At 45.1% G+C, this 71,868-nt stretch overlaps 2 protein-coding genes across 2 annotated transcripts in view; one reads left to right on the top strand and one right to left on the bottom strand.

Moving 5' to 3' along the window:
• Positions 1-25,820: 25,820 nt before the first annotated feature.
• Positions 25,821-50,846, bottom strand: SMIM10 (small integral membrane protein 10). The gene is made up of 3 exons (XM_032474716.1): positions 50,727-50,846; positions 48,582-48,682; positions 25,821-27,776 (listed from the first exon to the last, which is right to left on the bottom strand). Exons 1-3 carry the CDS (start codon positions 50,844-50,846, stop codon positions 27,182-27,184), a joined length of 816 nt encoding a protein of 271 aa, XP_032330607.1. The 3' UTR covers positions 25,821-27,181.
• A 20,146-nt stretch (positions 50,847-70,992) lies between these two features.
• The window catches only part of MOSPD1 (motile sperm domain containing 1), a 20,739-nt gene continuing 19,863 nt past the window's right edge, over positions 70,993-71,868 (top strand). The window contains exon 1 of the mRNA XM_032474642.1: positions 70,993-71,131. The gene's annotated coding sequence lies outside the window, so the exon portion shown is untranslated. The remainder of the gene's footprint in view (positions 71,132-71,868) is intronic.

The raw sequence follows: 71,868 nt of genomic DNA on the forward strand, positions 1-71,868 counted from the left end.
GTGCTTCAGGCCTAGTCTCCAGCCAGAGAGGCACAGACGTGAAGGTCTGGTCCCTACTGTGAGGGCTCTGAGTTTCTCTACTAATCCAGTCAAGTAGTCTGGGTCAGTGTTGGGCCACCATGGCTCTTCCAAATGAAGGTCTACTCTTGGTGACTGTCCCAAGTCCCAGAACAAGACCCAAGACCGTTCCCAGGCCCTGGCCCAGCCCTGTGGTGGGACAGCACGGAGCCCTCCTCATGAGGGGAAGGAGGAGGGGCAACTCTGACACTAACCATCCACAGGTAGGCCGAACTGCACCGTCCTACGCCAGACTGCCCTCCCTCCAGGAAGCAGGCACCCGTCACAGGTTCCCAGGGACACCCTCACACTGACCGGCCGACAGATGGGCCAAGGTCTTGACCAGGCAGTCGACAGAGGAAAGTTACAGATGCCCAGTGAGCATTCCAGGTCATTTGCATGCAATGTTCTTCAAACCCATTCAGACAAAGGAAACTACAACACTAGTTTTCCTGAGAAGATTTACAGTGAAGGCTGACAACTCTAATATTCAGAATACAGGAAAACAGGCACTTTGATTCCATTCATGAGTGGGTGAAGAATGGTAGAAGTCTTTGGTAGGAGGTTTGTAAATATTGTATAAATGAAGAATGGGAATGACCCTTTTTGACATAATGCATTCACAGTATTAAGCAAACCCTTTAGGAACCAGGGGTCGGGTACAGCTCAGTGGTGGGGTGCACGCTAGGTATGTGCTAGGCGTGCACAAGGTCTCGGGTTCAGTCCCTGGTCCCTCCACTACAAAAACAAAAGGTTTAAAAATAAGTTAATTTATTTATTAAATGAAATTTTAAAACCATTTGGAGTGTAAATAAATAAATAAATAAATAAATAAATAAATAAATAAATAAAACTATTTCTCTATTTTTGGGAAAAAAATTATGAAGTACATTTGCGAGGTATTAGCTTTTCTCTAGTAGATCTTAAAATTTAAAGAGAGTTCTGAGCATCCCATTTTGATAAGGTCCTGAAGAAGTGGATGTCTCAGATGTTTTTTAGGCAACTGACAAAAATAGCTTTGCATTTCAGGCTGAGATCTCTGTCTACACTCTGAGTGCGGAGACAGCATGTAGCTCACCAGATAAGAGCTGGGTGTGTGAGGCCAATTTGCTAGCATTTGAATCCTGGCTTTGGTACCACCTAGCCACACGGCTTCAGAAAACGTACAGAATGTCTCTGAATCTCTCTTTCCTCATCTGTAAAACAGGGGCAGCAGTATCTACCTTCAAAGGCTCTGACGAGGATTAAATGAGTTAATATTCGCAAAACACTTCCACTGGGATCTGAAATACACTGAACTGTGGGTTCAGCTTTATTATTATGACCATGACCTTGGGAGAATCACTTTATCACACTCAGCGAACACCTCCTTGAGCGCGGGGTCTTGGCCCTGCATTGTTGTGCGGAACATTTGCTGTCACTCACTGAACTCCTGCTGAGTGCTAGGTGTCTGGCTCTGCCCTGTTCACTGTTGACTCTGCTCCTACAACAGGCCTGCCAGGGGCTTCCCAGGAGTCTCGTTTCACACACTTGCTTAAGGGCATAAGGCTGAGAAGTGGGGGAATGTAGATTTTAACTCCAAAGGCCACGTTCTTTGCAGTTGATTATTCACAGTACAGGAATGGGAAAAGGAAGACAATGAAAGGTTATCTAAGGCTTGTGTAATGCTTTTGTGCTGCTGAAACAGAGATTTAGTTGAACGAAGGTTCGCTAGAGCTTTCTACCAGGTCTGTCTTGTGGGCAGCGGTTCCTGGAGACCCCAAACTTAATGCGGGCTGCAGCTGGGAGGTAGTCTGTTCTCACCGATACAGCTCTAAGTTCTGGTGTGGCACTCTTCGGGATTTGAGATCAGTTAGGGAACAAGAAGCATATGACACATCAGACTTTTCTTCCCAATTCCTCCTGCTGCGACTATCACTTAACTGAATTTTGTTCCAATGGATTACATTTTTTGATTTTTAAAATACGTTTTTATTGAAGTATAGTCAGTTTACCATGTTGTGTCAATGTCTGGGGTATAGCACAATACTTCAGTCATATAGGAACATACATATATTCATTTTCATATTTTCTTTCACCATAAGTTACTACAAGATATTGGATGCAGTTCCGTACGCTACACAGTATAAACTTGTTGTTTGTCTGTTGCAATAAATTATATCTATTCTTGTCACAACTCTCAGATTTTTAAAGGGTAATAAAAATAGTTACAAGTTTCTGGAAGACATTTCAACAATGAATATCAAAGTATTAGAATTGTCTAACACTTTTTGTCCCAGAGGATCCACTTCCAGAAGTTTGTCCTGTGGATGGAAAACATGCCCCAGCATGCTGACCGTGCCAGGAACACACTTCACGGGGAAGCAAGTTCAGCAACGAGTCTGTGGCCCTGAAATTCACCAGTCTCCCCGTGGGCCCAGCACTGAAAGCAGCTGGCATGATGCTCTAGAAGGATACGGGAGGAGAGGGACCAAGAGTGGGTTCTGAGGGCCACTGGGAGGCAAGGAGACAGGAAGTGCTAAGGAGATGAGAATATATGGAGGAGGGGACAGAGCCAGAGGTCTGTTACTGGGTCCTGACTCTACAGCCAGTGGTGAATTGTCTAGTGAGGTCTTTGGACTGTTGATGCATTAGGAACTTTCCTTCTTCTGACCAGAATGACATCTCTGAGCAAACAGGTAAATGAGCCACAGAGATGCCTTCAGATGTAGAAGGGGCAGGTGATGAGACCACCGGCACCAGGGTTCCGTAATCATCCTGGCACTGCAGAGACACAAAGAATCAAGCCATGACCTGCTGCATCTTACCTTCTGTACCCCGGACTCCTTCCTTCCGTCTCCCTTCTTGCTGTCGATCGGTAAGCACGCCCGCAAACTCTGAGCCTTCCTTGGGGTTCTGCTGGCCCTCTTCTCAGCCCATTCTGTATCCTGTATCAGGAGATCCCAGCCACTGCAGGACTCCCACATCAAACCTCCTGCAAGGACACCCAGCTCTGGGTCTCTTCTTCTCTCACTTTCAGACCTCATTTCCACTGAACTACTATTCATCTTTATTTCCAATCTTATCGACACCTCAGACTTCTGGCAACGTGCACTGTTCATCTTTCCTTCTTTCTCCCCCCAAGCTGTTCTGCCCTTGTGTCTCTTCTCACTTGATGGCACCACCATCCAAACAGGCAATGGCACCATCAAACTTGCAGTAGCCCCTGACTCTCTGAGCGCCCGTTCTTCACCTAGCGGCCACTGCACGTACGCTCCTTGCCACCTCACCCATGTTTTTCACTCAGTCTTCGGAGCTCCAGCATTCATTACCACCCTCCTGGATTCCAGCAACACCTTCTTATGACTAAATAGCCTCCCTTTCCCTGATGACCCTCTGTTCTGTTCTGCTCCGCACACTGACACCCAAATGATAGGCCTGAAAAGCGCATGGCATGTCTGGAGTCTACCAACCCAGGGTTCCTTGCTTTGGGCCTCGTGTCCCCTCATCTTTGGCCACTTACATCGTCACCTCTCTTCTCCAGTCAAGTCAGAGTATGCATTCTCCCGATTCGGCCACAGCCGTGATCTTAACACTTCTGCTCCTGTGCTCTTCCCGATCCTTTAAACCGCCTCCTCTCTCCCCCGGGGGGGGGGGGGGGCACAGCAGCTCTCCTGAGACCCGCATTTCAGCCTGCTGCATGCTTTCCTGACAGACTGGCCTGGGGTAGTCAACCAAATCTTCAGGACCGCTTGCCAGTTCCTCTGTCAGAGCATCGCCCTCACTGTGCTTTCTGGCAAAACCAGTGAGTGGACAGGAGAGTTTACGGAATCCGCAAGGGAAGTATTTCTGGGGAATCTCCCAGTGACAAGTACTATTTCAGGATCTCCTTGTGTGCTTATTGAATCTTCGTATGTGTTGTGCTGTATACTGAGCTAGGTTGCACCAGGAAAAAATAAACTAGTCAGCTGATGAATTGGAAACTAGCGGCAAACGTTTGAGAATGAGACATAGACCCAAATAAGTTGTGCAAGACTTCATCCATCCATGAGCAGAGATGTTAGCATAGAGGACAGTAACAAAGTGTGGAATAAAGAATTGGCAAACTGGACAATGTGTTGTAAGACGTGGATTATGTGATATGAATGGTCAGCAGGAAAGGAATTCGAGAAAGCAAATTAGTGTCAGCTGGGACAGCATGGGGACGTCTCCAGAAAGGAGGTGACATTTGACCAGATGGACGCATGATGATAATAAGATGTCAGACTTGACTTGAAAGCTTCGTGTGTGCCAGTCCCTAGTGTAAATCCTTTGCAGTAACTCACTGAGCGTCACGGCAGCCTGGTGACATGGTTCTTACTGGTATCCTCACTCTGCTGATAGGAAACGGAGACACAGAAAGCAATGAAGGATATTCAGCTGGTGAGAGGAATAGCTGTGATACGGACCAAGCAGCACACCTCAAGCCCTACGCTTAACCGCTATCCACAGTGCACGGTAGGTAAGGGGTAAGTGATTATTTTCTGCAGACAGGCCACGGTTGTGGAATGAAGTATGGATGAGTCCAGAATGAGCTGTGACCACTGATCGAGGAGACACTGGTGATCCAAGACAGGACCCGTGTGATGTTGGTCATCGTATGCCGGGTATTAAGAGGGTTGAGCACGTATCCATCTGCTGAGGCCAGTCAGAGGGACAAGCTTCAAGGACCTGGCACATCCTGGGACAGGATTCACATCAATGAATCCTGTTTTCCTTCTCTCCCCTCCCCATAGGGACTAAGTTGCCTGATGCGCCACTTCACTGATTGCTGGACCAGGCCTGCAACAACTCTCCTGCCCTCTGGATCCTCGTCAGAGTCTTATCCCACAACCGCAGCTCTGGAAGAGCTCACCCAGGAGCTATCTCGGAACTTGCAAATGAGCAGCCAGACTCTAATGGAGAAGACACCCGTCTGGGCCAATGGCTGTGTCCTTAGCACTGCCCAATGTCTGGCTGCCTGTTTCCACTATGTTAGTTTCCTCACCCATAGGTTGGAACTACTTTTAATTTATTTGATTTTGCTCTTTCTTCCAAGTTCTGTTTGAAGACTATGACGCTATCTCTGACAGCTGCGGCTGACTGTGATGTTTCCCGCGTATTAGTCAGAGGTATTCAAACAAACAGAGCCAATAAGAGATGTTTTCTATATACATATGTGTGTGTGAGTGTGTATATGTATATACACACACATATACATAGACACATACATATATACATATAAAGGAGATTTATCCTGAGGAAATTGGTTCATAGATTTACGGAGGCTACGTGCCACGATCTCCTGTCTGCAAGCGGTAATGTCAAGAAAGCCAGAGGGGTAATGCAGTCCAAGTCTGAAGGCCTGAGAACCAGGGATGCCGATGGGGTGACTCCCAGTCCGAGAGCAGGAGAGGATGAGGAGAAATGTTCCACCTCAAGCAGTGACACAGGCGGAAAGGGGCCAAATCTTCCTTCCTCTCTCTCTTGTTCTGTTCAGGCCCTCAGTGGGTTGGATGATGCCTGCCCACCCACACTGGGGAAGGCCCTCTACTTTACTGAGTCACCACTGCAAATGCTAATCTCATCCAGATACAGGCTCACAGATACAACCAGAAATAATGTTTATCTGGGCATCCCATGACCAGTCAAGTTGACACACAAAAAAACAACCATCACGGTGGGCAGGGCAATGTCATGGACTACTGCGTGACCATGTGCACACAACGACGCCTCACAACCCGCCCCCCCCCCCCCCACATATGACCTTTCCCGTGGGCAGGACAGTGCTGGCATTTGATCATCCTTCCGTCGAGCCCTGGGCACTGTGACTGTGCAGGCCAACTGACATGACCCGGTGGCTGTGTGGTCTACCCACCTCAGTGGAGTGGAGATGAGTTAAGCACCCAAGGTAGTCAGCCCTAGGGGAGTGGCAGCTTCCTGTCTGCAAGATTCACCAATGGAAGGCAGTTGCAGAAATCTCTCAGCAGACGGCCTCCTGGAAAGAAGGGGCTTCATCTCACTTTGCATGATCATGGAGCTTAGGGACCTTTGCTGCAGAGACATGAAGTCCCCGTATCTTTCTTCTATAGCAACAGGAGGAATAACTCTTTTTGGGCTAGGAGTGGGAAAGAGCCAGAGAACTGATTATGCCTGGGTCTTGAAGGGAGGGCAAGAGTTCCACAGACAGAAAGGTGGGAAACGATATAAAAATCCTGAAAAAGGTGGCTGGCAGTTCTTTGGATCCATCGCTAGGACCAATCCTGGGAGGCTGCCATGCATTACTTTGTCCTCGGTATTCCCTGACCTCCCCCTAGTGTCTGCAATCTGAACTGACTTGCCAAAATTCCAAGTACAAACCTTGGGTCCTTCACACACTGCCCAGCCGTGTACTATCCGATCCCAGAGCTCACACGATTCCCCTGCATCTCTGCCCTGATGTTTCTTCATGTCCGTATCTAATAGTGAAGAACTCACACTTACCTGTCAGGGTGGGAAGGGTAGAGCATGGAAGGCTTCCTGGAGGAGGAGACCATTGATCTATGGCTGGGTAAAGTGGATAAGCAAGATTTCCAAAGTCTGAGATGACAGGAAACAAAGGAAAAGATACGTGCGAAGGCTTCAGAAGTAGAGCCAGGCGTTGAAGAATGGACACAGATGTAGAAAGACATAACAGTAAGAGCAATGATTTCAGCGATTTCGCTGGGCCTTGAGAAATGGGCACTTTCCAGCAGGACACCTGGGGGAACGGACAACCTCGCCGTCAATCATTGCAGGCCCACCAATCACGATGGCGGGGGCGGGGCCGTAGGACGTCCGCGGCGCCCTAACACGTCACTAAGCTCGCGACCCTGGATTGTACAGCGCGGCTTCCGTGGACCGTTCCTCCGCGTGATGAGGGGACATGGCGGCTCCCTTTCCAGTGACCTCAAAAGTGTAAGTTTCATTGATTTCACTTCGTAGTGGGCTGTCCGCCGTGTGATTCGGAGAGAATCGGGTAGCTGGTGTGTCCGGGTACACTTTGACAGACGTGCGTCCCGGGCTCCTGGGCGGTTGGCGGAGAAGGCCTCCTGGCCGCGTTCGGCCGCAGTGCTGGGCTTTCTGTGCCAACGTGGTGAAACGTTCAGGACGTGTTCTCTGTTTAAACGCGGGTCTTGGACCGCCCCCTCCCCCAGGTCGTGGGCTTAACGCTTTGCGGTGTTTGCGGCGTAAAGGGTGGAGAGGGCTGGCGCGGCTGGCCGGGTCGGGGTGGGTGTGGGTCCGGCCCAGCGCGGTGGCCGTTGGGCGCCGCGAGCCGCTTTTGCCTTTCGCTGTCCGGGGTCGTTGGGTGGATGGCGTCGCCGGGGATTTGTTTGCGTCTTGGTCTTGGCCGTTTTCGCGAGATTGCTTACCAGCGACAGGCTGCCTTTGAGCGCGGTTTTGTGTTTCATTTAACCACACGGCTTTAAGGTTAATAACATCTGTTGGTTGAATTTCGGAATGGTCGTCTTCATGTGTTGCCTGAAAAAGAAAAAAATGATGAGAATTTCAAGGTGAAAATGAGTAAACAGGTGGCCTGGTCCTTAATCCTGTTCCTCGGTTCCCTGCGGGTGCTGCGGTTACAGACACGTTGACTTTGTTACAATGTCAGCTTTCAGAATAACGTGATCTTGACAGTTTCCCATCAAAGTTTGGATCTGACTTTTTGTTGTGGTTGGAAACTCTTGCAGCGGCAGGCAGCAGCAAGGTGGCCTGGATGGGACTGTGGGAAATAGACTTCCAGGCTGTGGACACTCAGCGGCTCAGATACGTCTTCCCCTAGAATGGCAACATGGATCGGAAGGTAATTTAAAGCATTTCTATCTATGAAAAAGGGTAAAGATGGGACCTGTGGACCACATGGGTGGTGGGAAATGGTGGCCTGCCAGAGCACGCCCACAGCTGCAGGGTGGACATTTATCTGGGAGGGATCCTGGAAACACAGGATACAATGAAAGTAATGCAAAGGTCAGTCCTCCTTCGGATGTTCACCCTGCCATGCGTTCTTGGCCATGTCTTTGCTTGCAGACTTGGCTGGGACCGCACATCCTGTTTGATCCACAGTCTGCAGTATCTGAGTCTAAAAGTTTCATAGCTCTTTCTCACTATCTTCTTTGAGCTTCAGTTTCCTGTTTCGCACAGCAGGATTCATACCATGGTGTCATGGATGTTGTGAGAATCAAGTGTGATGACCTCGGTTAAGGGCTTAGCCCACAGGTGGTGCTCAAGGAATCCCGACCCCATTTCCGGAGTCCACATATTGGAGCCGAACACGCTGGTGTTTGGTTCAACTCTCCTTCTTACCACTGCTTCCCACTCTTGTCCAAGCTCTTTAGCCTTTGGCATCTTATCATTGAAATGGTTGTTCCCTTTCTCAGGGCCAGCAGGCTACCTTAGAAGTTACTCAAGGATCTCCTCGGAAAGCACACCTCTTTAATCCAACTGTGAAGCAACAGGGACGCCCAGGACGCCAGGCTTTTCCTTCCTCTCAGCAACGTTCTGCTCTGATCAACTCGACACCTTACGTGGAGGCGGCTGTGGCTCAACACCTGCACCTGTGAGGACTTTGTAGCGCGTGAACCCTTGCAGGCAGAGGGTGCCTGTAGCCTGGCAGTGCCAGAAAGGTCTTCACTTCTTTCCTTTTCTGTATAAATCACTTCTTTTCTGTGTGGTGTTGAATTTATCGAATTCCGGTGAAGACATTTGGTCATTCGAAGGGGCGCTTGTAGCAGGGGGTGGGCGTTAAACAGAAACACGCACTGTTCTGAAGTGTTCTCAAAGAGGCTCGTAACCCTCAGGCTCAGCAGCTAACTCTGGTTCCTCTACTTCCTCTGCTTGCCTATTGGTACCAGTTTCAGCCAGAACCTGGCATCATAGAAGCTGAAGTTCAGCCACCCGAGTTCAAAGTGCACGTCTGTTAATTGAGGAGAAGTGAGAGTGCCTAGCCTCTTCCCAGCACATGGGCATCTCCTGCTCTTTTGGTTTATCCCTGTAATGGGTTAAATTACTTTAAATCCTTGGAAGATGGGGGTCATGGTTCATTTCTCACTCAGTGAAAAACTGAAACATATGCTCTTCAGGAGAGGCTTTATCCTGACCAGTGTTCCTTCACCAGGAGACATGACGGTGACCACACCTGGCTCATTTGCTAGTCAAAGCAGTTGTGAAACTTACCAGTAACCATGGCGCCTCCACTTCCTTCCACACAGATTTGTGCCCGCTGCCGTCTGCAGTCTTCCTGAGTCTTCTCATTGGAGGGCCTAAATGCATTTTTTTTCATTTTCATTTGCATTTGCATTTTGTAGCACCTCTATTGTGGTGCGGTTCCTGTACAGTAAAGTGCATGTATTTCAAATGTACAATGCGATGGGTCTTGCAGGATGTATCCACCAGAAATGAACTGTTTGGTGGGCGATTCTGCTGAGTACTAGCGCTGTAGGAAGCGGTCACAAGGCAGGGCATCCCTAACAGGCTTTTTCTGATTGGTGGCAACCTCAGGAATTGGGACCCTTGAGGAGGGAGGAGGTGATACTACTGAGACTCGAGCTGGATGGAAGCTGGCTGCTTAGTTCTTTGCCCGGGAGCGCATTCCTAGGCCTGCCTTGTCCTGAGGCGTGTGCTCCATCAGCATTTCCGCGCGTGTGGGAATGGTAATGTACTGTTGAGTTTTTAAGTGCGGTCTCCCCCGTCAGGCTCATGTTTGTCTTAACTATTCCTTCATGCCCCTTGTTTCTGTGGGTGACAGGAACAGAATGGGTAATAGTGGACACTCGAAGGCAAGGCCTTTTGAAATGAGATGTCTTCCCTGTTGTACTGATTCCCTGTTACATGCAGACAGTAGTTGACTTGCGACAGCAGCAGGCATTTTGAGAGGCTCGTTAGCCCACTGGAAATGGTGGTGGTGGTGGTGGTAGCCATGATGGTGGCTGTGGCGGTGAGGGTGCTGATTAAGAAAAAAAGCCACAGCTGTCACTGGTAGAAAGCTGAATAGAATGGAGAACTGTCCTTAGTTCTTTTCATTGGTTTATTACCGAATCGTCTCAAACCCTGTGGTTTAAAGACTGGTAGGGTCTCTGTTTCCCAGAGAACAGTCATGGTGTGCAGAATGGATTTTGCCTTGGTAACAGAGCCAGCAAAACTGTATAGGGGGCATCATAGCCAGGTTTAACGGGTCCTGTATCTTGTGGTATTAATCACTAAGCTGCGAGAAGCCTTCTTAAGTAACATTTTCTTGCGTGAGAAACCAGCGGTTACCCACACCTCCGTGTGCTCCCCCTTTCTGCTGAGCGTGGTTATCCCGAGGTCACACAGTGTGTTTTTGCAGTAGGAGCCACAAGTGGTCGTGATAATGTCATAAAAGTTGGGAGAATACATTTTGAACCAAATGGCTTTCATGGCTGAGTTGCCGGCCACCATGATTGTCGGTTCTTTTTGAGAGAAAATGACAGAGGGTAGAGGGCCAGACAAGGGCCGGAGCGTCCTGATCAGGAAAGATGGAATACCTAGAGGATAGGTCCTTCCTTCAGAGGCCTGCAGCCTGCAGGTGGGGAGAGGACCGGGGACAGCAGCACTGCAAAGAGCTGCTCGTAGAGATCGAGGGCAAGGGGCTGGGGTGTGAAAGTTATGAGAAGCATCGGCGTTCAAATAAGTGTCTTGTGCCCCTTCCGCATCCCTGGTACTGCCTGGGACCGGCACAGCACGGGGACCAGGGTGTCAGTGCACGTGGCTGAGTGCGCCACGAGAAGGCACGGCCTTGTGGCAAAGAGGAGACTTTCGTGCTGGGGGGCTGCTCCTGATTTTCTAGCATCCCTGAGGCTTTTGGACTTTGCTGCTAGGGAAGTTCTTGTGCTTGTGCCTCATGCTGTGCCCTGCCTTAGGCTGGGGAAAGTGGCTCAGGAAAGGTGGGCCTTCGCCCTCCTACGCTGGGGCCTAGCACGGTCCTCCGAGGGAGTCTCCTGAGAGGCACCTGCTGACGCTGATGTTGAACGTGGTGAATGATCCCACGTGGGCGAGCTGACCGCCCAGCGTCTCATGTTGTACTGAGCTGTGCTCCTCAGAGAGGCTAATGAGAGTGAGCTGCTGTTGCTGGTGTGTTCTGATACTCTGGCCAGACAGCTCTCCTGTCGACACTCCCGTGGCTCGGATGCCTTGTTGAAGTCCTGCCCAGGGCACACACCGGCCACGGCTGCGTGGGGGGCGTGGGACGTGTTGGGTCCGGGGGAAGAAGTTGGCCGTGGCCGGTTGTCGGGCCTCGGTGCTGATCCGAAGGAGCTGAACAGAACCAGTCCCAGGCTGCAGGGCAGTGGCGAGTTGGGGGTCCTTAAGATTTCCACTTGCATGTGTGTGGATGCGGTTGGAGCGTGTCCGTGTTCGCTGTCTGCCCGCTTCCGCTGAGACACTCTGCACGTGGGTTGGAAGACAGGCCCCGGGGGAGGGTCCCGTCAGTGGACAGTGCATGAAGCCGGGGCGTTGGGATCCTCGGGGACAGGTGCGGATGAGCCTGGACGTCCAGGGACCTCCCGGGTCAGGTGTCCGGGCTGGAGGAGGGAGCCCTCCTATGCTTCTTGCTGAAGAGGGCACCCCCCCCCCAGGCCGTGGCTGTCCCGTCCCCGGTTTATGTGCTGGGAAGCATTGCTGCTTGGTAGTCTGGCCCCTCTGCCATTTTGGTCTCCCTGTTGGGGTAGCTGACCCTCCCTCAAGGGGACCTTGTCTGCACTGTCAAGGAAGAGGCAGTGCTCAGCAGCAATGAGAATTCGTGCATTGTGCGTGACACTGCCCTACCGGAGGGGTGGCAGGGGATGGGGGTTGCACTTTGAGGAGGGAGGGGTGCTGTGATTTCCCCGTTTCGGGCTCTTCATTTCTCTCGATTTGTGAAATCTGGGTCAGCACGTAAGTGGTCCAGCAGGGATCTGTGGAGGGTCAGCGAGTATGAGAGTGACTGTGGGGAGGACAAGGGGCTTTGGTGTGAAAGTTGTGGTGGGGGTTGGTCGTGGCAGGAATGTTCTCCTGTCCCCTTTCTCTGTTCTCCCACACTAACTGTGTGTGCGCATTGCTGGGGCACAGAAGATACTACTTGACACTGATCTGATATGAAAAATTATGGCTGTCTTGTAAAGTTGAGACCCTTGTTTTGGGGGCATGGTGATTTTCCATTTTTCAGGGAATCGTGGTTTTGTCTGCAGGTGAAGGGTTTGCTGTCTCACCCTTGTTTTGTCTCCTGAGACCTGTGGACAGTGGCCGCTGTGGGAACGGGTGTCTTCAGCCTGTTATACTATTTGGAGGGGGTCTGAGAAGGAATTGTTGTTATTTTTGCTGATTTTTTTTCTCCAGAGTCATTTTCTTCCTTCTTCACATAGGTTTAAGGGCTCTTGGGCACTACTTATGACGTTCCTGTTCTCCTGTTCTTCAGGGGGGTCTGGTTGCATTTCTGGTTTTAACTGCTTTAGTTGTTCTGACTTTACCTAGTTCTCAGTTATTGCAAAGATTTTTGCTGCCAGGTCCTTGAAGGAACATTCATGGGTGTAAAATTAGCAAGAGGCTCATGTAGCTTTTAAACAGATTTGCATAGATTGCAAAGGGACAGAGAAACAATTGACAAATTTTCCAAAGGAAATGTTTTAAGAAAAGGGTAAGTGAGAGGTCTTTCCCCTGTTTTTCAACAGGGATAATTTAATTTTTCTTATTTTATTTGCCCTTAGAACATACTACCATGAGATATCAGGTCACCTTGGACTGGTGTAGACTCTACCCTAGAAGACAGGGTGTGCAGTCAGTGTGCTGATCTCCAGGATATAGGATATAGTTAAAGCCAGGAACCAAGCGCCTGTGCTTCTCCTCCAGGGCTCAGAGTTGATGTGTTGTATACTGAAAAATTTGCTAAGAGGGTAATTCTTAGTCTATCTTCTGTCATGTTCTTCTTACAAAAAATACCACTACTATTAATTAATGAGGGTGGAATGAAACTTCAGAGAGAATGGGTGTGTTTAAGGCATAGATTATGATGACGGTTCATGGATTTATACTTAGCTCCAAACTCATTAAGTTGTATGTATTAAATATGTACAGCTTTTTGTATGCCAATCATACCTTCATGCTTCAGTAAAGTGGTTAAAAATAATAATAAAAAAGACCTCCTCATGATTACAGATGAATGCTCCCCCTCAAATGTTTTTAAATTTTAGAACTGAAGGGGAAGAATACTTCTACATGGGGAAATGGTAATGCCATTTACTGCTTCTGTATTATTGTTTTGCCTTGATTTTTCTATGTATGTGTAGCATTTGCATTGGCAGGGTATAAGGTTAACCTTTAGTCCATAGGACTTTGAATTTCATAGAATCGCAGCAATTCTTCGGAAGCCGTGAACTTCACCTGGAGGACGTACACTCAAGGAGTGGCCCTGTGATGTCAGCTGTTTGTCATTTGACCAGAAATTGACTTTGGGGTACTGTACCTTTGGGAATGGCTTGGACTTTGGGTGGTTTTCATTTTTTATAATATGTGCTTTTGTGCTTCCTCAAGAAATCTTTAAAAATATTTTACATAGGGGACATGTCAAAGTGTGTATGTACTGTATTTGGATTCTATAGGGTAGAAGGCAGTGTCTCGGGCTGATTGGTCTCTCCGGCAGGCCCCTGTTCTCTGACACCTTCTGTATTCTGTGTGACTTAGTTTCCTTGCCATAGCTACTTGGTTTGTACCTCTTCATCTTATGGTACTTGAGTCAATTTTACTTTTGTTATATTTAGAGTTTGTGATTAGACCAAAAATGAGTGATAGCCTGCAAAGGCTCATTAATAACCTTTCACTGCAGAGAATATAATTTAAGAGACATACTGTTGAGTTTCCCTGAGCTGTCCTCATTTCTGCGTCTTTAAAATGTATCTGTTGCTTAAGTTTCTTGCATTTCGTAAAATACTTGTGTTCTTCCAATAAAATTTATTTGTTTCAGAAGATTTTGCTTGTAGATGTTTATTATTCACAATGAACAGCAGCATGATCAAGGAAGCTGTGGCTCTGCCATGTGCATCATTGCCTGAACCTGAGCCCAGAGCTATAGTATCTGATGCATTAAAGGGGGGTGGATATAGCTCAGTGGTAGAGTGTGTGCGTAGCACGCATGAGGTCCTGGGTTCTAGTCCCCAGTACTGCCATTAAATAAATAACCCTAACTACCCCCCCCAAATCTGATGCCCTAAGAACAGGAGCTGGTAGCAGAGGAATGGGGTCTCTAGGCCATGGTAGAAGTCCCCCCATTTGTTAAGCCCTCCCCTTTGTTTAGGGAATTATTTCCCTAAAGGTAGTAGGTAATCTAATGCCTCCCTATGAGAAATGATCTTTTACCAATTTCATGAAGGCCATAAACGCATATTTGGGGATTGTGGAGGTTGTGGGGGAGTCTCCTGATCCTCCCAAGGGTAAGGCAGAGGTAGGGTGACCAGCAGGGTTGTAGAGAAGATCAGTGCAGAAGCAGCAGGCACACATTTAATTCCTGGTGAAGCCTGCGTTAGAATCTTGGTTCCTTGTGTCGGAGGTATCTTTCAATATACCACACCACTAGGTCTTATAAAGGCTTGGTAATAGAATAAAGTTAGTTAAGTGGGTAGAAGAATTTTTGGCATTGCTTGTTCTTTAAAGATACCAATACATTTTCCAGTTCTAACTGGAATTAGACATGCAATTAACTAAAATTGCATGTCTTCTGTTAACTTAACCATAGTTTAAACATTTCAGCAAACAGCGTTATCACTGTAGTCATTAAATTGTCCCCCAAAAGGGAAAGGAGAACAAGACAGGCAATCTGTTCCAGCTGTAGATATGCTGAGTGGTTGGGTACAGTTCTCTTCCTGGGATTTCATAAAGATCTTGGCGCAGGTATCAGCAACTGTGTTCTTGCCATCCAGTCTAGAGTCTTCCAAACACCATGAAATCACACAGCCACTCACATCTTTACATTTCCAGGCTTCACCTTGAGTGCGTTCCGCAGAGGCGGGCCCAGAGCAGGAGTGGGCGTGGCCATGGGCAGTACCGGGCGCTTGCGCGGGTTCCGCCCACAAGGCTGAATGGTTGCTAGTGCGCAGGCGCAACATGGGGCCCGCGCTAGGGCCGGAGGGGTGGGTAACGGGGGTAAGGGAAGTGGGCGAGGCTAACGCCCGTTCCAGGAGGCGGGGTCGGAAGTGGGGGAGCCGAGCCTAGGCTTCCCAAGGCGGGCCACGAGTGAGGGGTAGGGCCAGGGGAGGAGCCCATGGTGCTGCGTCTTGTATGATGAGGGCAGAGCACTCGGCGCTTGCGGAGGAGAGGGCCAAGGGCTCTGTAGCTGAAGAGTTAGTCAGATGCCCACCCTCCCTGCCCTTTCTGCCACTCACTTGCCCTTCCAAGTTCCTTGGCTGACCCTCAACCTCTGGACCTCACCTTGCGTGAGGTTCTGTGAACACATATTCCTGCTCATTCATGCATCTCTCAGCCAGAGATTGACACTCAGGCTGCAGATGTTGCCTGCAAAATTAATGGGAAAGCCCGAAATATTAGCTAACGTGATCCAGGGCAGCATGTTCAAAGAATGATGCACCATGATCAGGGAATGTAAGGAAGGTTGAATGCTAAGAAATCTCATAATTTGCTGTATTAAGAGACCAAAAGAAGATAATCATATGGCCATCTCCATCGATACTGAAAAGATAAAAATGAGGTGTTATCTGATTTTACCAGTCATTTACTATTAGTCTGTCTACTACCAATACCAGAAAATCTAATTACCACTCTAATCATTACATTACTTTCTCTAACATCATAATCACATATATGCAAATAATTCACAATTTACTTAGGGCAATGACACTCCAGTTTCTTTCATAATTCATGTGTTTTTATGAGAGAATGCTGCAGGTCAACTCTTCTGAATGCCCACAACAGCTCAGCCCAAAGATGATGTGGCTCCTGTTCCAGTTTAAAATATGTTACTGATTAATGTGTTTGGAGTTGGGATTTTATTTGAACTCTTATATATTGTTTATATTTTGGAACATTTAAGAGAATCTTAGTTTCACTGATTTTTTAAAGTTTACTTTTTGAAATAAATAGAATTATTTACTATTCATGAAGGTTTTATTCATTAAGACTTTTTTTCCCCCTCTCAGATCTGCTCTTCTTCTGTCTTCCCCACCTTGGTAATTGGCAATTCTTTCCTTCTTATTGCTCAGGGCAAACATCTTGGATCTCCCTTGACTCTTCTGTTTCTTTCATCCCCACGTTAACTCAATTAGCAAATCCTCAACTCTGCCTTCAGCATACAATCAAAGGGCTGCACATCCAGGGACAGGAGGAATTGCTGTGGCCTTCTTTACAGTCAAGCTACCACGATCTGTATATAGAAACATGAACCAATACCTAGAGCAGAGTCTCATAAGCAGAATATGAACTCATAAAAAGACAGGAGCTAATATACAGGAACAAAGTCTGTATGTAAGGTATGAGCTACCCAAGGTGTATGAATCCCTTCTAATCCACTGGAGCAGACATTGAATCAAAAACTGGGTGTAAAGGAAACAATTGCAAGGGGTTGGAATTTCAGCTCAGCCATCTCTCTTCATACCCTAAGAATAGAAAATAAAGGGAATCTCCTTTCTATCTCTGGGAGAGTAGACGAGAAAATAAACATCTAGCCCACAACTTGAATGTTATGCAAAGTTCAGGTGCAGGATTAGGGTTTTAGACCACTGCCTGGGATCAATAAAACTTTTTGATTGATGGAAGAAATTTTCACAATTGAGGTATGGGGAAGTCATTCTGGCTTATATGTGATTTGACTTGAACTTTATACTAACTAGAACAGCCTGGCTTATGACCTGTTTATCATGCATTGTGCATCTGCTTTAGCCATTAAGAAAAAAACGCATTATCCAGAAGTAAAGTATGCCCACTTAAGATAAGGATAAATGCCACCCACTTCCTATGATGCCCATGCTGGTTCTTCTTTAAAGATAAGGTTCCCTTCCCAGATACCAAGGTCATGCTGACTCACTGTGTATGTGTTAATCTGTCTGTTTTGAAACCTTAAAGGAATGTACCCCTGTCATGTTTGTGTTGGATGGTTGTTCTTTGTTTTGAAAAGCTATAAAACTGATGAAAACCAGGCTTCTCCAGAGCAGCTTCTCAGAGTTACTGATAGGCTGTTTCCTAGGCTACATTCCTTGGTTTGGTTCAAATACAACTTTTCTATTCTGATTATAGATTGTTTATTAATTATTTGTGTTGATGTCCTGATAAACGGCATGGCTTGGCACCATCTGGGCTAGAAGTGGCAATGCGATATGGACTAGTGTTCTGAGCAGGTTCAAATTATTGGTTCTTGTTTTGGTTCCAGTGTTAATAAAAAGGACAACCCCCCAAGGGTTGGTCATCACAGTAATACTTTGTTCTTTAGCAACGTCTTTCATTGGAGGCACTAAGAACACTGAAAATACACCCCTGTGAGGTCACCTGTACTGATTTCCTATGGGAAGTTCCTTAATATCGTGAACAACGATTCATCAAAAGAAAATGGTTCACTCAGAATCTTAGGATGTGGACTCAGAGTGGCCTTGGGTATCTCCTAGTGCTATCGCCTGGCTTGTGCTCCCCTCCCAATCTGTCTCTTGAAGCCTTAACTCCTGTGTGATTGTATTTAAGACAGGGCTTTGGGGGGATAATTAAGTTTAAATGAGGTCCTGAGGGTAGAATCCTAATCTAATAAGAAGAGGAAAAGAGAGAGAGATCTTTCTGCCCAGATACATGGAGGAAAGACCATAGTGAGGATGTAGGGAGAAGGCAGTTATCTGCAAGCCAGAAAGACAGCTGTCACCAGGAACCAAATTGGCTGGCACCTTGATCTTGGACTTCTCACCCTCCAGACATGTGAGGAATAAATTTTTGTAGTCTTAGCTACCCAGTCTGTGGTGTTTTGTTTTGGCAACCTGAGCTAAGACACCTAATCTAGGGCTTTCCTGACTGTGATCTGGGAAACACTGATGTGTCTGGACTGTTAGTAGGTGTCAGTTCTTTGGCCAAACACCTTTGAGAATGCCACATAATATTAACGTCTATTGGAAATCCACGATGTACATTAGCTTATTAAAGGCTTCCAGAGCCCTAGAGTGAGGAAAGCTGGCTACCATTGTTGGAGGAGCACCTTTTAACATCTCCATCAGATTCCTTACATGGGGTCTTTGGAAGCACCGTGGATTGTTTTTGTTTTTGTTTTATACATGTGTCCAGGTCCTAACTCTGCTTGCTCCACACTTACTGAACCAGAATATCTAGGGGCAGTGTATGGGCATAGGTGTGTTTTCAAAGACCGTGTAGATAATTTTGGTGAATGACCCTAATTACGAACGACTGAAGACATACAAATTTTGTGGAGCTCAGTTTGGGAGCAACTGATCTAGGACAGCATCCTCATTTTATAGGCAAAGAAATTAAGATCCTTGTAGGGAAAATGACTTGCCCAAGTGTGAGCACAGAACAAATAATGTTTGAACCCTTTTTTGTCCGCAATAAATGACCTCTAGGTGGCAGTTTATGTCTTGGTTTTAGTCTGTGCCTGCACAGGTTGACCCATTACTGGCTGAATTTGAACGTGGAAATATAACAGTTTAGTCAAATTAATGTCTGTCATGATACAGTGCCTTGGACCAAGCAGCTCATGAGCTGTTTCTTTGTATTCCTCACAGGCCTGGTCTCCAGCCTGGGAAAAGGAGAACTGAGGGAAGATGAAGTCTAGATAGGGAAGGGAGAGGTGAGGGGACCACAGTGCCTCTCCCATAGAGCTTATTGTGGCCAAGAAGCCAACTACTCTGCCCACCCACAGTACCATCTTCTGAATCCTGAATGATGGGCAGAGATACATGTCAGGCTGAGACAACTGGTTTTCCCAAGCCACCCCTCAGTTGATATATTCTTTGAGAAGGAATACTTTGAAAAATATAGCTGATGAAGGACCATTTAGAGAGATGCCTTCTGAAATCCAGTCATTTTGAGAATCTTTTCTCTTGTCCCTACTGTTGCTCATTAGAATCCTAGAATATTTGGAGAGTTTCAGACTCTCCCAGGCCAATACCAGGGTTCTAGTCTTGTACCTGCTACTAACTTCCAGAGTGACCTTGACAAATCACCTCCCTTTCCTCAGCCTCAGTTTCTGCATCTAATTTATCCGCATTAAACTCATTCAGTAAATCAGTGACAGTTTGGATGATGGCTAGTCTTTGACTTCAGCGACTCTAACAATTTATGTTGGGCAAGATACAGCACCACAGACACACACACACACACACACACACACACACACACACACACACAGGAAACGCACATGTGCGTTTCAAATACCTATTACACACTTAGTAAGAGCTTCCCTTTTTTTTAGTATATTCAAAGGAGAAGTCCAGAGGTATAGCTGGCTCCAGACACAGAGCTCCAGTTCCACTTCTTTGTGATTCCCTCGGGTCTGTCATCCTCCATGATTTGGCTTCATTGTCAGGCTCTTGGCAAGATGGCTACAGCAGTTCCCAGGGGTCACATCCAGATCTAACAATTTCCACAGGGGAAAAGAAAGGACTACCCCTCTGTGCATTCACTTCTTAGGAGAGAGGAAACCTTTCTTAGAAGCACCTTTGTGCACTTTTCACCTTTCACTGGCTCTGATTGGGTCATATTTCCATTGTTGTTGTTTTTCCACTTGCTGACAAAGGGAATGATAGAATCCTGATTAGCATGCACTGACCGATCTTGGTGGGGGGCGAGGAGTACTGAAGTCAACTGTTTGTTAACCCTCCTTCTTTCCCAAGTTGAAACGATAAAAGGTTTATAGTGTAAAAATGGGGTCATTCCAAATCCGCTGAGAGGGATTAAATGGTCATTTTCATGATGCGATTCAATAATTGCTGTCTATTCTATTCCATGGGGCCTGTGTGTTTGTGTGCAAAGGGGGAGGGGCCACCTTGTGGAGAGGATAATAGCCACCATCCAAAGATGCTGTCATTCTTCTAGATTTACTTAAGGTATGTTATCCAGGGATGGGAAGTGAGATGCAGTGTCAGGCAAAGAACAGAGTTAAATAGAACGAGTGGCAGGCATTTATGAGTTTTATTTACGGTGGTAAACTCAGGCAGCAGTTTGTGATTCTGTTTTCTGGTTTGTCTAATGCAAACTGGAGCAGATGCTAGCCTGTGACATATGGCATTGAGAGGCAAGAAGCCCACTGGCATAATGTAGGGGAAGAAATTCAAAACTTCTGAACACGAGAGCACTGTATTGGATCTTATGAGCACCCACTCATTCACTCCCTAAGTTTGCCCTCCAAAGAAATTAAAACTTCTGTCCTGTAACACTTATCTCTATAAATTAGTGGGTGAGGGAAGCATCAAAAGCTTTAAAAAGCACTTCTGCTGGCTATTTTCTTGAGACCGAGGATGCCAGTGAGAAGTAGGCGCCACTGAAATGGGCTCTCTGATTTGTAGCATGCTGGAGGGAGCCAGGCATAGATGAGTCTAGGTAGTGGAAGTTAACAGGAGCAGCAAAGTGGGTTTTATCAACATAACAGACATCTGGGGATCATTGACATGTTGCTATGGACTGAATTGTGTCCCCTGCCAAATTCATATCTTGAAGCTCTCACTCCCAATGTGACTAAATTTTTTAAATTTATAATGTGTTAATTTCTAGTATACAGCATAGTGATTCAGTTATATATATATATTCTTTTTCATATTCTTTTTCATTATAGGCCATTGCAAGGTATTGAATATATTTCCCTGTGCTATACAGTAGGACCTTGTTGTTTATCTATTTTATATATAATAATGTGTATCTGCAAATCCAGCATTCCCAGTTTATCCCTCCTCATCCACCTCCATGTGACTGTATTTGGAGATAGGGCCTTTAAGTAGGTAATTAAGGTTAAATGAGGTCATAAGGGTGGGGCCCTATTCTGATAGGATGAGTGTCCTTATAAGAAGAGAAAGAGACACTAGATCTCTCTACAAACCCATAAAAGCCATGTGAGGGCAGAAAGAGAAGGCGGCCATCTGCAAACCAGGAAGAGAGGTCTCACCAGAAACCAACCCTGCTGGCACCTTGATCTTGGACTTCCAGTCTCCAGAACTATGAGAAAATAAATGTCTGCTGTTTAAGTCACCCAGTCTGTGGTATTTTGATATGGCAGCCTGAGTGGACTAATACACATGCAGAGATCTCTGGATATGGATAATTAACCTCGGAGTTCCCAGGAATGAAATCTACAGGCAGTTCACCAGGCCTTAGTTGATCTGTATAACCAAAAAGATTCTTAGGTCTGGCCTGCAGTGGTGCCTGGCACTTAAGCCACCACACTAGCCTAACGGACAGAGAGAATTCCCAGGAATGAATCATTAGTTACACACACCCAGAGTCCTTAGAACGGAGCATGCTCAGGGGAACCTGAGCAAGAGATCTGCTATAATACTTGTGAACCGTCTTCCCCTTGGCCTCCCCCACAAAGCACCTGCACCCGCTGACCTTGGCAACTTGCAGTGGGAACCGGGACAGCCGCAAACCTTTCAGAGACTAATTGGAAACTGCCTTTAAGTCAATGCTAGTACTAAGGGACCCAGGACACCCCCGCAGTAGTACCTAGCGTGGACTGGAAGGAGTGCTTATGAAGCTTAGGGGAAAATGGGGTTCTTCCCTGAGTCTGCCACTGGGCAGGTTCAGGGAGACCCTGACCCCCACCTCTGGAATTATTCTACCAGTTTCCAGATACACTTGGCAGCGGACAGCATCTGCACATTGCTTAGAGTGTGTACTTTTTGTTACTGCTGTTGATGTCCAGCTGCATGGCCCCCCCCATCTCCCCTGATATAGCTGAGGACCCTCTCAGACAGGGACACTGGGGCCCCCTTTGAGAACCCACCAAGCCAAGTCCCTAACCCTCTCTCCAGTTGGAGTGTTTCTTATCTGGCTGTCTGGCTGGTAGCTGTCAGGGCCAACCTGACCTTCTGTTGTGTCCTCTAACCTCTGTGCTCCAAGACGTGGAGTCACAGAAGACACTGAAGTCATCTTCTGCACCTCCAGAGGGAAGCAGGGAGAAAGCAGGGGGTGGGGAGTTGCCCCCATCGTTTTCTTCCTAAATCCACCGTGTCATGGCTTTGGCTCACCATGCTGGGACAGGCTGCTCCAGCAAGCCTCCTAACTTGGGAAATCTCCAGGCAGAGACAGGCGCCCATCTCCTAAGTGCTGTCACGTTGGCTACCTGGTCCCTGGAGAAAGGGATATTAGCGTAAGAAGGGGAAAATGGAGCTATTAGAGTGTGCCCTCCTTATCAACAGAGGAAGTAAAATGTGATAGCTTGTCCTTATGGGAACTGCAGAGATTTTGGCCACCATCCAAGACTTGAAAAATGCAGGTGTTACTCCTACCACACACGACTAATGTGGATACACAGATAAAACAGACTCTCTAGCTGGTCTAGGCTACCATGCTGGTAAATCTGCCCCCTGGCCCTTATCATCCAGCAGATCCAATGGTGCCCAGAATCTTTGGGGTAAATCAATATGCTTGTTATAAGGAGCTTGTGGCAAGCCCTGATAGGAGACTCTCAGCACAGGCTGCTAGGATGTAATAGCCACTACGAACCAGCAACTAAACTTATGGTGCTGTTTCTCCCATTGCCAAGATTTGCAAGTTTGGAACAGAGAGACTGGTAGAAATAAAGGTGGTGCCTCTCATAATTACACCTGACCCATCTGCAACCGTTTTACTTTGTGTCCTTGCAACTCTGATCTCTGCTGATTTAGAGGTTTTCTAAAACCTCTCCGTTCCCTAGAAGAAATGCATCTAGTATGGGACAAAACAATGGTTCCACAAAATGTGAAGCCACTCTTGGCCCCTGGAGCCACTCAAAACAGGTGGTTATGGTGTTCATGCTTTCAAATGAGGATAGGAAGGAATGCGGATGAGACTCAGATCCCCTAAGGTACCTTTTTACAGAACAATCCTGAGGGGGTGCGTGACAGAGTACTGCAACCCTACGAAGCCCACCAAGGCTCAGATTCCTTGGGAATGAAACTGTACCTCCCCAGTAGGTAAGACAAAAGGATGGTGGAATTGACAGAGAAGTCATAAATAACAGGACCACCTCATGGTTCTGTGTGGACACGAGGACTTACCCTCTACCTGTATTTCCCTGCTGATGGTCTTTTTTTAAAACTCTCTCGCCTCCTCTTTACTTTTGTAAATAGGATAGAGTGGTGGTGGTGGTGAGTTCACCATTTAGATCATGGAATTGCAAAATATCAATATTAAGTTAGGATAATGGCGGTGCTAGAGAAAGAAGAGACATCACAGGGAGAGCTTGAACTATAAACAGAGGCCCCATGACTTCCCTCCGACTGTGATAGCCAGATATGTTTGTATGTGTTGTTTCTGTCTGAGTAATTCCTGATGGTACGTGGAGTCATTAAGTGATGCCAGGAGGGAGTATTTCTGGAATCATGTGAATGGGAGAGGGGTGTTTGTACATGTTAGGAGTAGGAGGTAATTACTGTCCATAATACTTTTCTGTCTACCTTACTTGCCCTCCTTTTGGAAACTGCTGAAAATCACAGCGATTCGCTTCTCCAGAACACAGGAGTATTGGCATAGAAATACAAGTGATAGAAGGACATTAGTACCCAGCAAAGCCCCCGAAAACTGGGTATCCTTGCTTGTCCCGGAGCCTCCACCTTTTAAAACTTTGTTACCTTGCCCAGAATCACTCAGATTCTTTGGTTCAACAAAATTTAGCTTATAAACTTGACCTCTAGGCTCCCAAGCATTCAAGAAGGATTTGAAGCAAAGCTCTTCAATTTGCAGTAAAAGTACCCAAAGTGGGGACAATGGTAACTCACGTCTTGAAAGCAGCATGTTTACAACTCTGACCACTCCCACCCCTATAACAGGTCTCTCTGAGTTGCTGGAGAAGGGAGCCAATGCCAGTAGTCATTCAGGTGACCAGAAGCAGTCTGAGCTTGAAGGCAGTCATGGAACTGGGTCCAAGGAAGGGGGTCAAGGGTCACAACAGCAAGAGCAGGCTGTAGACCAGCCTGAGGGACGTCCAGGGCCTGGAACCTGCATCTGTGCCTGTAAAGTCGGAAGTTTGGTTCTGTCAGGCGAGGATCTGGGAGAAAGGAAGGGGAGAATGATAGAGTAAAGGTTAAAAAGGAATTTTTTTGATCTGATATGTAAGAGAGGCGCTCCCTCCCATCTGGTACTTTCAGAGAATGGCACTTTTAGGAAAACCTGAATGAAAGTTAAAAAATTTTCAACTGTAATTATTTAGAACTGTGTATATTTGATCTTTTTCTGTTAATGGGCAAAGAGCTGTGTTTTCTGAGGAGAAAGTGGTATTTAATTAGTTACAATTTCCACATTGAAACCATTTTGCTGTTATTTAAGTATTGTTATAAGAATGCTTTTAATATTTCCTTAAAACCAATTTCTTTGGTTAGAATTCAAATCCTAAGTGACTCTGAATTCCATTGACTCTCCACTAGTGCACACTGGTACCTGTCCTTGGGAGTGCTGAGCCAAGGATGCAGGGATGGAGTGCCCAGCTCTGTGTTCCCCAAATTCCAGGATCCGTGCCACCCACTTGGGTAGTGAATTTTACCCTAAAGATTTAAAAACGAGGCCAATTAACAACTAACCATAAAAGTGGTGATCACTTTGTAATGTATAAAGATATTGAATCACTATGTTGTACACCTGAAACTAATAAATAACCTTGTAAGTCAATGATAATTCAATTAAAAAGTGCACAGAAAAGAGCTAATCACAGCAGTGAATGTCTCACATTAGTAGGGAGAATATTATTGGCAGCATTTCATCGCTCTGCCACTATCCTTCTCTGTTTGTCTCCTCCTGAAAATTAGGGATAATAATAGTACCTATCTCTGGGTTGTTGAGGATTAAATGAAATGATGTATATAAAGTGCTTAGGACATTGCATGGGTTATGGCAAGTGTGCAATAGTGTTTCCAAGTATTATTATTTCTCTATAACAAGTGGAGTATATAAATGTATGTTATATAATATCTGTATATTTCTCTCTGTCTCCATCACTTGAGCCTTTGGTGAGGTGACGTCACATCTATTAAACCCATTCCACGTGGATATAATATAATTACTTGTTTTAATGTCTACATGGTATCCCATTACATAGATGGACTATTTCTAGTTAGCCAAGCTCCTGTTGTGCAGTTAATTTTCCCTATCTTGCTATTATGACCAATACGAAAATGTAAGAACCTTATCTAAACATCATAAGGCACTTGTCCAATTTTTAAGTTTTGAATATTTTTCAGTTTTGAAAAATCACATCACATTTTTTGTTTTGTTTTTACCTTAACTGTGACATTGCAGAGATTAGCTGATAAAAAGTTATGTAGAGGGAGGAAGCTCTGGGCTACCTGAAGATTATTGGCCATTTTAGTTTTAAGGCATTTCCTTATGGTGTTATGGGTTGCTTGGAAGGCAAAGAAATCATATTTCACATGATCATTCAGGAACATTCTAGGATATGCATCCACTATTGCAGAAAGATAGGAAGGCAGAATCTAGCTGGACTCGTGTGTCACTCCCCAACCCCCCTTCCCCCCAATTTTCTTCTAAATGCAGTAAATTCATTTTAATAAATTTTAGTATTTCTCTAGCAGGTGAAGGACAGATTTATTACTTGAAGCAAGTAAGGAGAACACCAGGGATATTTCCCAAACCAGTGTGTCCAGTTTTAATTTTTATCAAAGTAATACATGCATATAAAGAATTAAAAAAATCAACCAGTACAAAAGGACATATAATGAAAAGCAGCAACTCCCTGCCACCCTTCTCAACTTTTGCTTCCCCCACCTAGAGGCAAAAACTTTTACACATGTCTGTTTAGAGGTTAACTCCACTTCCCCTAATAATATGCTTTTATTACTGTTTCTTAACTTGACACATTTTCTGCATCCCCTCAGCTCTCCTCCCCCTCCGTATGGTTGTATCACTAGTTTTAACTCTTCTGTTGGTTACTTTGTTAACTTTAAAAATATAACCCCTAAGCTTGTCTTATTCTTTCAACTAGAGACAGTATCTGGGCCCCATACCATATGAGAATCACACCGCTATTCCATCTCCTCCCCTCTGACTGCCAAGAACTTGTTGCCTGTTCTTTTCAAAGCTGGTTAACATTCCCATTCTGTGCTATAACTGTAATTGTCTTCCTCCCTGCTTTGCCTAGAGATTTACTCTAAAAACGAAAAATCACAATTAATATTTCCATTGTAATGATTATTTAAACATCGTTCACCGAAAAGCAAAACTGAATGCTGTGATGGCATTTTCTTATCTGTGACTGCAGTCTTGATTCACGTGCTCAGGTTCAAGCGGATTCCCTTCCTCTGGCTCCTGGCAACAGTTCAACAACAGGCCACATCCGAGGATGCTTCGTATTTGAAGACTACTTTTCTTGTACAGTTTGAAATGTTTGTTTTTCCCTGTAGTTTCCGTTTGCTATAGTTTTTTTTCTTTTGGGGTGAAGAAATCCAGGCCTTCCAGATCATGTGATTAATTTCTTCCAGCTTCTGACTCCATCCATCTGTTTCTTAGAATTTATTCAATTCAGTTGGAAGTCTATTCACTTCTTTTTCTAATTTGGAAGATTTGCTTTCTATTTGGACCATTCTTGCACAGTTTATCTTTATTAAAGTTGTTAGTAACTTTTCCTTTTTTTTCCCCATCAGGGCAGCTTGTGCCCATTGTCATTTCCCAGCGTTCGTGCTGTCTTGTTTTATGGATGCAAGAACTTCTCAATTATTTCTGAGGATTTTCAGATTTTTAATATTTCCTTGGGATTCAGCTTTTCCTTATATCTTAGGCTTCTGGGGTTATATTGCAGGCTTTCCGCAAATAATGGTTTCTAGCCGCCCATTTATATTAAAAGATGGGGCCATAGAAGGACAGACCGGCAAATCTGTGCACGAGGCGAGCTGGTCACTTCGCTCTAGGGCGGGTGAGTTGGTGGGTGGAGGTCGGCCATCCTGCTGGGCTCCCTGCCCCCTGCAATGCCACAAAGTTAGTTGCTCTAAATGTGTACCTGCAGGCGGACGTTGAGAATCACGGAGGCCACGACGTAGAAGTAGGGGAAGTTCATGCGCAGCCGCCAGGCCAGGTCGAAGAAGGTGAGCAGCGTGCGCGTGAGCCCCTTGCAGAAGGCGCCGTACGAGCCGCGGGTCGCGGCGGAGCGCGACAGCCGCACCGCCAGCCCGGACAGGGCCGCCGCCGCCGCCGCAGTCATCGGTCTGGTGTAGCCTCTCATGCAGTGCCCAGAGCCCGAGGCTTCCGGCCGGCTCCGCAGAACCGACCGACGGATAGAGGGACGGATGCGGGGGAACCGGTGCGGGAGGCGGGTCGCGCGGCTGCAGATGCCAGCGGCGCTGCACGGCGGGTACCCTCCTCCTCCTCCTGCAGCGCTCGGGCCGCTGGTGGCCCGCTGGGAACGCGGGGCTAAGACGCCTCGGGGCCGCGCGGGGCGGGGCCGGGCGGGGCCGGGCGGGGCGCCAGGGATCCGGAGCCCAGGGTCGCGGAGGAAGGGGAGGGAGGAGCCTGGTGAGGGGGGAAGGGGAGGAGGGGCGTGCAGTTTCCCCGGGAGACCTAGCTTCCTGACCCCGGTGGTCTTTCTTTTTTTTTTAATTTTTAAATTTTAACGGAAGCAAAACGAAACTTGCTCAAAACGTTAGAGATTTTCCTTCATAAGCACGATCTTGAGTACCTTAGAAAACGTAAATGCATTTCCTCTTGCCTCAAATCCCTTTAGGAATTTTTTCAATCCTCAATTGTGAGCTAGTACAAATACACCAAACCTACTACTTTTCTGAACGTGTGTGCATTCTGGTTTAATCATGCAAGCGACTTTATTGTTTTTGTTTTTGCTTTAGATCTTTAGTATTCTGCTAATGAGAAAAGTTATACAAACAAGTTTTCAGAAATTGTCAACATCACAATTAGAACAATGGAAGGCAAATTCCCTTGGTAGCTTCCCCGCCCCGCCCCCGCCATGAACTAAGATTGTTTCCTGTATATACTTCCAGACGCGATATGTTGATAGAGTGCTTTTACCATGTCAGTAATATACGACTACCTAACTCTCTTTGATGACGGATTATTACGCCAATATATATGACGAATAATGCTCAGTAATTCAGTTAGCAAGTCCCCTGTTGATGGACATTCTGAATGCTTCTCGTTTTTCTTAAGCCAAAAATTGCTGCAGTGAATATCGTACACATTAATTTGCAAGTGGCAGAAGAGTATGAATAATACCCCACCTTTATGTATGAACACAATCATGTAAGTGTAGATATTTAGTGTTTGAGGTCATAAAGTTTTACTAATACATGTGGTCGATCAAAGAAGTTTAGAGACCAGGGTTCTATACAACATTGAGTGTTAATCTTGGAATTTTTTCCTTCAATATGATACACAATAATTCCATTTCATTTTTCTTCTAATTTGCATTCATTTAATTATCAGTGAAGCTGAGCAACTTTTCTAAATTTCTTTTTAATATTGTTGTACTGATTGTTAGAATCGGAGAGAAAGGATCAGAGACAGCTCAATGGCAGAGTCAGGTTTATTGCAAGAAACCTGCAGTCAGTCTCCAGTTAGACTGGAGCCCGCTCTCTGCCTACAGGCTTGGTTATTTATGCCTGGGGGTAGAGCTGATGGGGTTTTTTTATGCAAATAAGGGATCCTGAAAGTGAAAGGGGCGTGTCTGAAAGAGAGAGGGGCCTGTGGGAAAGAGAGAGGGGCCTGCTGGATGAATTCTCTCACCAGAAGTTCTCACTCAGGTCGGGGGAGGGTTTTACAGGCAGAAGGCGGAAGTTGTGGCTTGCAGTTGGCTAGGCTTGTCGCAAAATGGCGGTGGATCACCAAAATGGAGTTGGTCTTATCTATCACTGATTGCTTGTAGAACGTTGAAACAACTATATATTATGAGAAGAGTAAATTTCCTAGGATCACAACCCCCAGAAAGAAAGACTATTAACAGCTTGGTATATTTTTTTTATCAATTATTTACATATTTAATAAGCAAGGTAATTATTTACATATATCACACACACACATCGTAAAACCAAAATGGAATCGTACAACCATACTGCCTTGATAGTTGTTTTTAAATATAAATGATATATCTTGCTTATCTTTCCATACTGATTCTTTATGATCAATAATACTGTGTATTATTCCTTATGGATGGCCAATAATTAACTGATGGATATTTGGATGGTTTCAGCTTTTTTTTTTTCATGATCATAAACAATGTTGAGATTAACATCCTTGCATGCATAACTTTGCACACTTCTCTGATATTTCCCTGGGATACATTCCTAGAGATGGAATTCTTGGAACAAAAGGTTTTCATCTGCTTAAGGATTTTGATACGTATTGTCAAACTGTCTTCCACACCTTGTACTGCTGTATCCGTGAACTTCCTCAACTTTCCTAACAATGGGCACCCATGTTCTTTTAAATCTTTGACATTCTATTGGGTGAAAAGGATATCTCATTATTTTAATTAGCATATTTTTGTTTACTAGCAAGGTTAGACATCATTTATGTGGGCAGATATCTTTGTGCATTTGTATGAAAGGAGCTACTCTGTCAAAAGATTTGCAGTCTAAATTTTAAGCAGTATTTCCAATTTCTGTGTCAAAAACGTATCAATTTCCATTCCCTCAGGCAATGTACGAGGCTGTTCACTTCTCCACACCCTCACCCGTATTATTATGTATTATTTTATTATTACTAATCTAAAAGCAAAGCATTCTTCTTCTTTTTTTTTAATTTTCTTGTAGGGGAGAAATTAGGTTTACTTAGTTATTTATTTCTTAGAGGAGGTACTGGGGATTGAACCCAGGACCTCGTGCATGGTAAGCATGTGCTCTACCACTTAAGTTATACCCTTCCCCAGCAAAGCATTATTCTAATTATTTTAATTTTTAACTTGCTTATATTTGATTACAGCTGAGGCTGAATATTCTGTTTATTGGTCATTCATGGTGACATGAAAAGGAAGGAGGGCCCCGTGTGGGGGATAACTGGAAGGCAGGTGGAAGGCTTACAAGTCACATGCGGACCAAAGGGTCCTGGAGACCCCAGGGGCAGTGGCAACAGTGGAAGAGGAGAGTTAGGCAGCTGCTCCCTCTCGTCCCCCATTTCCTTGCCCCTCAGGCTACCCAGGCTCTTGTCCCTTTGCTCATTTTTATATTAAAATTTTTGCCTAAGGCAGGCAGGACAGCACAAGCAGCCTGCAAATGATAAAATCTCAACCATAGCTTTAGGAGAAACAGAGTATACAAAACAGCCTCAGGGATGCATTAAATAAAGGAAATAAGGGCTCCTCCCTCACACCAGACATGGAATATAAAACAGTAGAAATAGGCCAAAGTTATTATCTTTGGGAAATCTACAGTCTCCTAGCTCTTCTTATATGTACAACAGAGTGCATACACCTTGATTTTTCTGTCTGAATCACCCACTTTTAATATGTATGGGAGGAATATAATTTTTAACTGCCATATTGGTCTAGAGATAATAGATTTAAATTGAATCAGAGGCTTCTGAGTAGAAGACAATGGCTCTGAGCTAACACTCATCCTGGGGACTCAGAGCACCACTGTTGCCCACAGGCAGAGTGAGAGCTCATGAAGGTCAAATGGTAAATGGAGTTTGGGCCTAAATCCAACTCATGGTGGAGCCAAGGGGTGTACAAACCCGCTGTCTGGTAATTACCCCACTTCCTGTGTTTACAGTTGTAATAGGTAGAACCAGTAACTGGCAAAACACCCCCGTTGGCTCCCTGACCTGTGGAGGAAGAATTTTTCTGTTAGGAAGGGCCAGGTAGAAACCTGGAACTTACCCTCCTTTCCAAGTATAGCAGTAAGAGCCAGCACGCATACAGCACTTACACTATGTGCCACTCTTCCTAGCATTTTTACACATAGTAACACATTATTCCTCAAAACAGTCCTACAAAGTAGATATTATTATTGAACACAGTTTACACAAAAGGAAACTAAGGCATTGAAATCTTAAGTAACTTGCCCACGGTCACCAGTTAGTAATTGGTAGAACTGGAATTTCAACCAGAAGCTGGCTCCAGAGTCCATGCTCTTAACCATTATATTATACTGTCAAAAGAGTAGACCAAAGCCAAGACTGCGTGCATAGGGGACTCACAGAAATTAGGGCCACCATCAAGACTTTAAAATTCCAGAGTAGTGATCCCCGTCACATCCCTGTTTGATGGACCTGTTTGGCTAGTGAGGAATACAGAGGGCTCTTGAAGGAGAAGTGGTGTATTGGGATTGGCCCTGAGCAGTTCGGAAGGCACAGGTAAGGTACACGAGCAGTGGCTCCCGCTCCCAGTGCACTTGCGCCTGCCACACTGCCTTTCCTCTCTCAATCCACACCTATGGTTTCGTGGGGACTGTTATGGACTAAATTGTGTCCCTCCCAAATTCATATGTTGAAGTCCTAACCCCTAGGATCACCGAATGTGACTGTATTTGGAGACGAGGTCTTTAAACAAGTAATTAAGGTCATACAAGGTCACTGAGTTGGGCTCTAGTCCATCATGACTGGTGTCCTTATGGGAAGAGGAGATTAGGACACAAATAGGCCCAGAGGGAAGATCCTGTGAAGACGCATGGAGACGACGGCAAAGGTGAGGCCTTCAGAAGAAACCAACTCTGCTGATTACCTTGATCTCTGACTTCCAGCCTCCAGAACTGTAAGGAAATAAATTTCATTTTTGAGGCCATCCAGCCAGTGGTGCTTTGTTATGGCAGCCCTAGCAGACTAATATAGGGACCTCTTTATAACCGGTTGTACCAGTCAGGGACCGCCTGAGAAACAGAACCGACAGGAGGTGTATAGATATTTACAAGAGAAGATTTATTATAGGAATTATCTACACAGTTATGAAAGCCGAGAAGTTCCACAATCTGCTGTCAGTAATATGGAAAACCAGTGGTATAATTCAGTCCTAACCCAAAGGCCTGAGAACCGGGGGTGCTGGTATAAACCCTGGAGTCCAAAGGCCCAGGGACCAGCAGCTCCATTGAATGTTCGAGGGCAAGAAAAGACGGATGTCCTAGCTCAAGAAGAGAGGGAATTCTCCCTTTGCCTTTTTGGTCCATTTGGGCCCTCAGAGGATTGGCTGATGCCCAGCCACTTTGGTGAGGGTGGGTTTCTTTACTCAGTCAGGAGTCTGTTTCAGTATAGCTCTGCATGATCTAAGGGCACCAGCCAGAAGCCTATTACTGAAGCATCGCAGCCCCACAGAGGAGTAGACCAGAAAGGAGGTGAAAAAGTAAAATCTTCCCTGAGAACATAATTTCAAGTGATGTATCTGGTTGTTCACTTTGCTTGGAAGGAGAAATGGCCTCAGGTATGACTCTACACCATCTGATGTCCAGCAACTTGGAGAGAACAAAATTTGTAGTATTGGTGACAAGAAGGTTTGAGAGAAGTAATTTGTGGTTGGACCTTTAGGAATGGCCACAGGGAGTGAATGCATTTGTGTTCCATATAAATGCCCAACAGAGGGCATCAAGTGTGATGAAGGCTCTCAGTCATCATGGGAACAAGATGACTTACATAAGAATGTTAGCCTGCCCCACTGAGAAGCTTGCTCAAGATCCTGTGTACAAAGTGGCCATGGTTGCAGGCACAGAGGCTCTGAATAGGCTCAATTACACGGTCTTCCCCTCACCAAGGCTGATGTAGCTATCAGAAAAGTTGAGTGTCCAATCCCAATGTGCCAGTAGCAGAGGCCAGTGCCAGACTCCCAATATGTGCCATTTCCTTGTGGTGGGAGGGGGCTCCAACCAGCCATCTGGTGGCAGATTGATTACATTGGACCCCTTCTATCATGGAAGGGACCGCAATATGGACTCCTTCCCTGATGGCAACACTTCAACCAGCACCACTTTCATGGGCAGACTTCCAATTATGATATCCCAGACAACACTCCTTCTGACTAAGGAACTCATTTTACAGCAGAAGACAAAAAGAGAGCTGAACAGAATTAACATGGGTCATACCTTATCATCCATCAGCTAGAATGGTGGATTGCCTTTTCAATGTCCGTCTGCAAGTATTTTCTTCATGTCCCCTTGATTTTGGCCTCTACTGATTTAAAGGTCTGATTGTTAGTCTACCAGTAGAAACAACAATGATGCCATTGAATTGATTGTTGAGACTGCAGCCTAACTATTTGAGCTACATGTGTCACTGGACCGACAGGCAAAATACAGGTTTGATTGGTGTGATTGGTCCCAATCATTGAGGAGATGTTTGGCTGCCCTTCCACCATGCAGACAGGGATAATTAAGTCTGAGACCCAGGGCTCCTCCTGCTACAGCCATACTCAGTAGTAAAAGCTAATGAAAGATTATGGCAACATCACACAGGTAGGACCACAGAGGGCTCAAACCTCTCAGTGATGAAGCTTTATCTCAGCCCACCAGCCAAAGAGAACTTGACAGCTGAGAAACTGGCTAAAGGCAGGAGAAAATGGACTGGGAAGTGGAAGAAAGAACTTACAAATTCTAACTGTGGCTTTGTGTCTAGTTTCAGAAACAAAATGGAAGTAGCAATTCAATTTTTTCCTTTTTTTTTTTTTTTGGCCCATTGAGGTTCAATTATTCCAACACATTTGTTGAAAGGTTATCCTTTCTCCACTGAATTACTTTTTCATCTTTGTAAAAAATCAGCTAGCCGTATTTGTATCGGTCAGTTTCTGGACTCTCTTCTGTTCCATTGATATGTGCGTGTCTTTTTTCCTTATTTTGGTGTGTGTATGTTGTGGGTATGTTAGTGTATTCTCTTCACCCTGTTCCCTTACCTAGGGTATGTTGATTGTATGTTCACAATTTAGTCCACAAATTACATAATATCAGTACATGATGATGGTGAACTTAAAGAGGAATGAACATTGGTCACCAATCCTGAATTTAGAGCTGGATGTGATAAGTTGTGAGACTTTGAGCATCCCCTTTTGCAGAGAAGTTGAGTGTGATTTGCTTGGTACAAGGCATAGTTGTGCTATGTTTAAATGAGACATGTTATTATTGCTGTCACTGTTGTTATTTAGAATTTGAAGTGTGGAAAAAGATTGAATAGACACTCATCATTATTTAAATCTAATCTGTTACTGAAAATATGTCAGATACCACAGTTTTGGATAGCAGAAACCTATCTTTCATTAATTTAAATGGAAAAAAATATTTCTTTGCTCATTCAAACCAATTTTCCCAAAATGGGCTGGAGAGCTGAAAACATGACACAGAAGCCATAATGGTGTGGTTGGAGTCAGCTAATCAGACTGAAACTGCAACACATAACCTTAAAAAGTATCAGAAGTGATGTGACCGTTGGTAGCATCGAGGGGGACAGTGAAAGGTCCGACGCAGTCAATCTGTCAGTAGCCAGCAGGGTCAATGTCCCCTGCAGTGTGGCCTCCATTGTTGCAAGACAGACAGGCCAACTTTGGCAAGAGTCACAAATCTGGCAGTAGCAGTGGATTCTGCATCAGAAAGAGTTCTTTAGTTTGTGCCCAGTCCCTGACGCCAGATGTGTTGCCATGTGTGATGGCATTCTGGCAGAGCAGGCTTGATCAGCACCTTGATTTTAGTTGGTCTCATCAGAGAACAGACCTTTGTTGTTGGTATCCCTGTGAGTGACCCAGACAGTCCCATCAGCATCCACAGTTTGTGCTTCTACAGGTTACGACCCCCAAAAGATCTGTCTTTAACCTGCTAGTCTGTCATCTTTCAATTGGCAGGCCAAATGGCCAGGCCATTGGCAACAGCCCCAGAGTCAGCAAAAGTATAACAAGTTTCATCAAGGGTGGGGGGGGGGGATTGACCAGACTTATGAGAACAGCCTTGAATTCTGCCCATTGACCATAAGTGTGATAAGACTGCAGTCAGGGCTGTTGATTTGGAGGAGTTCTGACGTCATCTATACAGTGGAAACTTTGGACATCAGAGGATAAAGGCACTCACACTAAATGCTGACCCCTCCCCCACAAACGCACACAAGAGTGGCAAATAGCAGGGGAGTTTGTCCCAGTAGGGGCTGAATGGGAGAATCTCCTCTGATTTTGAGCACAAATAGTGCATGCTTTTGACACATCCATTTGCTTATACGTTTTCACGTCACCAGTAGTAGATTGAATTGGCACAGAGGGCTCTAACCACAAGGTCACTTGAACGTTTTTTCTTTGCTGAGAGTTTTACTCAAATTCTCTCAGTTTAACTCGGGCTCTTTTTGTTCCCTATGGGAACAGAGACCAAGTTGTTTGGCACCTGCCCTTGAAGTTACAACTGCAGGTGTGGAAGGAGGGAACAGGGATACACGGGGAGGAGGGGAGACTGGAGGAGGCTGGCCTGATGGGAGTAGCTGGAGGCTTTCTCCTTTGTCTCTCAGCCCCTGGAGGAGTCTCCTCCCTCTTGTACCTTGCAGAGTGTCCCAGCTCATGAGGCTTCCTTTCTGCCTCCCCATGTGCCACAGCTCTACCCTGGAGCCCTAAAGGCCACTGGCCATCTCTGTGCCCAGCACCCTGTCCTGCCAAAGGACTGGATAGGATGGTGACTCGGATGCTTGTGGCCAGCAGTCATAAAAATTTGGGTCCCTACCCCTGCAAATTCCCCATGCATACTCTTTTTTGTTCTTTAAAGCAGCTGAGATCCTGGTAGAGGAGGAGGGCGGCATCGGAGGTGTGGACCAAGAGAGCAACTCTGCACCAGTAAGCAAGGCTTTTCATTTATTTTGAATTTCAGGTGGCTGCCCACATGGGCTCAACTATTGAACTTCTAATGTTTTTTCATTACCTAAAGCTGTATATTCTCATTTTGAACACTTTATTTCAGCTTTGGAGACCCCTTGACTCAGCAACCACAGTCATATTCCCTTTTAACTAGGGTTCCAGGGCTGTCCCATTGTCATGTTAGTATCATTGTCATGATAATGTCACTGTCAAGATAACAACCCTTCCCTTGCCCTCCCAGAGGAGCAGGATGGAGAACTAAGGTACCAAACTTTTAGAAAAAGAGATCAGACTTGGGGTGGTGGTGGCGGGGAGAGGAGGTTGGAGGAAGGTGGTCAAAAGATAACAATTTCCATTTATAAGATAAATAGGCACTAGGGATGTAATATACAACATGATAAATATAATTGACAGTGCTGTATGTTGTGTACGAAAGTTGTTAAAAGAGTAAAATCCTAGGTTCTCATCACAAGAAAAAAGCGTTTTTTTCTATATCTTTAATGTTGTATCTGTATGAGAGAATGGATGTTCAGTACTGTGGTCATCATTTCACAATATGTGTAAGTCAAACCTTTGTGCTGTACACCTGAAACTCATGCAGTGTTGTGTGTCAATTACATTTCAATAAAACTGGAAACAAAGAACTAAGGTACCTAGGAGAGGAACTTTTGTGTCAGGATTGAAAATGCCCTAGGACTGTATGCCCTCCTCTCCACCCCCCAAAAACCCCTGGCTGCTAACCTAGGTTCTGCCAATTCAATGCCATTGTGCTAAGCTTTAATTTGCAACTAAGTTAAATGCAGACAGAGGCAGGACATGGCAACATCTGCTTTTTGGGCGTGAGGCCGCCACCGAGTCGGATACTGGAATCACTGGTAGCAGGTGAAGCACAGTTCTAAGTCTGGCCTTGCCTCTCCCCCAGAGTTGGTCCCGGAAGACCAGCCTAGAGTCTATTCCGCTACCTTTCCCACAGATCCTGTAACATACCTAATACACCTATAAGAAATGCTTGCTAATTTAAACTAGTTAAGAGTGGATTCTGTTGTGGGAAAGGAAGAATGCTGATGAACCTTTTTATGTATGACTGATGGCATTGTTCACTTCTCAGCCCCATGACCTGCTTCTCAAACATACCATTTAACCATGAGAAGTAGTTATTAACCATGACAAGTAACCGTTTTCAGTAAAGAACACTTGGATGTCCTTTTTTTAAACACTGAAGTATAGTTGATTTACAATGTTGTGTTAGTTTATGGTGTACAGCACAGTGATTCAGTTATACATATATTCTTTTCCATTATAGGTTATTACAAATTGTTGAATATAGTTCTCTGTGCTGTACAGTAGGACCTTGTTGTTTATCTATTCTATATATAGTAGTTTGTGTCGCCTAATCCCAAACTCCCAATTTGTCCCCCCCCGACACACACACTCACAACATGTCCTCTAAAAATGGATAAAGGAGGAGCTGTGAGTCCTTCCACGGCCAAGTACTCTATAACAACTCCTTTGCACTTGAAGTGGTGAAATAGTGATTCTAAGTAGATTGGTCAGTTGATTGCAGAGAAGACCTCAACAAGTCCTCCTCTCCCTGGATGTGCAGCCCTTGGCACTGGGACTTCACCACCCTTTCCAACAAGAGGTAGAGTCTGTTTCTCTACCCTCTTGAATCTGGGCTGACCTGTGACTTGCTTTGACCTACAGAATGTGGTAGAGAGGATATTGTGGGATTTCTGAGCCTAGTCAAGGAGGCTTTGAAGCTCCTACTCTTGTTCTTTTGGAACCCTGAGACCTCTATGTCTAGAAGCCTGGGACCTAAATCTCATGGGAAGCTCTGAAATATGTAGACTCCTGCCCCACCCTGCAACCAGAGCTCCCGAGCATGAGCAGAGGACAGAGGTGTCCACCCCCCAACTCAAAAGCTACCCTGGAAAATACTGACTTGTTCTCTGAATCTGACACAAAGGACCAACGGCTCTTGGCCCTGTGCCCCACTTGTCTGGCAACTGGGCAGTGACTCCAAGTTTTCCAGGAGGGCAGAGAGAAGTCCCCGAAGCCCATATAAGCATATGTCAGTCCACAAGCCGTTCTCAGGGCAGCAGGGTGGAGAGGTGGGTCTGAGCCCTCTCCAACACACACCTTCCTGGCTACCTATCGCTGTTTTCTGAATTCTGCTCCCTGTCAAAGCTGCCCGGGCCCAGCCCTCCCATTCCACAAGAGGCAGCACCACCCATCCTGGCCCACCAGAGCCCACTGTTCTATCCTGTGGGACTGTGATCAGTGTCACATCCCCTTGAAGCCTCGTGGTCTCCTAACGAAGATTCTCTCTACCAGACTCTACCAGCCTCCCTTGAGCCCTCTTCTCACTGAAGCCTCAACCTTGGTCTATAAAGACGCGAACAAACACTAACATAGTTTCTAACAGCTCAAGGTCTCCTCCCAAGGATGACTTTAGTCCCCCCGACCCCTTTCTAATTTTGAGAGGTATGTCATTAGGATTGATGGAGGTCCTGGGGACTGAACCTAGGACCTCATGCTGCACCCTCCCCTGACCTTAGTCCCCTTTAAAGTGTCTGAAGAAAACTCAAGGCTGCTGGAAGAATGTACTGTTTCTTCCAGACAACAGCTGAACCTAGGGTCCCTGTCTCCCAGTCTCTGTGGGAGGGCAGGACCTCACTTTGACAGGCGTCAGTTAATAAACCCTGACGGGTTACACACAGACCCCCTCCCCTCCCCCAGCTTCCCACTCTAATTTTTTCATTTTCCTAACTCTACTGAGCCTTCACTTACTCCCTTCTCAACTCCTTCATTCTCCCGTTAAAACACCCAGTCACCTCCGTACAAATCGAAGTTCATGCTGGACTCTGTTCTCTGTTGCAATAGGAGATTACTAATTAAAATCTGTCCCTACCGCTTTAGTGTCTGGCTTTGTTTATCCTGACACTGCCACCACCCGCTCCACGTACACAGATCTTCTAGCTGCTCCAAAGGGAAAGGAGAGAGGACAAATGATGGCACTCGATGCGTTAGCGGGGTGCGACTGTGGCCTTGCTTTTGCTCCTCGGACAGCTATTTCCCTTGATGCTGCTATGAAGTTGTTTCACAGCAAATGAAACAGAAATTATAGGTGTGAAAAAGCATGTCCTCCTTCACCGACACTTCCAGACCCAATGCCTGTCTAGACTGACAGAGCCGGTCTAAACAGGATGAATGTCAAAGGCACTCTCAAGAAGGGAGTTAACCCTCTAGAGCTCACCTTGTCTCCTGGCTCCTCAGGAATTCTGGGAACGAGCAGTGACAGGAAGAGCTACCTTCTTGGTACCTGACCAGAAAATTCCAGACAGGTTGATTAAGATTATATTTCTGGGAGAGGTTGCAACTACAATTCGATCAGATACTAAATCTAGCTTTGGTATTGTGAGCTTTTAGCAAGAGTAACGCCATTTGGGGTCTGTGGTTTTCTTTTTATCATCCCCCACCCCACCCCAGTTAATAAAATAAGAAACAGAGTAGCTGATGAGTATTAAGGGGGGAAAATGTTTAACCTCATCAGTAGCCAAAGAACATGCCCCTTACTATCTATTACACATGACCCTGTTTCTTTCCTAACACCTCCCCCAACCCATAACTACTAGTTTATCAGTTTACTTTGTTTTTGGCATGCCCATCTCCCTAGAACACGAGACTGGGGCGAGTGGAACAGTATCTATCTTACTCCCTACTGGGTTCCCAGTGTACAGAGTATGACGGTGAATCCATGCTCAATAAATATGTTTTTTACATTTGACTGTTGAAAAGGTACGATTTAAAACAACTATGAAGTAATATGCTGCCCATCAAATCAGCAAAGGCTTCAAAGATAGAAAGAGGGTTGCAAATGACAAGGCCAAAGCAGCAGTCTCTCACATTTCCAGAAAGAGTGTAGTTGTCTTTCTGGAAAGCAGCTTGGCAACACATGTCCAAAATCTAAAAGGATTCCATTGCCTTTGAGCCAGTAATTCCTCTTCTGGTCATTGATAACCTAAACTAGAGGGCTCATCAGTGGTACTGAAGGAGAGCAGAGTTTGCCATACCAAAATATGCCACTTTGGCATATGAATTCTTTTGGGCTGATTATTTCTGAGATGCTGCCAACAGAGGAGAAGCTCGGAAAACCAAGTTGAAGTTACTCTTTTCTAAGAGTCATTTACATTTATAAGGTAAATCTCCATTTGTAAGGGTGTCCCCCTCCCTGTACCAGAAAGAGAGGGATGACTTTACCTCCAGAAACTCTTGTCAGTGGAGAAAGCAGACTTAAATCTGCATAACAACCTTGCCCTCAGTTACTGTGCTTTTCCTGGTCACCTCCCATACCTGCCCCACCCCCTCACATCTCCTTTGTCTTTAGCTGGAGATGGATTTAACGGGGTGGCTTGGGCCATTTGGGGGGGTTACTTAGTTTTCTTGGGTCTCTCCCCCGTTTACAGAAGGGATACGTTATTAAACTTGCTTGTTTTTCTCCTTTGTGTTTGCCTTCTGTTATGGGCTGTTATGGGGGTCAGATCTCAACCAAGAACCTAGAAGGATGGAGGGAAAATTGCCTTTCCTCCCCTACTGTATGCACAAAGATTTCACCACAATGAAGTATACTGCCCATGTTTTTTTGTAATAATAAACATTAGAAAACAATGCCATAGGAGCGGATATAACACTTTGGAAAGATCTTTACAAGATTTTGTTACAAAGTAGAATCAAGGTATTATGTAGAGAAACGCTACATTTAAATTTTTAAATTTACATTTAAGTAGGGGGGAAATAATGTAAACAACATGCCGTGGTGTTCTGAGTGGTTATCTGAAGCACGTAATATCAAATGATTTTTATTTTCTACTATTGGTTTATCTGAATTTTCCAAATCTTCCCCACTTTGGTAGTTAAGAGGTAGGTAGACTTTACACGAGCATCTTTGCCCCCTGGTGGTTCATTCAGTAATTGTCCGCCTTTAGTCTAAGGGAGGAATGTTGGCATTCACTGAGATGGAAGAGCAGGTACCACTGCAGGCTTTAATCCCAAAGCAGAACTTTCAAAATTCACAAGTACTTTGGTAGGACAAGTGGTTGCGACCTAGACGAGCAGTTTTGTGGAACTCTAGTTGTTACCTTTGACCGTATGAGGACAGTATGCTCTGAGCTGCCATAAGATATAGGGAAACACCCACAGCGGGAAGAGGAAAACCGGTTCTGGGATCAGCTGGGCACTTGTGGCAGGGTCTCTGCAATCAGAGGGCTAAAGAGGCCAGGCGACTGGAATTGCGGTGGGGGCCCTGGGGTTGGAGAAGAGGGGACGCAGTGAACTGGCAGTCGGGGGTGACAGATTTGGTGACTGTCTACGGGGCATCAATAAGAGGGTGGGCAGGAAGAGTGGGGGACGGTGGTGCAACCACCCCCAGAGGACCAGGAGGAGCAGAGGACAGGGGAGGAAAGGAGCTCTGGTCCCGGCCAGCAGCCGCTGAATCCAGCTGGGCAGCTAAAGCCTCTCAAAGACACGTCTTACCTCACCATGTTGTCAAGGGCCACCCCCACTCCAAGTTCTTAGGGGCCCCTGGTTTTCTCTCCGAGAATCCTTGAGAGGCCCTAGAATTTTCCAAAGAGTGCTTTCCCAGCTGACCTCTCTTTATTCACTGAGCATAACAGGGAATGGGCAGCCTGCCCCTACCTTAGTTAGGATGCTTGGGCAGTCAAGTTTGATGGGGGACAGATATAAGGGTGGAACGGGAGGACTCACTGACCGAGGAGCACTTTCCCATGACGCAAGGACCCATGAAGCCAGTATCAATCCACTGCAGGGATGGCTGCTTGAGGCTAAGGAACGGGGGAGGAGGGAGGACAAGCAATGGCTACAATAAACGAAGTGGACATACCAGAACTGATTAGATATTGGGGAAGGAGTCAGAAAGTTCAAAGTGCCAGGGATGTGGCAATGTTACAATGGAGTTACAATGTGAGCCCAGATAAACATAGTCATGTTCCCTGGGAAGGCTCAGAAGACATCCCTTCACAAGGAATGCACTGGCAAGCAGGAGCACCTGCTGCTTTGAGAAGATCAATGGCGGTTGTCTTCTGTAGACCAAGACTGACAGCAGTAGTGGAACTGGGCCCCCCAGTATCAATGGAGATGGTAGGGTTCTGGTATGGCATAAGCCAATGATGATATTTAACTGACCCAGGCAAGACACAAGTAATTCTTTTTTTTTTATTTTTTAGAGCAAACAATTCCAAAACTTACATGAAACCGTAAAAGACCCTGAATTGCCAAAGGAATCTTTTGTAGGTCTGTTTTTCTCTCTTTCTTCTTTCTTTCTATTCTCTTTTCTTACGGTTGATAACTAGAGAAGTTCCTTTAACATTTATTGTAAAGCTGGTTTGGTGGTGGTGAAATCTTTTAGCTTTTGTTTATCTGTGAAGCTTTTGATTTCTCCATCAAATCTGAACGAGAGCCTTGCTGGATAGAGTACTCTTGGTTGTAAGTTTTACCCTTTCATCACTTTAAATATATTGTGCCACTCCCTTCTGGCCTGTAGACTTTCTGCTGAAAAATCAGCTGATAACCTTATGGGAGTTTCCTTGTATGTTATTTGTTGTCTTTCTCTTGCTGATTTTAATATTTTCTCCTTATCCTTGATTGTTGTCAATTTGATGACTATGTGCCTTGCTGTGCTCCTCTTTGGGTTGATCCTGAGTGGAACTCTGCGGTTCCTGGACTTGGGTGACTGTTTCCTTTCCCAAGTTGGGGAAGTTTTCAGTGATTATCTCTTCAAAAATTTTCTCAGGTCCTTTTTCTCTCTCTTCTCTTTCTGGGACCCCTATAATGCAAATATTAGGAAGTTTCATGTTGTCCCAGAGTTCTCTTAAACTATCCTCATTTCTTTTTGTTCTTTTTTCTTTTTTCTGTTCTGAAGTAGTGATTTCCTCTAATCTGTCTTCTAGCTCACTGATCAGTTCTTCTGCCTCATTTAGTCTGTTCTTAGTTCCTTCTACTGTGTTATTCATTTCAGTGATTTTATTCTTCAACTCTGTTTGGGCATTCTTTATATTTCCCAACTCTTTGCTAAAAACTTTACTCTGAGCATCTATACTCCTCTTGAGTTCTCTGAACATCTTCGCCATCATTACTTTAAACACTTTCTCAGATAAATTGCCAATCTCCTCATCACTTATTTTTTCTTCTCGGAGTTTATCTTGTGACTTGGCCTGGAATTCTGCCGCCTCATATTGTCTATCTTTCTATTTGTATTTTTAGATAGGTTCATTACATTTCTCGACCTTGGAGAGGTGGGGGACATCTTATGCCTCCCAGCAGTACACTCCTCTCTCATCACCCAAGGGCCAGGGTCCAACCGGTCCCAATGTAGAGTCTGGCCTGTATTTGTGGATTCCTTCTACAGGCTTTGGGATTATTGTTTTCTTATTTCTAGTATCTGCCCCCTGGTGGATGAGGCTGGACTAGAGGCTTGTGCAGGTTTCCTGGCAGGAGGAGCTGGTGCCTGCCCACTGCTGGGTGAAGCTTGGTCCTGGACCTCTGGTGGGTAGGGCCACGTCTAGAGGCCTCTGTGGCTCAGGAAGTCTGCTGATGGGTGTGGCTATGTTCCCACCCTGTATGTTGTTTGGCCTGAGGATTCCCTACAGGCTGTTGGGCGGGGCTAGGTCTTGGTGCTAATGATCCAATCAAGATGTCAGCCTCCAGGAAAGCTCATGTACATGAACATTCCCAGAATGTCCACCACCAGCCTTTATGTCCCCTGGGTGAGCCACAGCCATACCCTACCTCCACAGGAGACCTTCCAAAACCAGCAGGCAGGCCTGGCCCAGGTTCCTATGAGATCACTGCGTCTGCCGTTCGACCTGGCACACTTGAGATTCTGTGTACGCTTCCCAAGAGAATGAAGTCTGTTTCCCCCAGTCCTGTGGGGCTACTGGAGTTAAGTCCCACTGGCCTTCAAAACCAGATGTCCTGGGGTCTCCTCCTCCCCCCAATGCCAGAACCCTGGGCTGGGGAGCCTGACGTGGGGCTTAGAGCTCTCACCCCTGTGGGAGGGCCTCTGCGACTTAACTATTCTTCAGCTTGTGTGTTGCCCACTCGGGGATCTGGGGCCTGATTATATCGCGAGCACGCCACTCCTACCATCCTACTGTGGTTCCCTCTTTATGTTTCCAGTTGAAGAAGATCCTTTTGGCTGGGTTTCAATCTGTTTTTTTTTTTTCCCCTGTGGTTGTTTAGCAGTCAGTTGTGATTTTGCTGTAGTCACGAGGAGAGGCGAGCTCGTGGGCCCTACTTCTCCCAAGACTCACATAATTCTCATAATGGGCTGTATTGGCTGAATTGTGTCCACCCTCCCCCAGTTCATATGCTGAAGCCCAAATCAATGTGATTGTATTTGGAAGTGGGGCCTTTGGGAGGTAATTAGGGTTAGATTAGGTCATGAGGGTGGAACCTCCATGATGGGCTTAATGCCCTTATAAAAAGAAGAGACTGGAGATCCCCCAGTCCTTCAATCTCGACCAAGAAGAGGCCATGTAAGGACATAATGAGGGGCAGAGCCCTCACCAAGAACCTGGTCTTGCCAGCACCCTGATCTTGGACTCCCAGCCTCCAGAACCATGAGAGATAAAGGTTTGTTGCTTCAGTCACCCAGTCTTTGGTATTTGTTATAGCATCCTGAACTGACTGAGACATATGTCAAAGTCAGAAAGGTCATCAACAGTGAGTCTCCAGAAGCCAGATGTCAAGGTAAGGCAGTGTGTCAGCACCAGTTAATCCCCAGGAGAGTAGAAGCAGACATAGTTCTGGTCAATTTTGTTTCCCAATAGTTTAAACTCAACTTTTAAAAAACATTGGCATGAATTCCTGGCTGCTAGGTGGAGTACTAAAGGAGTCTCAAGAGGTCTGCTGAATCCCCATCTTTTGGAGGCTGGTACCAAAGGGGGACACTTGTCCTTTTCTATCACCCATGTCTGGCTTCCCATCAGTAGCAGAGTCCTGGACTGTACCAACTTGAGTGTTGACCCCATTTGCGTTCCTTCTGTTTTTACAGTTTTTGAAATGAGGCCATGTTCTCAGGTGACCCAACTAGAAAACTAGAAAGTAGCATCATTTAATAAAACCACCTTGTTAATTAAAAATGCAAGGAGCTGGAGAAAACCGATCTCTAGCACTAAGAGGATTTGGATCGGCCAAGATTTTCATCAAAGAAAAAGAGATTATAAATAGCGACTATACCATTTTTGCAAATTCATATCAACCTAACAAGGTTTCACTGCACTTCCTAACACCGACCTTTCAACACAGAAACCCTGCAGGCCTAGTGAATCCTGATGAGGCAATCTTAGCAGTGCTTCGGCAGCACCTGGGAAACTGGATGGGATTAAAGGTGTTGCTCCTGGTTGAAAATCCTTCGAAATGAAATGTCCAGTGTTTGCTGCTATTCATTACATGAAAGCTCTTAAGAAAGGAATTTTAGTACTGACATTAAGGGAATTCCTGTAAGGACTTTAGTCACAACCCATGCAGCAAATACTTAGCAAGAAGCTTAGGGTGGAGATTTCTTGGCCTGCTAGGACTCTTGGAGGTGATTGTTTTCCATCACTGAAGAAGAGGTTTCGTTCTGTACATAAACTGAGTGGCACAAGATTTTTCTTTAACTGACCGGCTCGTACTGAGTTATGCCCTCATCCTGAGGTGAAAGCATTTGTGTCAGATCTCAGGCCCAGTTGACGGCAGCAGGGCCCCAGCCACGGAGGGTCTGAGGAGTGGAGCTGGCATCTTCCCCCGAGGAGCAGGGCCAGGCACTGAGGGATGGCGACAGCGGTGGAGCCCTAGACAAGGAGGCTGCTTGGTGTTTGGGTGTGTGGTCAGAGTAGGTTGAAGGGTTCCACCTTGAAGTGACAAGAAGCCTGTTGACAGAATCTTAGAGCAAGAAGTAAACCAGACCCTCAGAAGAGTTATTCTGAAGAACCAAGGCCCTGGCAGCTAAGGCGTGCGTGGGGGTGCAGTGAAGGGAAGGTTACCAAGTGGGAAGATCGGTCCTAACACTTTCATGGGACACCCTTGAGTCTCCACTGGACTCACACTACTGCTACGTGGTGAGGTCTCTCCCCCGTCCCCAACACACATGTGGAAGGAAGCCAGATGTAGAGGAAGGAATGTAGATTTTAGAGTCACGCAGACTTGGGTTCAAATCATTTATTTATCTGCTGTGTGATATCAGGCACATTACTTGCCCTCTCTGATCTTTAATTCCCTCATGTATAAAAAAAGAATAATAAGAGTAGTTAACATATAGGGTGTTTTTTGAATTAATGGGGACAGTGAAAGTGTAACAAGTTTAGTGTGGTGTCTCCGCTCATCAGGGGTATAGACCTAAAGTGGTTTCATTTTATTGCTTTCATATTTCCCAGTAAATATCCCTCAAGTGCACTGTGCTCCTGATGGAGGCATAATACCACATTCTGCTGAGGTGTGACTCTTTTCCCCCATCCCATGGTAGTTTTTGGCAAGACCATGGGCCCCAATCTTCTCTATCATCCAGGATAATTCCCGGGCTTGCAGACAAATGCCACATATGTCTTACCTACTGCTCAGGAATCAGGAAATTGAGGCGCCTATCTTTGGCCCCCTCTGCACCTGGCAGTCCCCAGGTCTGCATCTCTTCCGAAGTCCCTTCCTCTATGTCCCAGCAGTGTCAGGCATGGTGCCAGGATGGTAGCTTCGTAACTTTCGGGGGCAGGATACACACCAGTCTCCATTTTGGTAACATGGCGGGTTACTTCCGGTGAGCCGTCTTTTTATGAGTGGTTCTCTTAGAGCTTCCCCTCTCTTAGCTTGGGGAAAGGAAACATTGCACAGCCCCAGATTAGACCACTTCTAGCAACTGGGCACTGGGGCGTAAAGCTGGTTTTCCTGCAGCAAGGTCTGTGGGCTGGTGGCTGGTCCTCTAACTTAGAATGTGGGGTACTGAGTGTCTTTTGCTTTAAGTTTTGGGCCCTTAGCTGTGATTCTCAGAGAACCAGTATACTTAGGGACAGAAATCAGATTAGTGGTTGCCTGGGGCTCGGGGTAGGGTTCCAGGGATTGACTGTGAAGGGATTTGCAGAAACTTTGGGGGGTGATGGAAATGTTCCACATCTTATTCTGGTGGTGATTGTGTGATAAAACTCATTGAACTGTGCACCTCAAAAGAGTAAATTTTACTGAATTGAAATTATTCCTTAATAAAAGGGAAAAAAAGCAGGAAAGAGGAAAAAAGTCTCTTTGAGCAACTGAGAGGGTCATATCACAAGGTGACGGGCGTAGTGCCTGGCATCAGAGTTCCATACGCAGTAGCCACTGGGCCCGGCCCGGGCCAGAGCTCTGCGGGTCCCCGCCAGCAGTGCTGTAGTCTGTAGTCACAAAGCTATGAATCTGATCACCCCATCGTGACCTCTCCTGGGCTGTCCTGTCACCTGAGGCTTCTACTGTGGCTCCAGTAAGGCCCACACTGGTGAGGTTCCTGTTTGGGTGGGCCCCCGGAGAAAGGAGGGCCTGCTTCAGCACCCCTGCTCTGCATGCCCGAAGGGGCACATCCCTGGTGGAGCCGGAGCATCTCTCCAGAGAAGGCCGAGCTAGTGGTCACTGAGAAGACCCGCCCAGAGCCTCCCAGGAGGCTGGCCAGGTTGGTACTTCGGGCTCTGCTCTCAGAGTGGCCTCTCCTGATATCCCTGCAGAGAGAGGCCTCGCCCTGAGCCAGACTCACTTATTCTCCTCCCCAGGAGCCCTGCGTTCGGCACAGAAGATAGAGTGAGATAAAGTGAGAGAAAGGGGCTTGTGTTTTGCTGACTCCTGACTCAGGAGCTGCAAAGGCCTTACGTATGGAATATGCCTCCCTGTTTTCATCAGCAACTTTAAAATATTTTATTTAAATATTTCAAGCTCTTGAGGTAAGGGTATAGCCCAGTGGTAGAGTGCGTGCTTAGCATGCATGAGGTCCTAGGTTCAATCACCAGTAGCTCCATTATAAAAAAATACTTCAAACTCTTGAGGTTTGACACTTTGGAAAAGGAGGCTTTGCCCAAAGCTTTCAAAAAGCCATTATAGAGTAAGTGAGTGACCATTTGGGATGGGCAGGGGGGGTCTGTAAACTCGGATGCCACCTGGGGTCACTCCGTCATTTGAGATGCCCATATAAGTGGCTAAAAACTCTGTCTTGCATCCATGGGAGCTCCAGCATGTGTCTGGGCATTCTGAGGAGAACCTGCTTTTTTCTGAATCCCACACCTCTGGCAGCATGTTCTTGCTTGGGCTGAGTTATCTCAGTAAACAGAGGTTCTCATCATCTCACCCTCACTGACACTGTCCCCTACACTGGAGACAGGCAGTGTGGAAATGACGAGCCCAGCCTTGGGTGCAATTTGCATCACCTGGGGAGCTTTGAAAACTCCCAATGCCAAGGCTGCAACCCCTGCTGATTACATCAGAGCCTCTTGAGGGAGGGTGGTGTGGAACCCAAGCGTCAGTATTTTTAAAGCCCGTGTTGTGCAGCCAAAGTTGAGAAGCAGTACTTTCGAAGTTCAGATAGACCTGGGTTTAGTCCTGGTCCTGCCACTTATGGGCTCATGGACCTTGAATTAATTACCTAACCTTCTGAATCTCAATTTCTTCATCTCTAAAAGGGTTTGTGCGAAGAGTCCACGAGTCAATCTTGATAAAGCCAGGTGCCTGGCAGAGACTAAGTGCCTAATAAATGGAAGCTGTTAATGTATTTTTATAAGACAGTCCATTGCTGTTATTGATGGTGGGTAAAAAGCAGTTCAACACCCTTAAAACTGCTAGCTTGGGAAACCAGTGCTGTGAATGGAGGAATAAGAGAAGATAAACTGTAGCCACAAATGTTTACTGTGATTCTAACTCATGCTAAGCCTCGAGGGGACGAAGTGATGGTGTGATCTGTGCATTCCAAGGATTCACAAATCTAGTTGTGGGGAGAATAAGTCTGTAGACAAAGAAAGAGGAAGTTAACCTTAACTTCTGTTAGACAGTGAATAAACTCAAACTCTGCTGGAATGGTCAGAGTTTTCAGTGAGAAGGATATGGTTTAAAATATGGGCAAGATTTGGACTAGCAGAAGAGATTGGGGAGGGCATCTCAGGCAGAGGAAATGGCTAAGGAGAGACTCAGTGGCTGGAATAAAGACGGGTGGACTGGTTGGAGTGAAACAGTGTTTGTTATGTAAAGCACTGGGGGATACAAGTGGAGATGAAGGTTTGGGAAGAACTTGAATCCCAGGTGAAGGGCTGTGGACTTGATCCTGTAGGTTCTGAAGAAGTATGTGTGAGTGGTATGATGGAATCCTTTGAGCACTGAATGAAAAGCTAGGCATATGGTGGGGGGCGGAGCATCAAGGATGGTAATTAATCACATCCCTTCCTTATGGGATCTAAACCAATAGAGATATATACATGTGAATCAGAATCAAAGTATGAGCTTTGTTAATAATAAAGCTGTGTTGGAGAAAATAGCATGGCTTCAAGGCCAAAATGTACTTCCTACTCCTTCCTCTAAAATTAGATGAAATTAGCCATCTCTTCACAAGCAGGAGAAGCCCTGACCTGCTTGCAGAAGCAGGAAACAGAGAGAGTATTTGCCACTTGTACAGAGAACCAGAGCTAGAGGTCAGGTCATTTATTTACAGTACCTTGAATATATTAACCCCTGCTCAGAATTGGAACCAATGGAAATCAGGCCATCATAAAATGGCAAGTTTATAATTTCAGAAAGTTTATTGACTTCCTCCCTAGGACTTCATGGACTCCAGAATAAAGATCCATGATGTAGGCAATGATAAGTCACAGGGGTTTTTTGGGTAAGGAAATGAAGTAGCAGATTTATTCATCATAGCTCCAAACTGGAAGCAACCAAAATGCCCTTCAACTTTTAAATGGTTAAACAAACTATGGTACATCCATATCATGAAATACTACTCAGTAGTAAGAAGGAATGAAAACTGATATACAACAACCTGAATGAATCTCCAGACAATGATGCTGAGTGAAAAAAGCCAAAATCAAAAGGCAACATACTGTGTGATTCCATTTATATAATATTTCCAAAATGTCAAAATTATAGAGATGGAGAACAGAATTGTGGTTGCCAGGGCTTAGGGATGTGTGTGTAAAACTGGTGAAATCTGCATAAGGTTGGTGGATCGTATCAATGTTAATTTCCTGCTTGTGACAATATTCTCTAGTTATGCAAGATGTGACCATTGGAGAAACTTGGGCGAAGGGTATATCGGATCCTTTGTTTTATTCTTAAAACAACATGTGAATCTTCAATTAACTCAAAGTGAAAAGTGTTTCTTTTAATTTCGGGGGGGAGGTCATTAGATTTATTTATTTATTACTATTATTTTTTATTTAATGGAGATATTGGGGTTGAACCCATGACCTCATGCATGCTAAGCATGTGCTCTACCACTGAGCTATACCCTCCCTCAAAAAGATTTTTTTTAAAGCAAATTTCACAGGGCACTAAGTATCATATGATTCTCTCTGTGTATGTGCTTATATGGGCACAAAGAAATTTCTAGAAGGTCACAAAAGATACAGTTAATAGTTGTAGTTTTGTGGGCCTGCAGTAAGAAGGAGACCTACTTTTCATTGTACATCCTTTTATACTCTAAATTATTTTAACAATATGCATATTTTCTTTTTAAGTTTAAAGGAAAATTAGTTGAAGAAAATAAATTGTTGTAGTCACTGGAATCAGATATGCCATTTACCATCAGAGTACTGGCATCTGATTCCTCTTCCTTTGCTGTACTCTGAGGAGTAACTCTGATCTTCGCGTCGTTGGATGGGACTCTGATGGCCTGCTGAGGATAACACAAGCTGGGAGCCATCTCGGAGGGACATTTTTACTGTAACCACTGTCCTTTACGGTTGAAAGGAATGATTCTACTCTTGTTTAAGTGGACAAAAAATTAGGTGGCTCTCTAGGGGATGATATGAAAAAAGATCAAAAGATATTTATAATTGAAGAAAAAGAAAGTCACAGAATATTGTGTTTATAAACATCTGCATGTGTGCATGAATTGTGAGGCCAGCACAGGAATGGACACTTGCATATACAGAAAATGTTTCTGGAAAAAACTATTATCAGTGGCCACCATTAAGGAATGGTGTGGTAGGCAAAATAGGGTGCCTCAAAGATGCCCATGTCCTTCTTTATCCCCAGAATCTGTGGGTATGCCTTGGCACATGGCAAAGGGGAATTAAGGTTGTAGATGGAATTAAGGTTGCTAATCAGCTGACTTTAAGATGGGGAGATTATCCTGGATTATTCAGGTACGCCCAGTGTAATCACAGTCCTTACAAGTGAAAGAGGGAGGCAGGAGAGAAAGGGGTCAGAGTCAGAGGGAGGTTTGAAGATGCTGTACTGTTAGCTTTGAAGATGGAGGAAGCGGCATGAATTGAGGAATGCAAGTGGCCTGGAGCCTCCAGAAGGAATGCAGCCCTGGCTCTCCTTGATTTTAGCCCAGTGAGATCCATTTTGGCCTTCTGACCTACAAAACTACAAGATAATAAATCTGTGTTGTTTGAAGCCACTAAGTTCGAGGTACTTTGTAATAGCAACATTAAGAAATGAATATAAATGGATGTGAAGGTAAGAGGATAAGCTGGAATATTTTTACCTTTCAATTTCCATTTTTCTTTAAGAGAAAAGAAACAGATTCTTTGACTTTAAGAGCTAAGTGGTGACCCTAGATAAATGTTTTCATCGAAAGTCTAGAGCCCAGAGGGAGAGAAAGGTTCTGAATGCATGGGGCTCGAGGCCCACTCAGCTCTGCCAGAGCTGAAGCATTCTCACTTATCTGATATTTATATTGGGCTTTGGTGGCTGTATTGGTCAGGATTTCCCAAGGAAACAGAGAGTAGGGGGGGGAGGGGGGGGAGAGAGAGAGAGAATGAATTTGAAAAACCTACAGTTCTCCTATGTCTTTCTTTACTGTCACACAGAACACTCTGATCACTCTAATACCAGATATGTGTGGGTTCCTCTCTTGCCACACGGTAGTCTGTGACACTGGCTGGGTGGCCTACACTTTAATTCAATTCTGACACTATCTACCTAGAGAGAGCGTCAGATCCCACAGGTTAAGGGCTCACTCCTACAAGACTGCCCCCACCCAAGCCCACTTTGGCAATAAATCTGAGTCTGCCATGACCTCCTCCTCCAGTTTGATTAATTTACTAGAGCAGCTCACTGAACTCAGAGAAACACTCACTTCTGCTTACCAGTTTATAAAAGGTATGACAGAGGCTACAGATGAACAATCAGATGAAGAAATCCACAGGGCCAGGTCTGCGAGAGTCCTGAGCGCAGGAGCTTCTGTCCCTGGGGAGTTGGAATGTGTCACCTTCCCAGAAAAAGCAATCAGAACAGTGGGAGACTGGGGCAGGGGGATGTAGCTCCGTGGTAGAGCACATGCTCAGCATGCATGTGGTCCTGGGTTCCATCTCCAGTACTTTCATCAAAAATAAATAAATAAATAAGCAAACCTAATTACCTCCCCCTCCAAAAAAAGACAAAACAATAAACAAACAGAAAGAAAAGTGGGAAACTCAGATTTATAGATTTAGAGCCGTTTGGTCAGAAGCACAAGTGACAACCCGGACTTGGGGCTGGCATCTGAAGTGGGGTGGGAACAGTCTTGTGGGACTGAGTCCTTCACCTGTGGGATCTGACACTACCTCCAGGTAAATAGTGTCAGAATTGAGTTAAATTGTAGGACACCCAGCTGGTGTCAGAAAATTGCTTGGTGAGGAGGACCCCGCCCCAATCTGGTATCAGAGTGATTAGAGTATTGTAAGTGTTCTAGCGTGAGAGTAAAGACCTCTCTCTCTCTCTCTCTCTCTCTCTCTCTCTCTCTCTCTCTCTCTCTCTCTCTCTCTCATTGTGATTTATAATACAAAATATCTATTTGGTCTTTGTCCCCAGGCTCTGACACAGGGTTCCTAAAACCTTTATAAATCCCTAAGTGATAGGAGCACTCTGAGCATCTTTTTTTTTGTAATGGGGGACTCTGGGTGGGCTCCTGGATGGAGGGGGCTGGTCACCGGAAAGACCAAGCCATGATTAGAAGCTTGGAATTTTCAGCCCTAACCTCCACTCTCCGGAGAGGGGAGAGGGGCTAGAAGTCAAGTTAATAATTGATGGTACCTACGCGACAAAGCCTCCACAAAACCCCAGTAGTAGGGGGTTCAGGGAGCTTCAAGGTTGGTAAACGCATCAGAAAGTTCTTGGATAAATAAAGATATGATTAGAAAGTACAAGGACTATGAAGTACACAGCCCAAGAGCTGACTTAGATTCTCAGAAAGACAAAGTCCAAACTAGATCTCATCTTTAACATCAAGCTTGTAAAAGAGAAAAATCTTTTCAAAATGGTTTCCACAATTGTTCAGAATATCCCTGCTTCTGCCCTCGGTGTTGATGGGATCTCGCAGGTAGTCTTTAGGTCAAGAACTTGTTTCCATATTTGATGGCACAAATGTCACTATGAAAGACAGCATCCCTCAAATGTGGAAGATCTTTTTGAACGTTTTGCTCTTCATATTATAGGCAATACTTAGACTTAGTAACTGATAAAGATTAGCCATTTATGAGGACTAGAATTATCCAGATATTTAAGAGAATCCAGGGCTGTTTCAATTCATACAATGAAAGCTGGACAGACTCTGAAGAGAGCATCTCAATTTTAGGAAAAGAAAGCTGCGTAGGTGGTCTTTCAAGGTCACCCAGAACCTTAGCGTGGAAACTGGCTCCCAAATTTCTAACCCATTGCAAAATGGAAACCAGTTTAAATAAAGCTCATAAACAAACTCTTCTCAGAGTTTCTAGAGATACATGATTTTTGAAACTTTAGGCATTGCTTTCACTAATAGCAAAAACAATAGCTGCCTTACAAGATAACTTTTAAAAATAACCCATTCAAAAAGTTGTATAGAAACATAAATAATTTGGTTCAGCTGCTCTCAGGGTGACAGAGAAGCCATTCTGGTCTTGACCAGGGTTTGAATTCCTGTTTTCAAATAAATAAATGTGCCCATTCCAAATGACATTCTAGGGCTTTTATACACAAGTTTCCGTAGAGAGGATTGTTCTGTGAGTGATGTCTGCAACCTCACCAAAGTGGGTTCAGCCTCTGGATCTGATACTTGAGAGCTATTAAGACTTTGGACAAGTGACCTCTTTGAATTGTTAGACATTCAAGAAGTTGTAGCTATTATTATTATTATTATTACTATTATTATAAATTCCCACTTCAATGGGGATAATTAAGTACCTACTTCATAGGATTGATACAGTAATTAAGTGAAATAATACCCTTCGCACTCTGGCATAGAGTAATTGCTCAGCAAATGATAGTAGCTATTAGTAGCAGTAGCAGTGTGACATCTAATATGACAGGTACGTTACAAAGTCAGCATGTCACGTCAAAGTCACATTAAAATTATTCTTGAAAAATGCTACGAATATCCTGAAGTGCAATCTGCACCTTTGCGTATATCCTGTCCGGCTGATTTCCTTCTGTCTCATGCTCGTCCCGTGGCATGTCCTCACTGAATGCAGTGGCAAATGACTCACGCTTTGTCTTTCTTTTAATTTTCCTGTATTGGGTCGGGGGCAGGCAGCATGAGCACACAGCTGAATTTGCGTAAGTTAAATGCAGTGGATGGGGCAACTGGTTTATTAGCCTTAGGAAGCTGGCTCCCTTCAGTGTCATCATCTCCTGTGAGCCCTCCCCTTTGCTACTTTCTTGTTCTCTGAGACAAAAGAGATTAAAAATCTTTTGAAGGCTGACTACGAGATCTTTTTCTATAGAAACTACAGAATTTTAGATTTGGAAAGGATCTTGAAAGTGTTGACCAACGCATTGGGCAGCAGGATGGGCCACCAGATGTGGTCGTGCTATTTACAAGTCAGATGTATTTATGCCCATAAAGATATTCATAACATCTAACACTTACTCCAGGCTAACTTATCTCATTAATTCTTACAATGCCCTTGAATGAGGAGTGCCCAAGATTATGCTCCACTTACCCATGTAGCGCCTGAGACACCAGAAGGTGTGTCAGGACACTGAAAACTGCAGGGCTGTGCAAGTGTAGGGGCTGACTAGGAAGAGGAGGAGGATGTTGAGGGATAGAAGTATAAATGTGACCTTGGCAAGTCCCATCCCCAAACCGGGCCAAGTTTTCTTATCTCTAAAATGAGAAGGCTGAACTCTTCCAAGGTACGTCCAAAACTTTGAGCCTAAGTACAAAAGCTCGGAGCAGGGTCCATTGTCTAGACACTAAAAGCAAAGTCAATTATTTCAAGAACAAATTCTAATAAATTCACTTGTCACGTTCTCCATAACAGCTCCATTCAGTTCACATGTTGAAGCATGCATGACATTTCGCCCACTGCCAAATCGCCCCTTTCTTTTATGTTTATTTGACAAGCATGAATGCTTCGAAATGTTCTAAATATTTCCTCCTTAGAGCACAATTAAAGGACCAAAGAACATTCCCAGTAAAGCCTGCTTAGTGCTGGATTATAATTTAATAATACATTCGTGGTTCCTTTGGTGTGCCTTACCGAAATAGCAACTGTGGCATTTTTCTGTAAGGTCGACAGAAAGCATTTATTTTACCATGTTTTTGTTGGAAATATAACATTAAAAATTTTCAGAGACACACAGAGAGAGCCTCTGCTCTAACCCAATCCCAATATTTTTTTATTCCCAGATGCTTCCTTCAGTCCTTGCTCACCTTTTCCCATGGTTTATCTGTTCATTGCACAGGTATTTACTGGGCTGTCCTGTGTATCAGGCACTCACTGTTCTGGGGACTGAGTATGCAGCAAAGACAAAGTCCCAGCCCTGTTTGCAAGCCTTGTGTACACGCACTTTGTCCTTTTATTCCCCCTCACCTTTTTTTTTTTTTTTTTTTTTGGCTTACCATTATATCTTAAGCATTTTTCCATGTGTCTGTTCTGAAAGAATGAGGGCAGAGAGGATAAAATAGGCTCTGGAGGACAGAGGGAATTTAAGTTAGTGAAACATTTGTGCAGTGATGCTAGGAAAGAGACTCGAAGATGTTTTGGAGGCACTCTCTAGATGATCCTCACACACGATCTCATTTGCTTTCATCTTTACTACAGCTCCGAGGGGTGAGAAATACCATTATCGTATTCCCATTTTACATAAGCAGAAACTGAGGCTCAGCGAGGTTACTGCTGGCTCCAGATCACATAGCTGACCCGTCGCCAAGCTAGAAGTGGATTCCCCGTCTGCGTCACCCCAAACATCTCCCCTTACTCTTGGGATGGGATGGGGCCTGCCAGTTCTTCCTTAAGGACCTTTGATTTGCTTCCATTTCTTTCTTTTTGAGGGAGGTAGGGAGTGGCAAATCATTCTGTACCACCTGTTGCTTCCAGGTTTGAGAGGAGATAGAAGTAGAGCGACAGGAAGCAACGTGCAATTCAGAGGAAGTGAAAGAAAACAGGAACCCTTCCTTTCTTTTTCTCTTTTCTTCCCTCAAGCCCTGGCACTGCATCATTTTTGTTTAGAGAAACAACTGAGAGAATAGCACAAATAATCGACTGGCAATGGCCTAAAACACAAATGACTAAGATACAGTAGCTGGACCGAAAAGTCAAGGAATGTCAAAGACCCACAGCTTTATTGCATCCATGCACAAGCGGTTAAAGGGAGGCCAGGGTCACCCTGAACCCTTGAGATATCTCCAAGGTAATAACAGCAACAAAAACAAAATTCCAATAACAGGAATCCCTGGACAGCCACGCAGCTCTTCACAGTCTTCAACTCCCTGTGCAGCGCTTTCCCCAGTATGAGCAACGTGCGGACACTTTCTACGGGAAAAAAAAATTCCTTCAGACCCTCAGTGTTGGTCTTTTATTATAATATTACTTAAATATAGGGTAACACAAAAGGAGACATAAGCTCCTTATGCTTATAGTAGTTAAAAACTATAAAACCAGAATGATTTTACATATAAAGTGCGAACAAAACTACAAAATCAAATTCAAATCACGAACATGACTTTGATATGATGGATGATGTTGTTTTGCTGAAACTAAATCACTTTCCCCAAAATAAATACTGGTATGTGCATTATTACAACACTCCCTCTGAATGAACTATGATATTATCTGCCTTTGTTTGGAACAAATACATCATTTATTCATTAGGTCCACCTCTGTTCTTTCCTTTTGGATCCAAAATAATTAAAGCAGTTCTCTTTGTACTATTACGGTTGTAAATAGAAATGCAAATTCTGAAGCTGAAATGGCATGACAGTACTTGGTTAGAAGGTGGTCACCAACTTAATACAACGCTGGGAGACATCTTAGGCCCACACTTTTGGAAACACTAGCAATTAAGAGTATAAGCTTTGGAATCCAATGGATCTGGGTTTGTATCCTGGCTCTGGCTTTGCCAGTTTCTATTGGGTAAGTTATTTAACCTCTCTGTTCCTCAGGTTTCCTCGTCTATAAAACGAGGATAATAATAATAGTACTTGAATGTTGCCAGCAGGAACAGGCACCATGCGTGACCCACTTTCTAGACATGCATGTTTAAGCCTTAAACCATTGAGAAACTTCAGAGCGCCTCTGTAACTTATTTCAGAGCTCCTCTGTAACTCGAGAACAACATGGACTTGGACAAGTTGGGAAAAAAACATTTCTCTGGCCTCCCACCCTCCCCTCCCCATATCTGCGTGTGCTGTCCCAGGTTCATGTTTTAGAGTGCAAATGGAAAATATGATTGAGCCTAAAAACGGAAACAGCTGGCAATGCCAGACAATTGAGAATCAGTTGAACTCATGCCACAAGACAGCTGTTTTTATCTGAAGCCCACCAATAAGGACTTGCTTTTTTGCTTCCTGGCCTGGCATGAATCCTTTGATTCCTGAGGCCCCCAAGGTTGAAAATAGCCTAGCCACCTGCCAATGGTTGGTATATTTTTAGGACCAGCAGGATTGGAAACAGGGCTCTGTATGCCTGGAACTTGAGCCAGGCTGCTGGGTGGGTCTCTCACCTCCACTGGGTTGCTAGGTCCTGAGCTGCTGGATCAAATCCAGAGCCAGTCGTGGAAGAGGAGAGAGAGCTCTGAGAGGCACAGATTGGAACAGGGGAAGGGGTGAGGGTTGTTTGTCTTAGGGAGAGAAGACAGGGAGAATGAGGTGAGTAGAAGGGCTTAGCTAGTGGATATTTGGATAAAGAATATAGGAAAGTTGTATAAATGCTGGGACACTATAATAAGCAGAAATCACAGCACTAGACCCTTTCTTTGTTAAAAAAATGGAAATCAATTTTAAATTGATCAGATTGTCTCTTACTAATCTCTCAAGCAAAAAGTGTAATACACTTGAAATTGTCCAAAAAGCACATGTTTGTCAAATGGGAACAGACAAAACCAAAGACTTTTTTTCTCTCTCCCCTCCTTATCCCCATCCCACTCAAGAGAAAAGTTAGTTCTTCTTGTCTCACTGTGGGTCTCACTCTCTCTCCTGAGCGATTTATCAACATCATTCTTCCAAACCAACACGACATTTCTCCTAAGCAAATACACACTTACATAGAAAGAGGAGATGAATAGACGGAGAGCAGAACAGGAAGGCCTAACTTAATCTGGGAGGTGGAAAACATTTCCCCGAGTGAATAATAGGAATACTGCTGATTGTATATAAGTACTCATAGCAGCTTTATTTGTAATACCTGCTAACTATATAAACAGCACAAATGTCTGTCGACTGCTAAATGGAGAAACAAACTGTGGTATATACAGACTATGGACTACTGCTCAGTAATAAAAGGGAATGAACTATTGATACACATAACAATGTAGATGACTCTCAAAATAATTATGCCAAGTCAAAAAAGCCAGATCAGAATAAAAAGGACATACTCTATGATTCCATTTATATAGAACTCTAAACGTGCCAACTCTTGACGTTAAATGTGCACAGCTTTTTGTCTGTCAATCATGCCTCCGTAAAATGGTTTAAAAATGCAAATGAATCTGTAGTGACAAAAAGCAGATCAGTGGTTGGTGGGAGAAGAGGATAAGGCGAGGAGGCAGGAATTAAACAGGGCCATGAGAAAACTTTAGGGGGCGGTATACATGTTCGCTATCTTGATTGTGGTGATGGTTTCATGGGTATATATATACATATGTAAAAACTCATCAAATTGTACATTTTCACTTTTTTTCATCTTTTGGTGGGGATAATTAGGTTTATTTATTTATTTATTTTTTAGTGGAGGTGCTGGGGATTGGAGCCAGGACCTCGTGCATGACAAGCATGTGCTCTATCCCTAAGCTATTATCCTGCTCCAAACTGTACATTTTAAATATGTGCATTTTGTTGTATAACCATTAGATTTTAGTAAATCTATTTGAAAAATATTTTTAAAATTGGATTTCAGACCTGAAGCATGAAGAGTGTAAAACTGTGGTGCTGACCTGGAGGGAGGGGTGGTGGGCTGGGGAAGAGAGAACCCCAGGCGGAGAAGACAGTGTGCAGAGTTCCTGAGCGGGGACGATAGGGCATGTTTCAGGCAGTCAGAAAAGTCCCACTTGGAAGGAGTGGAGAGATCCTAGGGAAACATGGCAGGAGACGAGGGCAAAGAGGGCAGCAGAGGCCAGATCACACGGGGCCTCATGTTCATCTGTTCTTTCAGCAAATATTAGCTGAGGGCTTGCTACGTGCTCGCTGCTGTTCTAGGTCTTTGGGGTTATTTTAGTTCGCTAGGGTGGCCATGACAAAGTACCACAGACGGGGTGGTGGGGAGGCTTAAACAGCAGAAATTTAATTTCTCACATTTCTGGAGGCTAGAAATTGGGAGGCAAGGCATCAGCAGGGTTGGTTTCTTCTGAGGCCTCTCTCCTCGGCTTGGAGATGGCTGTCTTCTCCCTGTGTCTTCACATCCTCTGACCTCCGTGCGTGTCTGTGTCCTAATTTCCTCTTCTTCCGAGGGCACCAGTCATATTGGGTTAGGGTCCACCCACATAACCTCATTTTACCTTAATTACCTCTTTAAGGGTTCTCCCTCCAAATACAGCCACAGTCGGTGGTACTGGGGGTTAGGACTTCAACACGTGAATTTTGGGGATGACACAGTTAGCCCATAAGATACAGCTGTGCACAAAACAAAGATGCATGGTCTCATGAGGGGGTCTCATTCTAGAGGAGGAGACAGAGAAATAAACAATAGTCATAATAAAGTATATCAACAGTTAGAAGGTGATACGTGCTATGGGGAAAAAAGGGGGCAGGATGAGGGGACTGCGAACATGAACTGTATGGAGAAGGTGGAGGTCGGGGTGGAAGAAGGAGAGTCACAAGTTTTGTTCTTTACCCTGGGGGCACTGAAAAGCAACTGAAGGGTCTTAAACAGAGGGTGACATGATATTTGCTTTTGATAAAGATCACTCTGCTTATGGAAAATAGAATAAAGGGTGGGGGAAGCAGGTAGGAGGATTTGGCAATAGTGCAGATACAAGATCATCCTGGCCTGAACTAGAGAGCTGGTAGGGGGCTGGGATGCTGTGGATAGATTTAAGGTATGTAAGGAAATTGAATCAATAGCATTTGGTGATTGAATGTAGAGCATGAGGCAAACGAACAAAACAAGGATGACTCCTAGGATCCTGTCTTGCATAACAAGATGGATGATGGCTAAGAAAGACTAAAAGAGGGCCTGGTATGGGAGAGAAGATCATGAATTTGATTTTGGATGCAGTGAGTGAAATGCCTGTGTGATACCCTAGTGAAGTTATCCAATGGTCAGATATGTGGGCCTGGAGGTCAGAGGAAATGCATGGGCTGGAGGTACAGATTTGGGAACCAGCAACGCATAAATGGTAGAAGAAATGGGGGTAGATGAGATCAACAATGCCTGCAAGTGGGGCAGGGTAGAGCTCAAGTGGCAGAGTGCATGCTTCGTATACACAAGGTCCTGGGTTCAATCCCCAGTACCTCCCCTAAAAACAAATAAATAAATAAGTTAACTTAATTACCTCCCTCCCCCCAAATTAAAAAAAAAAAAAGCAACAAACAATGCCTGCAAGACTACTTTCTTTCAGTGGTCTCCCACTGTTTGCAATGATGGTTTCACACTTTCTACACCCTCTTCAAAACTTCTGTCTCTCCGCCTCAAACAACACACAGACATACACCACCATCATCTTCATCTGAGCCTCAGATCCCAATCTCTTCTCCTGAATCTTGCTCACTACTCCCTCTCCTGTTTCTTCAGTTACTTCCTCTTTATTTTCTCCATCCCATCATCTCTCAGACATGCTCAAGCCTTTCACAGCTTTCGAACAGTTTTCCTTGACCCCACCCCTCCCTCCAGCTATCATTCTCTTTCCTCTTCACTGCTAAACTTCTCCCAAGGGTTGTCTATTCTCACTGCCTCCATTTCTTTTCTTACTTCTCACTCACAGATAATACCTTAATCTGTATTCCACCCTCACCATCCACTGAAATCTTTTGAGAAGGTTGGCAGGACTTTCCTTTTCTTAAACCTAATGGGCAGTTTTTGATTCGCATCTTCCCTGATATTGCAGGAGCATTTGTTACAGTTGACCACAGTTGAAAACAAAGGTTATTCTCTTAAAGTGCCAGGCTCACTTCATTCATCTATAAAAAAAAAAATCTGCCAAATACTGAGTTTAAATAACCATAGTGTGTCTGTCATTCTTTCAAATCAAAACGGACTTCCATGAAAAAAGCAGCTAGTTCAGTTTGTAACTCAACTGAGCACGTTAATTTTTTTGGGACGACCCTCATACTTTTTTTCTGCAGAAGTACTTTCTGCATACTTCCTATTTTGTCACGCAGAATATTAAAAAGACCTGTATTCGAGGGTGGAGATTTAATAAAATTAATACCGCTTTCTGATTCCTCAAGTAAAATTGAATTTTGCTTTGCTTTCTTCAAGTGTGTGTTGATGAAAAGTACGACGACTCTGAGAACGGTCTGATACCGCTGGCTTGATGGTACCAGCGCACCAGTAGTTTTACCCACCATTGCTTTTGCGCGATCAGTGAAAACGTCCACACAGGTTTTTAAAAGGGAAATAATGATTATCATTATTTTTATGCAAACAGTTTTGACCTTGGGGGAACTTGTTGGAAAGGGAACTCCAGGGATCCCAATTTGAGAACCATCCTTTTAGGTTAATCAGGATTTACCCCTAAACTGGTGAGTAGAATCACATTCCCTGAGGGGTGGATAGTGGAACAAAGTGGGGTTCTGCTAATATGGAAAGGGAACAGAAGCAGTGCTGATAGCCAATCATATGTCTCTTCACTGAACAAAGATACATAGGTACAATAAAATAATTAAGGGGAAATGGCATAATGAGTGGTTTGATCAGAAAGTAGAATTTTGGATTAGGTTAAGTTTCTGCTGATTACAAGGGTAATCTGGAGTGTAACTGTTGGAGTTGGTGGCTGAGTGGAAGAGAGGGTCATCGGAAACGAGGAGGTCAAGGGATAAAACAGCCAGGGTAATGGGTGGGTTGGCCATGTGGACACTGAAATCCCCCAGGATGATGGCAGCAGGGCTTGGGGTGGAAAGGAAGAGCCAGTTGCTAAAGTCTCCAGTGGCTACAGAAGAGTGGCCAGAAGTTCAGGTGATAACAGGGACCAAGATGGGGACATGGTGGCACAGCCGAACAGTATGGGCCTCAAAGGAGGCAATGAGGACTGGAAAGTGGCATTCCATAATGTGGAGGCCACCAACCCTGCGTCCTAGACTGCAGAGTGGTGGGGTGTTGAGAGATGAAGTAGCACCATTTAAGGGGGCTGCAAAGGAAATGGTGTCCTGAGAGGAAAATCAGATTTCCATTAAGGTAAGGAGGTGGGGAAAAAATGCTCAGAAAAGGTGTTGAGGCTATAAAGGAGTATGATAGTAATGTAACAGCTATTCCAGAAAAGGCATGATAGAAGTGTTTGGTTGTTGACAGAAGAGTGGAACTTGGGGTAAGAAGAGAAGAAACAGAGTGTTCTGGTGAGAAGTACACTTAGGAGATGGGGGGTGGGGGGAGATCTGACCAGAGGGACTTAGAGCTGGTAAAACACCTCTGAACACAAACCTGGAAGCGACCCTAGATTTTGTCCTGCTGGCCTCTGGGAGCACCAGACTTAGACTTCCAGAATTCACTTAAGGTTTGTGAGGGGAAAAAAGGCCATGGAGGTTATCAAGTCCTGAGGATGGGATGGGTAGGACCTGATGGTCTTGGATTTTGTTAGATTAAAGTCACTTTAGGGAGTTTTTTCAGAACAAATTGACATCTGCCTCAAAGAAGTCTGCAAATGCATTCCTCTTAAGGGATAGAAAATGCTTGTAACTTTGAAATAAACTTTTCCCATTTCTATTTAAAATTGGAGGGGCTTCTACCAGAGCACCTATTCAGTTACAGTCAGTATCAAGCGCTATAAACAGAATACAAATTTCATTTAAAAAAAGACTATAGGGGGTGGGAAGGGACAGACTGGGATTTCAAAATGCATAGTAGATAAACAAGATTATACTGTATAGCACAGGGAAATATATACAAGATCTTGTGGTAGCTCATAGCGAAAAAAATGTGACAATGAATATATATATGACATGTATAACTGAAAAATTTTGCTTTACACTAGAATTTGACACAACATTGTAAAATGACTATTACTCAATAAAAAAATGGAGCAGTAAAAAAAATAAAGTAATTTAGTAAAAAAAAAAAAAAAAAGACTATGGGATTACTATTATCAGTGGGACCAGAGAGAGCGAGCATTGTTCTTGGTGTAAATATTTACAGATACTGCTCCAAACAAAATAAAGGGACTTGCTACCTATAGCTAAATAATCTCTACAGTTTTAATCTGAATAAAGTCTCTTGGTTTGTCGTGGTGTATTAAGGCAATGTGACTGTAACTAGTCACTTCCACTGTGGTCAATTTTACCTAAAAGTCTGCAGCACTGGTAGATGGCTAAAGGCAAGGAAGTGGTTTGACTTGCTGATGGGAAAATTGCCAGAGCAGGTTTTTCTTGCCTATTTTCAGAGGCTGGCTAATGTGGCCACAGAAGAGTACCACTGGACACAAAACTCCTTGGTTCTTAGCAATAATGGGCTCTCCATCCCTGCTGAGAATTTACAGTTATGCAAGCTCTAGTATACCAGCTTAAAAGTACCACTGGCCAATCACAGTGTATTTTGATGACATAATCATTTGTAACTTAGTTTTTATTGGTTAAATATGGTTTTATTTGGGGGAGATGTTGCTTCAAAGACTGGTTGCTTGTTTGGGTGTATGTAACTAAACTAGAATTGGCTTCTTAAACATGGAGCCTGGGTGTTTTAAGTGTTGAATTGCACTTACTGAGTCAAGTTACTGATTCTAAATGTATATCTGGACTCTGATTTTACTCCAAATGTCAAAATTAAAAATGCATTTTGTATAGTTCTGTCGAGAATCTCAACGTTTATATAATCACTCCCATTTTACAGAATAGAAAACTGAAACTACAAGAGACAAACTTGCCTGAGGTCACACACAGCTGGTAAGGGTCAAAGATTAGGTTTTAACTTGATCTGAATGCTTCTTCTCCATGTTCTTAAACCACAGCCCTGCAGTACAGTATACCTGTCTTCTGCCGTGAACTTTTAGAAAATACTTAAAACTGGATTATAGAGCTGGTCACTTTTGAAGTACAAAATCACATGGGCTGAAGTGAAGTATAATTATATACAAGCGGCATCTTAAGTATGTGTTATTGCAGGCTCTCCCTGCCATGGCTGACTCATCCAGTCATTGAAACCATCTGTGCTTCCATGATGACGCGTTCTCAGATGCGCTGTGGCGTGCGTGCTCACCTTAAAATTGTTTTCAGGTCTAATAGCTCAGTCTGCCTTCTAAGTTTGCCCATGAAGTGAGTAAATAAGTAGGTGAGTGTGACAAATTATACATGTTGGATGCTTAATAAAATTTTAGTGCTGCACTTTGGCATGTTCCCTCAACAGGGTGTCCCAAAAGTCTTAGTGCAATCTTAAGCTTTCAATATCAATAACATTTGTATTGAGCACCTACCAGATTACCAGAAAGAAAATCCAAGATTGCTCTGCTATTTACAAGAGAAGCCCAGGAGCTAAGCATGAATGGTTGGGTCACGGGGAGTACAGGCTTTGGAAAGGACGGGAATGAAAGGTTGGAGACCAGACAGCAGACACCTGCTCAGGGCACGATGTAGGACCTCCTCGTCAACCTTGAACATTTTCAGTCAAGTTACCAAAGTTAGAAAATGCTAAGTATCTGGATTTCTTGTGGGAAATGGCAAAACTTCTCTGGGTTGGATGGAAGATGAGCAAAATGGCGTGCACAAGTGTCTGAGAGCATGGAGGCATTGAAGTATGAGGACTGAAAAAGCAAGGAAATCTTCTGGAGAGTGCAGAGACATGGGCTGGAATTGGGGGGGAGGGACCCAAACCACTCTCTGGGCTATGCCATCATTAGATGGCATGGACTCTCATTGAATTTTATAACAAAGTTGACTAGTCTCAGTGTCTCATGGCCTTTCTTTCTTTTTCGGGTCTCAGATCCTTTGTAATACCAACTAACATGTACTGAGTGCCTCCCTCCTATGTTCTAGTCGCTTTACAAACATGCATTATTTCCTCTATTCAGGCCATGATCTGAAAGAAAGTTTTATAGCTGCAGGATCTGAGCTCAGAGAAGTTAAGTAACTTACCCCAGTTTCCACAGCTCATGACTCCACGCTTCTTCTAGTAAAGCACTCTGCCTCCCACATCTCACTCCACAGTTGTCTTCTCTTTTCAAAAGGAATTCCTGACTTTTGTTTCTTTGCCCTTAATACCATGCCTAAGACTATCTCCTTATCTTGGTCAATTTATTTTCTAGCATTGTGAATAGGGAGTCTTGTGTAACAGTCTTGTAACCTGACGGTGCAAAGAGAACAGGTCCCCTGGTTGCCACAACAGAAGGTCAAAACCATCGTTAGCTCTGCCCACAGGCTCACTAAGTCATAGGTTCCTCGTGGTGTCACTGAAGCCACCTCAAGCTCCTGAAGCATGGAAAATGCTCCTACTATTTAAAGACTGAAACAAAATCATTCATACATAGTGTTGATGTCTAGCAGGTAATTCAGTAAATGCTCTTGACTAATTGGTCTTTTAGTAATTTTTATTTTTATAATGTGGGTCGTGGGGTGGAGGAAGAGAAATACAGGACAGTTTTTCTGTGATTGATTCTATAAGTTTGGCTGAGGAATTAGGGCTGGAGAAGGTCAATTTCCTGGACCTTGAGCAGAAATTTCTGGCCAGGCCTGCCACAGACTCGTTGTAGTCCAGCAACCTCAATGTACCAATGGGCAAGTTTTGAGGCCCAGGCTGGAGAAAGGATTTGCCTGAGGTCATTTAGCTAGTTAGTGGGACAATGGAAGTCAGTTCCTACTTTTGCAAGGAGCACTCTAGGCAATTAAAACTCTGTGCTCTGCTACCAAATGCCTGCAATTATGATCCTTATTACTTCATTTTTTCCAAAATGAGCTGTGGCAAGAATGAACAGGGGAGGAGCTTTGGGCAAAGGCTTCCAAAATGGAACAGCAGTGCGATCTATCTGAATATGTCTGCACAATCTAGGATTATCAGTGTGGCCTTTAAAATCTTTGGATCTGCCAGGTGTCTGGACTGTCAGCAGATGAGAATGCAGCTGAAACCCCGTTTTAGCCACACCTTTCAGTCCCAGTGCTTGCCTCCAGGGATTGGGAGAACGAGGCAATATTCCCACTCCTCTCAAAAGGCCCTTCTCAAACTCGGCTCAGGTCAAAAGGAGCACATGTATATAAGGGCTGTGACAACAGACTCCCTGAATCCTAACCCCAAGAGCACCAGTGCCAGTGCCTAGCAGGCGGCACCTCTCCCACAGTAGCTAACGTGGGCTCTGCCAAAAGGAAGATCAGTCACTCTTCAACAGACATTTGCTGACTGATGACTGTGCGTGGCACCAAGCGAGGCCATGAGGATAGAGAGTTGAACTGAGGCTGCCCTCAGTGCGCTCTCAGTCAAGCAGGTGAAGCAGACGGTAAACAGACAACTTCATAGGTCAGCTCACCAGAGTCACCTACAATACGTCACGCACCGTGCCACACCCTGGGGGTGCGAAGATGGGTAAGACCCGGTTCAACTCTCACCACCTCAGAAACAGACAGGAAAACATGGCCAATACAGTGTTTAACTGCTACAAAGGAGGTCTGTTTGGGAAGTTGGGGGAGCTCTGAAGAGAGGGATCTAGAGGGAGTGTGGGTCACAAAGCATCAAGAAGTATCTGGGAAACCACCAATTGAATGGAGGCCATAAAGGCCCCTGTTTTTGGCTTCCACTGGGAAATCGGGCTAGCTGTCAGCCACATAACCTGGCCAGTTTCTGAGCATTTGGTGGAAGGATGAGGAAACCCAGGGGAAGATTTTGCAGGCACACATGTGACACAAACCGAAGTTTGTCTGCCCGTCTGGAGCCTCCTCCCAGGTTCTGTTCCACTTTGATTTCTCCTTATCTGAAAGGCCTTTCCCAGAAAGAATTCTTTCCCAGAAAGAATTCTAAGCTAATTCATCCTGATAGGTGCATGACTAGTAAAAGCAGTGTTTCCCAGGCTTGTCTGAGGATAAGGATCCCCTGGTGGCATTCCTAATTGTACTGTCGACCTTGTTTCTCCCCTGATGTGATAGTGTGATTTTATAATAAGAAATATATTTTGTCTTCCTCCCCATTTCTGGCACAGAGCTCCTAAAACTCTTGAAATATTCTAAATGATGAGAGTGATAAAAGTGTCTAGATGTCCATAACAGACCCCTTTCAACCATACCTGAGTTTGTGTTAATGTGGTGACTTTTGGAAAGCCCCTAAGGATGCAGAGATCCAGAGGGGAGAGAGGCTGGAGGTTGAATCAATCACCAGTGGCCAATAATTTAGTCAATCAGGTCTATGTCATGAAGCCTCCAAAAAGACCCCAAAGGACGGGGTTCAGAGGGCTTTCGGGTTGGTGAACCAGACTGCTCCCACGTGCCACCATGCTGGGTCCCAAACTCCAGGAGGACAGAAGCTCCTTTGTTCAGGACTTTGCCCTATGTATCTCTTCCTCTGGCTATTGATTCAGATTCTTTAATATCCTTTGTAATAAATCACTAAGCTAGTGAGTAAACTCATTTCCAGTGTTCTGTGAACCACTCTCACAAATTAATTGAACCCAGAGGAGGAGATCGTGGGAATCTCTGATTCATAGCCAGTTGATCAGAAGTAGAGATGATAACCTGGACTTGTGCTTGATATCTGAAATGGAGAGCAGTCTTGTGGGACTGAGCCCTTAACCTGTGGGATCTGACGCTATCTCTGGTGGATAGCATCAGAGTGGAGTTGAATTATAGGACACCCAGCTGGTGTCAGAGAATTGGTCAGTGGTGTGGAAAAGCCCACACTTTAGAACTGTTTTAGTAGAACCTTACTTGGAAATTTTTATTCAATAAGTCTGGGTAGCTTCTGGAAATCTGTTTTTAACAAGGGGTCTATGAACAAAGAAGAACAAAACATTGCTCACCACCCAGCTCTACAAGGGTTAAGCCATAACCCACTATCGTTATCCACTGACAGTGCACCCTGAGAGGAATTCAGGATGAAAAACAGGATGAGGCAATCTGTGCTTTGGATAAACAGGCCCCTTAGATAGGTACATACCTAAAGAGGAATTTCAATGACCACATACATAGGAAAGCACTAAAATCATTAACTTGAGAGATCTGGTCTTTGTGATTAGCAGTAATCTTTTACCAAGATGTATGCTCAACTACAGATATTTCCTGGCCAAAAGTCATAGATAACCTGATTTCTCCTCTGCCTCTTTGGAGCAGTGTCCTCAGAGCTAACTGAGTGGCCATCTCCTGGGCTCTAGTCCTCAGCAAGACCCTGAAGAAAACTGAAACCCACAACTCTTATGTTGTGTATCTTTCTTTAAGTCAACGGCTTCAGGTGATTCTTCAGGCAAATTTGGGAAACCATGAATTAAAGCATTATCCCCAGGAATTCTCAATAAAGGCTTTGATTCCTAATGTGGAATCTCAAACACACATACCTAAGTAGTAGAGCGTAAAGGTTTTCAAACAGGTAATAATAAGACAGACCTTACACTTGAAGAGCATCCTATAGCTACATTATCACATGTGACTATAAATATTACCACATGGGAACCACCTAACAACCTCGTAAACTTGTCCCCATTTTAGGGATGAGGAAACTGTGCCAGAGTGTAAATGATGCAAGAGCAACACAAAGAAAGATGCCTACTTTTGTAAAAGAATACCTTATAACACAATTTACAAGGTCTGAAGGGATGTGAAGCCCAAGGGGAGCCTGAAGCAAATAGGAGTCTGCAGCCTCCCAGAGGTAGGAGATACGGCTACATTTGGAAACTTAGTTATTTTCCATGGCACCATGAAGCCTTTCTATACTTGACTGTCATGTCGACTATACCAGTTGCATTTTCCACAACCACATATTGTACCACAAACCAGTCTGACCTGCAAGGGAAGTACAAGCTTTGGTCCTTTTGCAATGTTCTGCTGCCTAACCAGTTTGTGTCTGCAAAATGACATATGGCTGGATCAAGATGGAGAAGTCCTCGTGAAGGGAGGGTGGTGGTTATATGAGGCCTGGCCTAGGATCCTTTCCTGGCCTCCTGAGGGCTTCAGGAGGTGAAGCTGAAGGATTTCATTCCTTTCATCCAATCGTGTGATGTTTCTTTTAGATCAGGCATTCTGCTGCCAGCCACGGATGCGCTTTGAGGAATTCTTAGTCTAGGCAAGAGAGAAAGGAAGACATACACAGGACTAGCGATTACCTAAGTCAGGAAGAATTGCAAAGCAGAATAAGTAGCATTCTATGGTGATGGAGCAGGAGTTAATAGTTCTCATGAAAGATCCTGGAGGTTTACTGAAGGAAGTAACATTTCCCCTGGGCCTTGAAAGATAGGTAGGTATTCCAAAGACAGAAGGGCATTATAAACTGAAGGAATCTATGAGCCAAGGCATCTGAACCCCAAGACCAGGGGAGATCTACTGGAAGCCCACTGCTTGTCTGGGGCAACTGGGGGAGATTCTTTGGGTCTTACACTTGTGGGGAAGGGACCTGGGGTGGCTGTACCCTACTCTTCCTTTATGGACAACATTAAAATTTAATTTTGAAAGTCCTATCTTTAATGATACTCCATGGGACCTATGAGCATTACTGACAGTGTAGTAGCCTTCTTTCAAGGGGGAGTATTTAGGGCAGCCAGCACTGGTTGAGTTGTCCCAGGCCCCACTGTCTTCCACAGATCGTCATTTCATGGGCTCGAATATTGGGTTATCAGAAACGGATGGCAGAAGACCTTATATAAATGCTAAGGAGTTGTCGATACTGCTGAGACATTGAAAGGTTTTAAGCAGAAAAGTAATTTGTCACATATACATCTTCAGTCTCTCATTGCTGTCTGGTTGCTGACTGGGAGATACTTTAGACAAAGACAAGAATGGAAGGAGAGAGTTCAATCAGGAGGCTACCGCAGTCGTCTAAGCAAAAAGTCATGGGGCCTAAAGAGAATGTGTAGTGATGAGGTTGGCATGGAGAAAGAGGTGATTGATGGGTTGAATCAACTAGCCTCTGTACTCACTGGGGGGTGTGTGTGTGTGTGTGTGTGTGTGTGTAGGGGAATAAGACGGGAGGAGTCAAGGGTGACTGCCTAACAAGTGCAATGAGAGATGGACCTCTGTAAGAATCTCTAGTCTTCTCAAAGGACGGCAGGAAGGGAGGGGAGGCGCAGGTCAGGGACTGAGAAGGGAGAAACCGAGAGGCCAGGTGGCAGAAAGGAAGCCCCGCCCCCAGCTTCTGCCCCGCCCCCGACTCCACCTCTTCTCTCTCTTCCCACCCACCCCCCAACCGCGGCTCATCCTGGAGGGCGGAGACAGGTGGCATTTGAGTCCTCCGGTATCCCAGCAGGCAGTGCAGCCTAGAGATGCTGACAAAGGACCGGAGGAGCAGTCGCAGCTGCTTTCCAGGAGCTGGTGTTGCCGAGGTGAGAGTCCCCCACCTTCCCGTCACCCACTTCCTCCGACTTCGGGAAGACGTGGAAGTTACGTTGCCGAGAGATCCCGCGGAAAGAATGAGCCATACCTAAACCCCGAGCTTGGCTCTGTGACTGACAGCAGGGCTCCGTGGCGCCAGGATGCGGGTGGGAGGTGGGGGGAAGGCAGGTGGAGTCCTTTCTGCCCCTTCTCTGACTGTCAGTTGCCCCGCCGCCCGCGGATCCCCGCCCCGGGGTCTGGCCGGCCCGGGTGTGTTTCGCTTTTGCCCTGGCGGAGGCAGCCGGCTGGAGATCCTCCCGGTGCCTGCCCAGCAGAGTTCGGTTGCCGGGGGATGCGACTCCAGGGACAACTCTTTGGCGGATGTTTCGAGGAGGGCTGGGGGAGGGAGCTCGACTCCCTGTTCGGGGTGACACCGTCCTCGCCCTTCCTCCTCCTTCCTCCAGCCCAGCCGGTCCCCGCGGCGCAACTGGAAGGAAATCGGTGGGGCTGGAGCGAGGCGTCCCGGGATGGCTGGAGGGCCAGGAAAGTGGGGTGGAGAGGCAGGGAGTGAGAGCAAATGCCTTCTTGAAATAATTGGGCGAGGGGTAAGGGGTACGTGGCCTGTATCCTTCCCTTTCCTGGACCTCCTCACGGATCCTGACGGTTGCACCAGCTGCTCGGCTGTAAACAGGCTCACATGACCGGTTTCACATGGAGCCGGCCGGTGTGGAGACGGGGGCTGGAAAGG

This window comes from Camelus ferus, chromosome X (genome assembly GCF_009834535.1).
Source record: "Camelus ferus isolate YT-003-E chromosome X, BCGSAC_Cfer_1.0, whole genome shotgun sequence".
Classification (NCBI taxonomy): Eukaryota; Metazoa; Chordata; class Mammalia; order Artiodactyla; family Camelidae; genus Camelus; species Camelus ferus.

What these genes read in the sequence shown, in the direction of transcription:
- SMIM10 (XM_032474716.1), bottom strand. Translation starts at nt 50,846, where the DNA reads ATGGCTCCCAGCTTGTGTTATCCTCAGCAGGCCATCAGAGTCCCATCC. An exon ending in CAGATGCCAGTACTCTGATG is followed by an intron (nt 48,683 to 50,726) that starts GTAAATGGCATA and finishes TCCATTTATTAG; the next exon opens with GCACTTAGTCTCTGCCAGGC. An exon ending in ATTGAGATTCAGAAGGTTAG is followed by an intron (nt 27,777 to 48,581) that starts GTAATTAATTCA and finishes TAAAAAAAAAAG; the next exon opens with AAAGACCACCGGGGTCAGGA.